Below are 72,089 nucleotides of genomic sequence, written 5' to 3'. Positions count from 1 at the left end.
TTACTAGAGAACAGTATATCTTTCTAAACGCAACCATTGGATTCAGTCTGCAAACTCTCTAAACTTTCTCCATGGACCCCATATATCTGAGAAACGTTGAGGCGTTCTGGTGTCCCAATGTGCGATCTGCTCTAACCTATATATCTGGTCACATTTCCTATACCAATGCTGTAATGATGGGGGATCTATTTTCCGCCAATATACAGCCACAAGAAGACGGGCAGCTGCTAAGAGTGTCTTACACAAATTCTGAACCTCTCTGGATTTTGAACCGGCTATTTATCCCATAAGACCAAAAAGACATAATTTAGGCGACGCTCGAATAGTCATTTTACAAATTTGTGAGAGTATCTTACATATCTCTTGCCAATAAGTTTGTATTTTAGTACACGACCACCAAACATGACTTTGAGTCCCTATATCAATCTCACACCTCCAGCAAATAGAGCTAATTTCTGGAAACATATTATGTATACGTTGTGGTGTGTAGTACCAGTGTACAAGGACTTTGTAGCTATTTTCCTGTAGTTTTACACATCTAGATACTTTCCCTGGAGCCATTAATACCTTTGGCAATTCCCATTGATCGAACTTTATGGCTAGTTCCTCTTCCCACTTATCAATAAATTTGCATCTATTTGTGTTCGTGGAGGAAATAATCGAGGTATATAACTGGGAAATCTTCTTTTTAGGTTCTAGCTTTTGCAAGGCCATTTTTTCGAATTTTGTGTGATCTGTGCCCCATATTGGAGCTCTAGTTAGCTTTTTAAAAACCTGATAGCAGTGTGCTATTTGGAACATAGTACATTTTTCCAGAGCAGGGTGTAATGCCAATTCTGACAAAGATGGCAAGTTAGCATCTGGGCACAGGGACAGTATAGACGTATTATTATCCTTTTCTCCTTCTATTACTGTATTCCAGAAGCATATATTAGACTGACATAGAACGTCTCTTACTTGCATAAGTGAAGCATAATTAGGTGTCAGCTTCTGAAGCATATTCAATGTACACCAACTGGTAATCGTGTGTTTAGTTATGGAGAGGTTTATCCTTTGATTGGGGGGGGGGCTTTTCGTAATGGATTTTGGCGCTAATTCTGTGCCTAAGATCAACCTATAAAACAAGTACAATCTGCCTCCCCTAGATTTCAGTGGGAGAACTACATGATAATTTACAGTGTGTTTTTTTTTTTTTTTTTTTTTTTCTGCTCGCAAGTAAAAAAAAAAAAAACGCATGGAAAAAAAAAATTATATTTATTCTTGGTGTGGATTCCATTCCATGTCGCATACACATCCAAAGTTCCCATTGCAAAGGGTAGGAACTGTGTGGAATTTGGAAGCCTATTCCGTTTATTTTCCGCATAGATTTAAAAAAACTGAACTCTGCCTTAGTGCTCATTCAGATGGCCATATGCTGTCTGTCCGCAAAAATGCAGATTCATTTTTTGCAGATAAGATGCTGACCCATTCACTTTTTTATCGGGCCCTTTTCTTCCATTCCATTGCTTTGTGAAACATGTCCTACACTTGTTTTTTTTTCTTTTTGTTTGTTTTTTCCGGACATGCTGAACGGTCCTCAGAAAAAAAAAAAAAGGATCTGCATTTTTGCGGACAGCATACGGCCATCTGAATGAGCTCTTAAGCCTCATTCCCAAGTCAGTGTTCAGTCAGTGATTTCAATCCGTGATTATTGAGCCAAAACCAGGTGCGGCTCTAAACGCAGAACAGGTGCAGATCTTTCCCTTATACCTTATGTCTGTGGAGGCTCCAATCCTGGTTTTGGCTCACAATCACTGATGGAAAACACTGTCCTGTGAACTCAGCCTTAGGGCTCATGCACACGAACATATGTATTTTGCGGTCCGCAAAAAATACAGATAACATTCCGTATTTTGCAGAACGGAACAGCTGGCCCTTCATAGACCCATAGAAGTGAATGGTTCCGCAAAAAAACGGAACTGACTTGGAAAGAAAATGCGTTTGTGTGCGTGAGCCCTTATGTGACTGCGGCTTTCACCCTATACGTAGCAAAGTGTGAAATCCATGCAGTAAATCTTAGTTTGAAGTCTGCTCCACGTGTCTTTCCATGCTTTTTTTTTTTTTCTTCCCCATTTAAAAGCAGAATGTGGATGAAAATCTCATCTACTCTGCTGACACTGCATGGTTGTAATTTGACTGTATCAGACCCTCCACGGTTTATCGAAATCGGCCTTAAATCTTGTGCTTTTTCATGCTGTAAATATCCCAGTCACAGCAGGATCCAAGGATATAACATGTTGAATCGACAACTGCCTGTGAGAGCTGAAGCATGTAGTGATGCTCTAGCAGCACGTAAATACTGGAGGTGTGATCACTTTGCTGCTCTCCAGTATTACACTGCTGCTTTAGTAATGCTACACTTCCCTGCATACAAGAAAGGTAAAGACCCTGTATCCCAAAAACCTAATTTTCCATCTCTTGCACTTGTTTTTTTTTTTCATACAGCAGGGCATTCTCTGTGTTCACAGGTACCAGGGTTTAAAAAATCCTGGTTAGTCTATGCCAGGGCTGGCCAACGTGCAGCTCTCCAGCTGTTGTAATACTACAACTCCCACAATGCACTGCTGTAGGCAGTCTAGGCATTCTGGGAGTTGTAGTTTTGCAACAGCTGGAGAGCCTCAGGTTGGCCATCCGTGGTCTATACCATACAAGCGCTGCAGGACTCTTGAATTAGGTCCTCTCCCCTTAAGGCCCCATGCACACAGCCGTGTTTCACAGCCGTGTGCGGGCCGTGGAACCGCGGCCTGGATCCCTCCTGAGAGCAGGAGCGCACAGCGTCACTGGTTGTTATGACGCCGTGCGCTCCCTGCTGCTGCCGCAGTACAGTACTACACTGGTATGATCTATACCTGTGTATTACTGTACTGTGCCAGCAGCAGGGAGCGCACGGCGTCATAGCAACCAGTGACGCTGTGCGCTCCTGCTCTCAGGAGGGACCCAGGCCGCGGTTCCACGGCCCGCACACGGCTGTGAAACACGGCCGTGTGCATGGGGCCTAAGGGTTTAACAAACTTTTAAATCCATGCTGCTCTTTCTTCAAGAGCTGGGGTACAGTTCCTCCACAAATTATTTTTTGGTAGGTGAAGCTTTCTAAGGAGCTAAAATATTATGTAAATGAACACTGGTTTACATTGCTGGTGGCAAAAACCTCCACATAGATCCTCATCCAACCTCTCTCTTAGTGACTTGTTTTATTGATGTGCACAATTGTATTTCAATTTATTGGTCAAATCTGTTTTTAGGAAATAGAGTTTGCACATAATAAATGCAGATCATGTATAAACATCTTAAATCAGATGACAGATTACAGATAACCACATTATCATATTCCAAGTCATTTTGGGCTTCCAGGGTATTAACCCAACAATAAAGGCAGGTGGTCCATTGCAATCACGCAAAACATATTTGCCATTCACTAGATGTATACTAAGTGTATTTCAATTTATTGAGTGCAAAAAATTTGCTATTAAAGTGGTGGTGCTTCACCATCTGGATTTCAGTGTTTCTTTCCCCTTGAGAGAGGAAGAGGATCCATGTGGAGGTTAATTGTGGCTCCTTGGATAGCTTGATCTAGGACATCTGTGGGGGAACTGTACCCTAGCTCTTGAAGGAAGAGTAGCGGAGATCTGTTTCCATAATATTGAGACTATAAGATGCACTGGACCATGAGAAGCACCTAGGATATAAAAGAGGAAAGTAAGAGGAAAACATTTTTTTTTCATCAGACCCCCATTCCTCCTTGAACCTCAGATCAGATGGCCATTCCCCCTCAAATCAGACACACAAGCACCGTCAAACAAAAATAAAGGAACTTGCCTCTCCTTCTTCGGACCGCTCTGACACTCGCAGCACCCTGGTCTTCTGCTGCACGGTTATCTGACGTCCCACAGTGTCAGGTCATAGTGCGTGCCTATGTGCACTACGTTGTGATGCTGTACCCAGTCAGGACATGTGTATTGCAGAGCCCAGAAGAAGAGCAGGGAGCGGTGAATACAGCCAGCACAACACTTCACTCACCGCTCTCCTGCATACTGATGACTGCTTCTATAATGGAAGTGGTCAGTAGCATTCACACTGTCATTTCTCCTCTTCCCACCTGCTTTTGGGGAGGAAAAACTTTTTTTAGTTCAAAAATAGGGAAATTTGTTAAACGTCATGGCTCCAGTGTACATCTGCTCTCCTTATAACTATATACGCTTGTACCCAACTTCCATGTTATCTCTGTTTAGAATTTACTGTATATACCAGAACAGCCACGTAATAAAGGATCTGTTAACTACATTGTCTGCCTGTTACTAACTAGAATATTCAGTTGCAAAAATCTGTGGCACCCATTTGTTGATGAAAACATGACCCATTGGATAACACATCATGCTCTGCCCGTGCCTGGCATAGTTGTAGGAGGGCAGCATCGGCATCATGACTGCTCGGTAAATGGCAACAAGTGGAAGGGATCTGTCAGTCACAATATGTATATATTTGTATCACACAGTGTACCTTCCTTACCCATTTTTTTTTTTTACTGAGATGATGGGGCTTTGTATGAAGTTATTAACAGGATATTCCAGCCTCTGCATAACTTGAAGCACTTACCGCTTGTCATTTTGGGTAAGTGATGCATGTTAGATCAGTGGGATTCTGACTGTGGCTTGGAGGAGTTATAAAAAGGATTGTCAGCAGTTGAACATTTGCCATGCTGCTCTAGTCAAGCTCTGACACTAGAACGCTGCAGCTGTGCTCTTAGCTACCTTGGTTGTTAGATCTTCATATAGTTGTCAAACATGTGCTGTTTCAAGCTGTAAAGACATCTTAGAGCTTGGCACATCCTCTATGGAACGAGGACAAAACTAAAGGGGAGATTTATCATCTCCCTTGCACCTAAAAAATGGGGGTAAAAAGTCGCAAACTATGTTTACAACTTTTTAACAAAACATCTCTGATTTTACTCTGCCCTCGCCACTTTCCTTAAGGGGAGTGTGACCAGCCACCCTGACAAATGTGTCTTAATTTACGCCAGTTTTCTGGTGCCAGTGAAGCCAGAAATCTACAACCACTCTTGGCTGTTGTAGATTTTTGTTTGGGTGCACGGACTGCAGGAGAAAGCACCCACCGTAATTTATGATGAGGTGTACAGTCATGGCCAGAAGTTTTGAGAATTACATAAATATTGGAAAAGTTGCTGCTGAAGTTTTTATAATAGCAATTTGCATATACTCCAGAATGTTATGAATAGTGATCAGATGAATTGCATAGTCCTTCTTTGCCATGAAAATTAACATAATCCCCAAAAAACCTTTCCACTGCATTTCATTGCTGTCATTAAAGGACCTGCTGAGATCATTTCAGTAATAGTCTTGTTAACTCAGGTGAGAATGTTGACGAGCACAAGGCTGGAGATCATTGTCAGGCTGATTGGGTTAAAATGGCAGACTTGACCTGTTAAAAGGAGGGTGATGCTTGAAATAATTGTTCTTCCATTGTTAACCATGGTGACCTGCAAAGAAACGCGTGCAGCCATCATTGCGTTGCATAAAAATGGCTTCACAGGCAAGGATATTGTGGCTACTAAGATTGCACCTCAATCAACAATTTATAGGATCATCAATAATGTCAAGGAAAGAGGTTCAATTCTTGTTATAAAGGCTTCAGGGTGTCCAAGAAAGTCCAGCAAGCACCAGGATCATCTCCTAAAGAGGATTCAGCTGCGGCATCAGAGTGCCACCAGTGCAGAGCTTGCTCAGGAATGGCAGCAGGCAGGTGTGAGCAAAGACTTTTGGAAGATGGCCTGGTGTCAAGAAGGGCAGCAAAGAAGTCACTTCTCTCCAAAAAAAAACATCAGGGACAGATTGATCTTCTGCAGAAAATATGGTGAATGGACTGCTGAGGACTGGGGCAAAGTCATATTCTCTGATGAAGCCCCTTTCCGATTGTTTGGGGCATCAGGAAAAAGGCGAGCGCTACCATCAGTCTTGTGTCATGCCAACAGTAAAGTATCCTGAGACCATTCATGTGTGGGGTTGCTTCTTATTCAAGGGAGTGGGCTCACTCACAATTTTGCCCAAAAAACACAGCCATGAATAAAGAATGGCACCAAAACACCCTCCAACAGCAACTTCTTCCAACAATCCAACAACAGTTTGGTGAAGAACAATGTATTTTCCAGCACGATGGAGCACCGTGCCATAAGGCAAAAGTGATAACCAAGTGGCTCGGGGACCAAAACGTTGACATTTTGGGTCCATGGCCTGGAAACTCCCCCATTGAGAACTTGTGGTCAATCCTCAAGAGGCGGTGGACAAACACAAACCCACTAATTCTGACAAACTCCAAGAAGTGATTATGAAAGAATGGGTTGCTATCAGTCAGGAATTGGCCCAGAAGTTGATTGTGAGCATGCCCAGTCGAATTGCAGAGGTCCTGAAAAAGAAGGGCCAACACTGCAAATACTGACTCTTTGCATAAATGTCATGTAATTGTCGATAAAAGCCTTTGAAACGTATGAAGTGCGTGTAATTATATTTCACTACATCACAGAAACAACTGAAACAAAGATCTAAAAGCAGTTTAGCAGCAAACTTTGTGAAAACTAATATTTGTGTCATTCTCAAAACTTTTGGCCACGACTGTACACCTTGTCATAAAGTTTTTAGGCGCATCCTCCGGTGGTGCAGGGGATATTAAGACTGGTGCAGAAATCGGCGATCTTGATAAATCTCTCCCGGAGTCTGCTGTTGCCGCCTACTGTGTATTTGTGACTTGGATTTCAGAAGGACATGCTGATATGGGGGGCATTCACATGACCCTAGTTTCAGTCCAATGGGCCACACCAGATGCGGACAGCACCCCTGTAAGTCTGCATGCGTAAGGCTTATTGCACACGAACGTGTGCGCTCCATGCCCGTATTTAAGACCGAATTTGCAGATTTGCAATACACTGGCACCGTTCTGTGTGCATTCTGCATCACAGATGTGGACCCATTCACTTCAACGGGTCCGCAAATCCGGAGATGCGGAACGGAAGCACGGAACACTTCAGAGTGCTTCTGCTGGGTTTTGTCCCGTACTTCCGTTCCGCAAAAAGAACATGTCCCACAAAAAGATAGTGATCTACTGCGGCTGCCCCATGGTGGGTGTTCGTGCATCGCAGCCTGCAATTTGCGGGCCGCAGCACGGCCACAGGGTGCGCACGTTCGTGTGCAAGAGACCTAAGTCTGTTCCACGGTCCCGCAAAAAAATAGAACATGTCTACCAAACTGACAAGGATGGGAATTTGTAAGAAAGGGCAGGACGTGCTGATCTGCAAAATGCAGAACACAGACGGCCAGTATCCATGTTTTGTGCACCGCAAAAAGGATACAGTCGTGTGAATGCCCCCTAAGGAGTTGCAGCCGTATGGATCTGGTCTAAAGTTTTCCTGGTGTTTTGTTTAAAGCTGAGTGATATGCTATACATATCTTGACCCACATGTATACAAAATGGTGTGATTTTAGCCAATATCAAAGTTAAAACTAGTCTTGACAAATGTATGAATGCATGTGCCCTAATCGGTACATCACTGCCATTACCTTTTGCCCTGGCTGAATTGTCACTTTCCAGTTCATCCCTAGTGACAGCACCACAGGAGGTTGTTCCCCTTTGACCTTCATGGGACAGAAAACGGATCTCCCACCTCCAGTATTCTTCCTGTCCCTACAGAGGATAGATGCAGAGGTCCCTACTTTCTGGGCCTAAGGCTGGGACTAGGATTGGGGGGGGTATCTGGCCTGTCCTTCCAGTTCCTGAATAGCCTCGCTAACACCTCTTGGTCCAGAGGACTCTTAGTATCCCAGAACCCACCTGGGTGTGTGCACATATACTAAAATTGGAACGATACAGAGAAGGTTAGCATGGCCACAAATGTGTAAAGTGCTCCATTTTTCCAGAGCCTATAGGTGGGTTATTTTGGTGGGGGTTTGGTTGTCCATACTCTTCCTTTTACACTTTATATGTGACTGTGCCCGCCCCTCCTGTGGGGAGGTCACCTGGCTTGCTCCTAACCCTGATGAAGTAGATAATAAAGCTGGTGGTTACCTCACTATTGATAGCTATGTGTTCATGGAGCTTAGATCTGTTCCTTGGGGGCGATTCCCTTCTTGCCGACGCTCCATATGGGATACAAGGTTTGGCAGAAGCAGCATGACAATATTGGTGCTTTGTTTTGGCAGCACAAATACTAAAGTAAGTATTAAGTAAACCATGCAGGGAATTTTTCAGGGCAACCCTCAAGAGTTCTAATTCTTCTTTTAGGAGAAGTTCAATTGTGTGTGAAATTGGGGATCTGTGTGTGGATCTAATTGAGCGGCTCAGGAGATAGTGGTATCACCTGTCCTTTAGTCAAGACTAGAGATGAGCGAATTTCATATTTTGAAATTTGTTCACGTTTCGTTTGGTGGTAAAAGCACAATTGCGTTATGGATTCCGGCACCACGGACCATAACGCAATTCTATGACTGAATGCCTTTAGAGGCATTCCGTTATTCATTCCCTCATAATAGAAGTCTATGGGCTGCAAAACGGATCTGTCCCATTGCCGTTATGCAGGAGAGTCCTCTCCTGCATAACAGAAACGGGACAAATCCGTTATGCAGGCCATAAAGATGGTTGTTTTAATGTGCTATTTTTGGCCGTTTTCCTGACCAGACGGACCCAATTGAATTCAATAGGACAGTTTTTAATGATCGCTTAGACAGGAGTGCACCGTCTAATGGGCATTAAAAATGGGTACAATAGAACAATATGGCCCTTTATAAAGGTTACAAAAAATACCTATTCCTCCCTTTTTACCCCCTTGAGGTTGTGCCAGGACCTCCAAGGCTTGCTCCTGACTGGTATGAAGTGAATAGTGCAGCTTTGGTTCCCTCACTGTTGAATCCTGTGGCTGCCTTATGCTGGTGCTGACAGCTTGGCTCAGACTCTTACCTATGCCTTGCAGCTCATCCCAGGGGTAGTCATTTATATTGTAATGGTTAGACTCTTTGGAATGAACAGCAGCAAAGGGTCTACATCTTGTAACAGTATTATGATTTCTCAGTGCAGTACAAGGTTACAATATATTCTCTGGGATTGGAGTAGTCGCTATTTCCTCAGTGGTTCTTGCTGTATGAACTAGTCTTAGGAATGGAAGTCAGCCTACCTTCTTGCCAGTGTCTAATAAGAGACATTTACGCTGGGTTCACACCTGAGCGTTCGCGATGGAGCACTCTGTATGCGCGATTGTACCGGCGTTTACAATCGCGCATACAGAGACAAGCGAACGCCCATTGTCGCGCGTTCCCGAAAGTCTATGTACGGGAACGCGCGACAAGACGCCTCAAAGAAGCTCCTGTACTTCTTGGGGCGGCGGGTGTTTTACAGCGCGATCGTACGCGCTGTAAAATGCCCAGGTGAGAACCATGCCGATAGGGAAGCATTGGTTTCTCCTTGTTGAGCGTTTTACAGCGCGTAGGAACGTGCTGTAAAACGCTCAGTTGTGAACCCAGCCTCAAGGGTCATTTATCAAACTGGTGTAAAGTAGAACTGGCTTTCATTTTCCAAAGGAGGAATCTGATTGGTTGCTGTGGGAAACTAAGCCAGTGCTACTTTACACCAGTTTGATAAATTATCCCAATTATTTCTTGATAATCATTCTTCATCTAATTAAATATAGGAATCTATAGACAGATGTAGGACTGAGTGTATTACTGTACAGCAGCGCCACGAAGCACAGTGTCTAGGCAACCAATGATGCCGTGTGCTCCTGCACTCCGCAGGAATCCAGGCCTGTATCTTGCGGTCCCTGTTCCACGGAAGTGTGCATGAGGCTTAAGTCAGGGATGTGGATAAAGAGGTAGTTTCAGAGTTGGCCCTGGGTTTCCCCAAAAAAATCGTTTAGTCAAAACTCTGATTCTGTTGGAGAAGCAGATTTTCCACCTCATCACCACGACGGCTACAAGGAGATTGACCCCTGACCTCTGTAGGGGCAGGAACAGGGTTTAAACACCCCCCCCCCCCCCCCCCAACACCAGTGTTTCCTAAAAAGCTAAGGGGTCCATCTCCTTCTTTATCAGACCTGGAGATGATAGAGGAAGATGCCTCATCATCTAGAGCCTGGGAGGATGAGGCGGCCTCCTCTGATATTGATACTTCAGAATCAGATCGAAGATTTTGCTTTTCATTGGATGAGATGCCAGACCTTCTAAAGGCTGTCTGGGCCACTATGGGGGTAGAAGAAACCCCTAGAGCCCACTCAGTCCAGGATGAGATGTTTGTGAGACTCTGGGTTAAAAAAGACCCGGGTGTTCCCAATTAATGAGAACATACGAGATATGGTGCTCGACGAGTGGTCCAACCCAGAGAAGAGGTTGGTGGTGTCCAGGTCCTTTAAGAACCGGCTGTTGTTTGACACTAGTGAAGTGAAAATTTTCGGTGAAACACCAAAAGTTGACATTCAGGTCGCAAAGGTCAATAAAAAGACTGCCTTGCCCTTCGAAGACACTTCTCAGCTGCGTGACCCCATGGATAGGAAGGCAGATAGCCTCTTAAAAAAATCGTGGGGAGCGGCGATGTTTAATTTAAAAACAAACATCGCAGCTACCTCAGTTGCAAGATCCATGAGGCTGTGGCTAGAGGAGCTGGAATCTCACATCAGAGATAATACTCCCAGGGATGAGATCTTAAGGTCCCTCCCCCTATTGAAATCTGCCACAGCATTTATGGCAGACGCCTCGGCTGAATCTGTCAGATTTTCTGCGAAGGACGCCGGGCTCTCCAATGCGGCCCGCCGCACCTTGTGGATGAAGAGCTGGTCAGACGACAACACATCAAAGATGAAACTATGCTCGATCCCGTTCTCAGGGGAATACGTCTTTGGCCCTGTCCTAGACCGTATCCTGGAAAAAGCGGCAGACAAGAAAAAGGGGTTCCCAGAGGAGAGACCCTATAAAAGGAAATATCCCTTTCGGCCCCCCACTAGCCAAAATAGACCCTTTAAGGATAAAGGGAAGTCAGGATGCTGGAGTTATCCAAAAGGGGGCAGGGGTCGGAACAACCCCTCCTCTTCCCAGAATAAGTACTCGGATAAGCAATGACGTCAGAGTTAGGGGGGAGATTGAAGAATTTTCTGACTCCTTGGGAGTCCATTACCCCGAACCCTTGGGTCCGGGACATCATAAGATCCGGGTACCGAATCGAACTTTCTTCATCTCCCCCAAACCGCTTCATTGTCAATAACCCAAGTTCCCCCAAAGTACGCAAAAAGATTCTGCAAGGGATTCAAAGCCTTCTGGCGACGGATGTGATAGTACAAGTCCCATCAACACAGCAAAGACAAGGGTTCTATTCAATCCTGTTTTTGGTAGAGAAAAAAGAAGGCTCATTCCGTACAATTATAAACTTGAAAGCCCTGAACAAGTTTGTTATCTTTCGGAAGTTCAGGATGGAATCCCTGAAGTCCCTGATTCCGTTAATAGGGAGGAATGCCCTGATGTGTTCAGTAGATCTTCAGGACGCCTACTATCACGTCCCAATTTATCCAGAGTCACAAAGGTTCTTGAGGTTTGCCATCCAGGACCACAAGGGGGTAACCCGTCACTTCCAGTTTACGGCCCTTCCCTTTGGGATATCATCTGCACCCAGAGTCTTCATGAAGCTGGTAGTTGAGATGGTGGCCTTCCTGAGACACAAAGGACTGGTGATTATACCGTACCTGGACGATTTCCTCCTAATTGGGAATTCAGAGAACAAACTCAGAACAGACCTACCAACCTTCCTGTCTCTCACTCAAGATCTAGGGTGGATGGTGAACCTGAAAAAAATCGAACCTGGTGCCCTCCAGCACTATCCAGTTTTTGGGCGTTATCCTGGATTCCCGAACGCAACATACCTTCCTTCCACCAGACAAGGTCAGAAACCTCCAATTGAAGGTTCGACGATTCCAGAACAGGAGGTCTTGTCCCATAAGGGAAGCTATGAGTCTCCTGGGTCTTCTCTCGTCCTGCATCGCGTCTGTCCCATGGAGCCAGTCCCACTTCCGATCCCTCCAGTCGTGGATCCTCAGAACTTGGAACAAACAGCAGTCCTCCTTGGATCACAAAGTTCTGATCCCTCTAGCGGTGAAGACCTCCCTAGATAGGTGTAAAAGCACAAGCAATCTGTCCTTGGGAATTGCCTGGGAGAAGGCTCCCTACATTCAAGTGCTTAGGGATGCAAGCGAAAAAGGATGGGGAGCGAAAGTGGGAGATCATTTGTTTCAAGGTTACTGGATTCCAACAATCCGCTCTCAGTCCTCCAATTTCAGAGAGCTGGAAGCAGTCTGGAAAGCCCTGAAAGCTGCAGAGATCCTTTTTGTGGGTCAACACGTAAAGATTCTTCCAGACAACATGACGATGGTGGCTTACCTCTCTCACCAGGGAGGCACGAGATCAGAGAAACTGATGTCCATTGCAAGGAAGATTTTCAACTGGGCAGAATCCCACGTGAGTTCCATCTCCGCAATTCACTTAAAAGGGATACTAAATGTGGAAGCAGACTATCTCAGTCGCCAGTTAATAGATCATACCGAATAGTCTCTAAATCAAGAAGTGTTTCAGGTCCTGGCAGAAAGATGGGGCACTCCACAAGTGGATCTGTTCGCCTCCAAGAAGAACGCAAAGGTACCAACGTTCTGTTCGTTAAACCCATGGGACAATCCCCAGGCGCTGGATGCGCTCACGATTCATTGGGACTGGGATCTCAGTTATGCATTTCCACCCTTGCCTATACTTCCCAGGATAATCCAGAAACTCTACCTAGAAGATACGACGCTAATTCTAATAGCTCGCTATTGCCCGAAAAGGAGCTGGTTCCCTGCTTTAAAAAAATCTATCAATAGAGGACCCATGGCCTCTTCCTTCCAGGAGGGACCTGCTTCACAAAGGGCCAATTCTACACCCAAATCCGAGCTTCCTCAAGTTGTCAGCTTGGATCCTGAGGTCCAGAGGTTGAAGTCACAGGGGCTCTCTGCCCAAGTGATGGCTACCCTAAAAGCGAGTACGAAGAAGATTACCTTCTCAATTTATCTAAAGATTTGGAAGAGATTCTGTACCTGGATTGGTATTCCTACCTCAAACTTAGAGCCGCCCAATTTTCTGAAAATCTTGGACTTCCTCCAGCAGGGGCTTGAATTAGGTCTTAGACCCTCTACCCTGAAGGTACAGGTCTCGGCCCTAGCTTGCTTCTTTGATCAAGATCTAGCTAGTCATCGCTGGATCAGAAAATTCATGAAAGCTGCCTCCCGACTATGCCCCTCTCTAAAATCTAGGATCCCCAACTAGGACCTCAATACGGTACTCACTGGCTTAACACTTGCCCCTTTTGAGCCCCTATGTAGTTGTTCCACCAAACATCTATCGTTTAAGACTGCATTCTTGGTGGCCATACCGTCAGCAAGAAGGCTAGGCGAGATCCAAGCACTATCGATACAGGAACCCTATCTCTGTATCACCGATGATAGAATCATCCTTAAATTAGATCCAGGTTTTTTGCCTAAAGTAGTATCTGATTTCCACCGTAACCAGGAGATAGTCTTACCTTCCTTTTGCAGTAATCCCTCTAATGTTAGGGAAACTAACTTCCACTCATTAGATGTAAGACGCTCTGTCTTACGGTATCTCGAAGTGTCAAAATGTTTCTGTAGATCCAACAACCTATTTGTCTTATTCTCAGGTAAGAATAAGGGTCTAAAAGCCTCCAGGTCCTCCTTAGCATGGTGGATAAAGGATTCCATTTCCTATGAGTCCCAAGGCCTGTCTTGCCCCTCAAATTTGAGAGCTCACTCTACCCGGGCTATGTCCTTCTCCCAGGCCGGAGCTTCTCTTGAGGATATCTGTAAAGCCGCTACTTGGTCTAACATCCATACCTTTACAAAACACTATAGGTTAGACCCATCTAGTTCAGACTTGTCTTTTGGACGTAAGGTCCTTCAGGCGGTCGTCCCCCCTAAGCTATAATTTTTTATATCTCCTTGTAGCCGTCGTGGTGATGAGGTGGAAAGCCGGAATTAGACTGACTGGTAATTCAGTTTCCACGAGATCACCACGACGGCACATATATTCCCTACCCTTCCTTTAGCCTTACCTGGGAGGTTATGAAGTAATACCCTCTCGATTTATCATATTTTTGTTCTCACCACTTATTCCCGTCTCTGTAATTTTGGACACACTGGTGGTGGTGGGAGGGGGGGGGGGGGGGATTTAAACCCTCTCTCTGTTCCTGCCCCTACAGAGGTCAGGGGTCAATCTCCTTGTAGCAGTCGTGGTGATCTCGTGGAAACTGAATTACCGGTAAGTCTAATTCCGGCTTTCCTGTTCTCATGGTTATTCCCTGATGATAATATAGATGGTAATTCTATCAGGTCAGAAATACCTGGTACATGTTCCTAGGCTTTCCCCCTCCCTAAAGTAAGTTGTATTGTGGTATGTCTCCTACATTTCATGTAACGTTAACAAATAGCTGTGCAAATACGATTGCAAATACAGTATGGAAATGTTAGCCCTTTGGAAGCAGGAAATCTGTCATATTCTGATGTACGGCATATAGTCAGTCCATCTAGGTCTTAAGGTAGGCTACTTTCACACTTGTGTTCAGAGCGGATCCGTCTGGTGTCTGCACAGACGGATCCGCTCCTATAATGCAGATGATGGGATCTGTTCGGAATGGATCTGTCTGCATTATATTTCAGAAAAAATTCTAAGTCTGAAAGTTAGGGGGAAGTGACTGTCATAAACCACAAATGCTGAGATGGGCATACTACTAATATGTCCTACCAGGTGTCTATGCATATCTACACTTATTTGTGTTGAGTGGATGCAAGTATCTAAAGTGGGCTTTGATCCAAATTTCAGGGAAAATTCAATTCGCCTCGAGCCTGAATTTCTTTGTTGTCACGAATAAATTTTCTCGGAAATGGCATTGGAGCGTGAAGAGGGCTCGTGTGGTGATGTATGATGTCATCCTGCACCGTGCATGCTCTTCACTGAAGATGGCCACAGGTGGCCTCTGTGCTCAAATGGATGTTTTTTTTTTTTTTTAAGCCCGGAAAGACCTCTATTCTTACATCAGATGCTGAGGCGGTTCAATGACCGCTTCCCCCATCACTGTGCCTGCTACATGCACATAAGTAATTCCTTTGTAAAATTTGTCAAAGCTTTCATAACTTCGCTCTGCTCCTCATCATTGCAACACAAAGAAAAGCTGTAAGTTATGGAAAGCACAATAATGATAGGCAAACTATGAAAAAAAAATAATAATACTAAAGTTCTCAATTTGTTCAGTATCTAGTATGAGTGCTATGTGCAGAAATGCATGCATTTACACCTTGGAATATTATCGCTGAGGCTATCAATCTGAGGAATCTTCTCATATGCTGAATGCACTTGGGCACACAGATCATTAAGATTGCGGTGCAGTTACTGACCAATGATGTCCCAGAAGTGGTCCATGGGAGACAAGTCCAGAGATGCTGTAGGCCATAGTGGCACGTTTGGACCACACAGGGTACTCACAGTAGCTAGTTCCACAGCCAAATCAATATAACGTTTCCTTTACTCTGCTTAGCTTTGGATATGTGCTGTCTGAAGGTGATTAGAACGACAAGATGGGTGTGAAGTGGCTTGTTAAACAGATAAGAGAAGTACACCAATGGCTATTCTTTTGATAATGTGACCGATTTTGGAGTCGGACCCGTTCCATTGTTTGGGGAAGGGGGGGAGAAACGATCTTTTGTTTATAAACAGTAATGGGTGGGAAATTTTGTTTGTACAAGGTATATACTGTGTAACAATATTACTTGATCTCATGTACGTCTTCTAATATACTTGATACATATTGTATTCATGGAATTCATTCTATGAACGATCATGTAATACTTTTGACTGTTGCATGTATATTATAAAAATTCTGATTTAAAAAAATAAATATAACGTTGAGCAGTTGGTGAACCTGAAATTAGAGGGGCCAGCTACTGTACATTGTCACCCAACACCATTAGGGCTCATTCAGACAGCTGTATGTTTTGTTCTGCACCCATTCATTTCAATGGAGCCAAAAGATGTGGACAGCACACTGCTATCCGCATCCGTTGTTCCGTTCCGCGGCCCCGCAAAAAATATAGAACATGTCCTATTCTTGTCCGCAATTGCGGACAAGAATATGCATTTTCTGAGAGTGACGGCCATGTGCTGTCCACAAATTGCGGAACGCACATGGGCTGGCATCCCTGTTTTGCAGATCGCAAAACACATACGGTCATGTAACTGTAGCCTAATCCAGGAGTAGGACTGATGTGACATTCCCTTGTGAAGGCCTATTCAGAATGTTGCCCACATGGTCTCCAAACAAATCTCCGGCTGTCAATGCATCTGAGACAAAAGCAAGACTCATCACTGAAAAGGATAGACCTTCACTGCACTCTTGCTGTGCACCATGATAGTTGCCACTGTTCTCAAAGGCCGTTATGCAAACACCAACTGATGGTTTGTGTAGACACGAGGCTTGGGACATGACATCCAATTTCACTTGCAGTACTTGATGGGTCACTACATGCTATCCTTCTAAACAGATGATCTGTCCATGCAGATTCTCCTCTATGCATCTCTTGCCATCATTCCAGTTTGTCTTTGTTCTCCCAACCACCAGGACACACAGGGAAAACAACCATGGCACAAACTACTGTGGTGGATTTTGAGTGTCAAAACCTGCTGTGTGAAATGGACTAGGAGTCAGGTTAGGACGAAAACAAGTACTCATCACCTGCCTGGTACCATCCCTAGAGTAAAGCTTGGTGGTGGTAGTATCATGCTGTGTTTTATTGGCTGGGATAGGGAGACTGGTCAGGGTTAAAGGAAAGCTGAAAAGAGCAAATTCCACAGATTCTTAATGAAAACTAGAGATGAGCGAATTTCATATTTGGATTCAGTAACCACAGACCATAACGCAATTCTATGACTGAATGCATTTAGAGGCATTCCGTCATAATGGAAGTCTATGGGCTGCAAAACAGATCCGTCCCATTTCCATTATGCAGGAAAGGACTGACCCTGCATAACGGAAACGGGACTGATCCGTTTTGCAGTCCATAGACTTCTATTATGAAGGAATCCTGTTATGGTCCGTGGTAATGGAATCGATAACACTTTTACCAGTAAACTAAGTGTGAACGAATTTCATAACCTGAAATTCGCTCATCTCTAATGAAAACCTGATCCAGAGTGCTCCGGACCTCAGACTGGGCTGATGGTTCATCTTCAACCAAGACAATGACCCTAAGCCTACAGCCAAGAGAACACAGAAGTGGCAACTCTGTGAATGTCCTTGAGTGGCCCAGCACTGGAGAGACCTGGAATTAGTTGTCCATCCAACCTGACAGACTGGGCTGATGGTTCATCTTCAACCAAGACAATGACCCTAAGCCTACAGCCAAGAGAACACAGAAGTGGCAACTCTGTGAATGTCCTTGAGTGGCCCAGCACTGGAGAGACCTGGAATTAGTTGTCCATCCAACCTGACAGAGCTTGAGATGATCTGCTAAGAAGAATGGCAGAAAATGTGCAAACCTTGTGGCTTCATACCCAAGTAGACTGGAGGCAGTTCTCTAAGGTGCTTCAACTAAGTCCTAAGTAAGGGGTCTGTATACTTAGAATGCATAATTACATACACACAATCTAATTTTATTATGTTTTATTGTCATTAGCAGGATAACAAAGGAATTAAACATCTTCGTGATCAGGGTGAATGTTATTTCAAGTCTTTAGAAAATTTATAATTTGATTTGTACAGGTGGATACAATTTCTTACAAGCAGCTTATTCACAACCTTGCTCATCACAAAAGGGAAATACTTTGCTTAAATATGCTTACAAATCAGAAAAAAGCCGACTGCTTACAATTTTAAAGACATTTTGCAGATAACTGTCTTATTTGTGAAATTACACAGATCAAGGATCTCAATTCATTTGCTGTAGAAAAGCAGAACACTACAAATGAAATTATATATAAAAAAAATAAATTATGTTTAAAAAAAAAAAGAAAAAAGAAATAGGTCTATCATTTTAAAAATTCTATACTTGAACACAGTGTACAGCTTGGAAAAAAAAAAAAAAGGGCATCCGTCCATTACTCCTGCATCAAATACTCCTGTATGTAAGTGCTTAAATGTTTTCCAATTAGATATGTCTTCCAAGTTACAGAAAAAGGGCAGATATTCAGACAAGTAGTGACTGAGGTGCAGCAGGAAAAAAAAGCATGCTTTTTTGCTTTGGTTTTCAATGTGGTTGCAGATTTTAACATGAGGTTTTAACCGTACCTCAACTGCCATGTGTGAATACACTTCCACTGCTGGACTGTATAGAGATGCAAGAGTGAAACATCTCTCCACAAAACCATCAATTTTTGGAGGTTGTTGGGGTTCTCAGCAGCCAGACCTGAATGTGCGAGTGAATACCTGATCTGTCAATTCAGAATACCCCACTGTACACAGAGGATGGCTCTGGTATCCTGCACTGAGGTCTCACAACACCTAGACAGGAATCAAGGAGCTCATCTTTTGCTTTCTCTGTCTAGCAGAAAACCAAGCGCTTTCCTACATCAGAAGAGAATTTGATTATGTCAATAACTTGTTTTTTTATATATTTTATCAATAAGTATGCTTTGGGTTATTTTCTGTGCACCGATTGCCCATACCTACAGAGAAAAGAATCCTAGAGGATATTAGGCAAGCACATGCCGTTCATTTACACCATCCTCTTTTAGATATTCTTCATTTACTGTATACATAGTAAAAAGTGGCTTCATGTATTATTGAATAACATTCCTGTTTTATCCTGGATGTTAATGTCTGTATAAGGGAGCATTCACATGACCTTAGGACCGCACAATGATAGACATACCCATTCTTATCCGCAATTAAGGAACGGAAATACAGATAGCACACAGTGTGCTTGTCCATATCTTTTTCTGGCCCCATTGAAATGAATGTGTCCGCACCCGTTCCGCAACGGATGCGGACTTATTCAGACGGCCGTCTGAATGAGTCCTTAGGGTGGGCTTCACATCACATATTTTTCCCCATACAATTGACATATACATTGGAAAATAAAAGGTTACAAAAGTGTAGAACGCCACGTTCTTGTATCCTGCAGAGACTTTGGTAGCCATTGCCCCTGAGAGCTAAAAGCAAAATACACTGTTTATGTCCCTCAGCAGGGTATACACACACACACACACACACCTATGTACAAATTCTACCAGGTCATGGGAGGTGTTTTTTTTTTAGATTTATCAAAACTAGTGCAAAAGATAAGAGCTGTCATTCCGATTAGTTACTGTGAGCAACTCCTCCACTTTTTCTTTGCACCGATTTTAATAAATAACCCGGACAGGTTTGTTCTATGGTGCTCTCTGATGTTGCTTTTCCCATGACTTAAAGGGAATGTGTAATCAGAAAATTACCTATTGTTTAAAACTTTAGATTTTTTATGTTACAATCTAGGTTTTAAAATAATGTATATAATCCTACAATTTTCACAGTGGCCGCTAGGTCTAATAATGGTTCTTGATCGTGATGAGCGAAGCGAGCTACGGGTGTTACATCTGAAGTCGTTTTGTTCATAACTTCGTATTAATACTGTACTAGAGATCCGGCTCCGTTCAGTATTAAAATGTATGGGCTCCGATGAGCCGCAGTTAGTTATTCGGGAAGTCGCGCGTGACTTAGTTGAATAACTTCGGTAGTTGATTTTTCAATTGGAAAACCACTTTAAAACTTGGAGCCAAATTCTGCTTCGGTTCCGAGGTACCAGTCGTAACATCCAAAGCTCGCTTTGTTTATCACTATCAAGAACCACAGCTGAAAAGATTAAGCAGAATCCACCATTCACAAGAGGTAATACAACAGCTTATCTACTCCCTCCTGACCTTACGCCTCCAAAAATTAAATGGGGTTAAACTCTTGTCCATTATGCCTATGGCCTATGTTGCTGCTCTCAAAAACAGTAAGTCTTAGGGTACTTTCACACTTGCGTTGTTTGATTCCGGCAGGCAGTTCCGTTGCCTGAACTGCCTGCCTGATCAGGCAAACTGTATGCAAACGCATGTCATTTTTTCTGACTGATCAGGCATTTTTCAGACTGATCAGTCCAAAAAATGCATTGCAATACCGGATCCGTTTTTCCGGTGTCATCAGGCAAAACGGATCCGGTATTTTTTTTTCTCATTTTTGATTTAGATGCCATTAGCAGACCAAAGAACATATTTCTTTGTATACATCGTTTTCGGATATTTCAACATCTATATTAAAGGAAAGGGGGCAATAGAGAAAGCCGCTCATTAATAACCCAGTGTGGAACTGTATTCACCAATACACTCATCATTCATTGTAAGTTTCTTAAGTGCTATAAATTTACATGATCCAGGAAACTAAATAAAGAAGCGCTAGCCATCAAAATGCAAATCTTCCATAGATAATGAACCCTCTATTGTACAGCGCAGAGCCCCATCCATGGGCATTACATTCTGAAGGTAAAAGAAGAGCCGAGGTATATTTGTTTTCATGCACTAAGGAGTCTAATGTGTGATGCGGATGATGTCTAGGGGTATGACATCGGGGAAATCCATCCCAGCCTCAGGAGTCGACAACTGATCAATGGTTCAACCATCTTCTATGCCTTGTATTTCTCCTTCCCATCCTCACTAATAACACAAATGTGCTGAAATAAAAAGAATACAGTGTTAGACAAGACAGGGAGAAGCTAAAGGGGGTTATCCAGGTTTTAAAAATGGATGGCTTGTGCTTAAAGGGAATCTGTCACCTCCATCATCACTATCTAAGTAAAGGCTCATGCACACGACCGTATGTATTTTGCAGCCCGCAAAAAATACAGATGACGTCCGTGTCCATTCCGTATTTTGCGGAACAGACCAGCTGGCCCGAAAGAACAGTACTATCCTCTATTTTTTGGGCGAAATGGAAACGGAATGCACAAGGAGTAACTTCATATTTTTTTTTTCTGTTTGAATGGTTCCCTATACGATCTACAAAAAAAAAAAAAACGAGCGGACATGGAAAGAATGTACGTTTGTGTGCATGAGTCAGCATCCGTGGTTCTGTTCTCCGGAAAGGACAGAGCATGGTCTATTCTTGCCCGCAATCGCAGACAAGAATAGGCATTTTCTATTATGGTTGTGGCCGTGTGTGGTCTGCAAGTTGTGAAACGCACACGGCTGGCATCTGTGCTTTGCGAATCCGCAAAACACTACGGCCATCTGAATGAGGCCTTAGAGAACTGAACAGTAGCATAATGTACCTTTCTTTCAGCCATTGGCGTTTCCCATCTTCAGAAAAAGAACCTTGAAATGCAAATGAGCCTGCAGTGCCCGGCTAGGGCGTTACTATCCGCAGAAGGAGCCAAGGTCTCTTGCTAGTGACCAAGCCTGCCTTCATGCAGAGCCCAAGCCTGCCTCCTCTCGTCTTCGACATGACACCCCCTGCTTCAGTATATACCCCCTCTGCCACAACGTCACATTCCAGCCCCAACTTTTTATTTATTTTTATAAGCAAACCTCTTCTCAAAGCTGTCCCATGAGACACAGATGATCTCTTGCTACAGGTACACAATTTTTGCTCTTATGCTTCTTCCTACCTCTATCAGCAAGAGTAACTAATCCCTCAGAGCATCAGGGAGCAGACATTTTTCTTTGCAAAATGCAGAAAAGCAGGGGGTGAGCATGTACCATAGGCTGAAAACCTCGCAAAGGTAAGAGACTGGATATCCAGTGCAGTCATCTCTGGTGCTGAATACTTACATTCAAGTCTCTAAAGTATTCATTGTAGTCTAATGCGTATCCCACAACAAACTTGTCTGGCACTTCAAATCCTACAACTAGAGAAGAACAATGTGTTAGCTGGAGAACAGAATATAAAATAAAAAAAAATAAGGGTTACCATCTCCACATAAATGCAGGACTAATGCCAGACCCAAACCAGCACGTCAAATAAAAGGAACTCACAGCATGTGTCGGTGTGATGTCCATTTCTGACCTCTCTCCTCTGACAGGATCGCACAGCATTATACTGATTTATAATGCTGTGTAACCCTGAGAGTCCCGAAATCTGCTGAATTACACTGACAGCATTATGTATACTAACTGTATAAAGCCAGTATATCTGCCTGGCAAATTTTGACTTAAAGTTACTTTTATTGAACCAGCAAGTAATTTTTTGACGGGAAATGACATAGGTGTCTCCCAAAAGATAATGATAATAAGACGATGTACAACAGGAATCATTGTGGGGAAAAAAAAAAAAAAACACCATTTCTCAGCTTTTATTTACATTCGAGCAAAAAGTGTACAGTCCAAAATTATTCATACCCTTCTCAAACTGTCAGTGTCTGTGGGGAAAATCAAAAGTTCTATACCATTCCAAATAGTCCAAGCTGTTCTATAGCATCCTAATTACCCTGATTAATTGGGAACAGCTGTTTTAATCAACTCAACAGGTGAAAAACAACAGCTCTCTGCAGTTGGTTTGTGGACATTTCTAAATGTTTTCAAGTTCCGGTGGCTACAGTGCAAAGTATTATTAAAAAATACAAGATGTTCCGCACTGTGGAAAATCTCAGAGGACGTGGTCGGAAGCCAAAAGTGACACCTGTGCTGGCCAGGAGGATAGTTAGAGAGGTGAAAAAGAATCCAAGGATCACCACCAAGGCCATCCTGGTGAATCTGGGCTCTGCTGGTCACAATGTCTCAAGGCAGACAATCCAACGGACACTGCACACTGCTGGGTTCCACGGATGCAGACCAAGGAGGACGCCACTTCTCCAGATAAGGCACACAAAAGCTCGCTTGGCCTTTGCAAAAGCTCATCTGGACAAAAAAGAAGACTTCTGGTCTTCTGTGTTATGGTCAGATGAAACAAAAATTGAAATGTTTGGTCACAATGATGTTTCCTTCATTTGGCGTAAAAAAGGAGAAACCTTCAACCCAAAGAACACCATCCTGTCAAACATGGTGGTGGGAACCTAATGCTTTGGGGGTGTTTTTCTACCAATGGACCAGGGAACCTAATCACAGTAAACGGCACCATGAAAAAAGAGCAATACATGAGGATTCTCAACAACATCATCAGGCCTCATGCACACGGCCGTGTTCCGCGGCCGAGAGTGGACCGCGGAAACCCGGCCGGGATTCCTCCTGACAGCATGAGCGCACGGCGTCATTGTTTGCTGTGACGCCGTTCGCTTCATGCAGCCGCTCCTGTTCAGTAACACACTATACTAGTGTATTACTGTACGCCGTGTGCTCATGCTGTCAGGAGGAATCCCGACCGTGTTTCCACGGTCTGCTCTCGGCCGCGGAACACGGCCATGTGCATGAGGCCTCAGGCAGTCTGCAGAGAAACTTGGCCTTGGGCACCAGTAGACATTTCAGAATGACAACGACCCAAAACACACAGCAAAAGTGGTAAAGAAATGGTTAGCAGACAACAACATTAACATTTTGGAGTGGCCCAGCCAGAGTCCAGACTTGAATCCAATTGAGAATCTGTGGAGGAAGCTAAAGATCAGGGTGATGGCAAGAAGACCCTCCGACCTGAAAGATTTGGAGCTCATTGCTAAAGATGAATGGGCAAACATACCTGTGGAGACATGCAAAAAGCTGGTCTGCAATTATAGGAAGCATTTGATTGCTGTAATAGCCAATAAAGGCTTTTCTATTGATTATTGAGAAGGGTATGAATAATTTTGGACTGGACACTTTATGCTCAAATGTAAATAACAGCTGAGAATTATTTTTCCCCCCACAATATTGCCTCCTGTACATGCCGTCTTATCTTTTGGGAGACACCTATAATAGTATCATGCACAGACCGCCATTAGTTTAAACCCACCTAAAGCACACCTTTTGGTTAAAAAAACGAGATTTTTGTGAAACTCACCTGTAAAATCTCTTTCTCGCGTGGTTCATTGGGGGACACAGGACCGTGGGTATAGCTTGCTGCTGCCACTAGGAGGCGACACTAGGCTGAAAAGTGATAACTCCTCCCCTGCAGGCTATACCCCCTCCAGCCTGGAGAGAGCATATCAGTTTGTGCCCAAGCAATAGGAGTAGGAGAAAATAACCATACGGTAAACAACCAACAACTGACCAATGCCAGTCGGATCAAACCAGAACTGGGGCCATAGTGGCTCCACAACCGCCAACAATCACGGCAAACAGAAATCACTGGGTGGGAGCTGTGTCCCCCAATGAACCACGCGAGAAAGAGATTTTACAGGTGAGTTTCACAAAAATCTCGTTTTCTCGCTGGTATCATTGGGGGACACAGGACCGTGGGACGTCCTAAAGCAGTCCACGGGGAGGGAAAAAAATCACATGCCCCTGGAGAAAAAACGTCCTTGAGGATGCGTAACTCACTGTCGCCTGCAAGAATTTGCTGCCTGGAACAGTATCCGCCGGTGCCTAGGAAGGCACCCGGTAAGACTTGACGAACGTGTGCCCGGAAGACCAAGACACTGCCTTCCACTCTGGAAGCTACTGCACGAGGAGATGGACCCGAGAATCGCCGACCGCTGGTCGGGTGGGCCAAGACTCAGCTGGGCATTGCCCACCCGAGGGCGGAATGCCCGAGCAACTGTTGAACGGATCTATCCGGAAAACATCCTTTGGAGGCCGTCAGCCTTGACAAGGACCCCAGGATAAGAATTGGTAGAAGTCCTTAGGGCTGTAGGCGCCAGACAAGGACAAGCAAACCCAGAGGCCAAATCACATGGCTGATTGAGAGCTCGGTCCGTGTACTACGAGGGAGAAAGAAGAGAAACCCATGTCTGTGAGGCGTGGAAAGGCGACCACCTTCTGCGAAAAAAGAGGACCTTGGACGGAACACCGCCCTATGTTCATACTTAAAGAAAAAAAGTACGTACAAGAAGGCGTAACAATTCAGAGAAAAAAATAATAAACAATGCCACCAAACAGCTGGCTCCTGGCCGCAGCTGTGGAAGCAGAACTAAAAAGCCAAGTCCTTAGGATTCACCTCTGGTCCAGAGAACAGCCCCTAGGGAGCGGAATATTGGTAGACCAACGCCCTCATAGCCAGAGAGGCTGGTGGTGAGATCTCTAGTAAGAGAAGCTGCCTGAGAATCACTAGGAAACAAACGCCTGAGCCAGGCGTGCCCCACTGCCGGCCAAAGTATCAATACCACATGGGAAAAGTAAGTAAAATAAAAGCCAATGTGAGCACCGCCAGTGATGGGAGCCCAGTCACTGACCATATTTCAACAAAACAGTAACGCTGGGTGGAAGGGCAGACGAGTGGAACAAAGATGAGAGAAATACTCTTGCCGGGTGAAGTTCGACCACAACGTCCAACGCCTTCACCATACCCGAGGAACCCTGGGCCCGAAAAAAATAAATAAATAAATAGGGATGGGCTCCCAGAGTCGTACAACCCATGGCTACTGGTCAGCTAGACAGGAGGATAAGGAAATCAGTTATCCACCACGAGGGGAGACCGGAAAGGAAACGTGTGATCCGTACCAGGAACGAAACTCCTACTAACAGGGGACGTCGTAACATACACCCGCTCTACCCGTCTTGGGAAGACTCTCAGTCCACCCCCGGAATGAGCAGTGAAAGAACAACCACCATTGACTTGAGGTGATATCACTGACATCTGAAGAGAGGTAGCACCACTGGCGACACAGTATGACTACTAGATCCAGGTCCCGCTTAGAACGGCAATCTAGAGCAGACGAGTGCCGTAGGGACTGATCTACCCAGTAGAACGCACTCAAAAGGTAGGTGCCGATCAGCCATTGTAATTACACCATCGCCACACCCGAGCCTACGACAGAAGGACAATAGCCAACAATAATGAAGAAAGACCGGCACTCACTATAGCCTTCAACAAAAGATGATGTCTTTTTTGGTCACATACAATACTCTGACGCGTTACAGGCTCACATCAAGAGCCTTTCTCAAACATATGGATATGGATTGGATGTGGCAGAAGGACAACAGTTGTCAGAGCCACGTACCCTTATTGGTAGAAAACCAGAAAGAGGCCAGAACTAAAGCCCATTCCCATGTGAGACGGGGGCTCCACAGCGTCTAGTGGAGATGCGACACACCGCCAGAAGGGGAGGCCCTACCAGGGAAGCCCCAAGAGTAATGCACACGCCATACTCCAGCCGAGGAGTAGACCACACCGTAGAGGTCACTGATTCTCATGGTAGAGGAATCCGCTGCCTGACGAAAGAACTGTGCAGAAGGAGCCTTCGCATGTAGCGGAGACTCAAACACCCCTCGTGCGGTAGGGGCTACCGTATGCTCCGCCAGCGTGGACATGAGGGGACGGCCTGAGAACACCCAGGAGAAGTTCTGGTATCAAGCTGGCCCAGTCAGTAGAGCCAACCCTAACCCCTCCACCTGACAAGGGCGCTGAACAGGAGCAACTGCCGAATTAGTACCAGGGTAGAACCCCTACCTGAGGGGGGGCTGTCTCGCTACAGCGATTAGGAGCATCTGGCCCTAGCGTGAAGACTACCCTGCGAAGGAGAAGCCGTTGTAGTAGCCACTGCAGATTGCCAGCATAACGCCCTCATCTAGATAAGGATGAGTGGTGGACTCAGCATCCGGAGTCGGTGGAATACTCTGCTTGCTGGATCTTGATCACAGTACTCTGTGCAGTGTGACTGACCTGAACGGTGGAGGCTCATGGGGATGGGGAGTCTCTAGGACACATAAGAGTGGGTGACTCCCCTGAGAGCACAAAGGCCACATTCTTGTGTCTCCAAAGGGTGCATGAAGAAAAGAGGGATACAAAATGGGGGTATCCATAGTCTCCAGTGGCAGTATCCATATGCCACTAGATGGAGAATATCAGGCACCAGCGGTACCGACTGTTGCCACGGACCACCTGTGAAGGGAACCAAGGCATCTAGAGTCGTGGCGTAGCTGAAATACAGCATGCAAGATGCATAGCGATTCCCCCGTTACTGGATCGTTTGTAGAGGGAACTGCCATAGGAAGTATGTGATGGCAAATGGGAGGTGGAATAGCAACCAACGGAAGCGCAAACCCCCGGTAGGGAAGGGGGTAGCGATAGTCAGAACCGCAAGCTACGGAAGTGTAAGTACCCACTCAATGGAGGGGGAAAAACCGACGGCAAACACTGCACCCAGTGGCAGTGCAAACGCTTTACCTACGATCGGGAGTAACATATCCAGTAAGTACTGTACCCCGAGGTCGTGCAATACATCACCCATCGAAGGGGGTAACGCACCTAGCAGGAACTTGCATATTAACGAGTTCTGTACTCTGTGGGAGGTGTCATCATCCCCCCCCCCCAGAAGGGTGTAATGCGTACGTAAACACTGCGACAGCAGTGAGAATGCCATCATGCCACCTAACAGACGGTTAATGTATGCTGACAATACTGAGCCCAGTGGAACTTCAATTCCGCCACTCACAGAAAGAGGGACACCTTGCCGGCATTGAGGCCAATGCTAGTGAGGTCAGTCCACCTCAGGAAGGAGGTAAAACCCAAATTAAGCACTGTATCTAGTAGAAGTGTAAATAGTGCCTAAGGAAGGGGTTAATGCATACACCAGAACCGGTTAACACGGACGTAATCTAGGGACCGAATAACTGTCCTGCCTCGGCCCGCTCGTGCGCAGTTCCACCTCTCAGCCTCTAGCCATGGCTGTTGCAGGTTGCGGCGGTGTTGAAATAAGAACCAAACTACCCGGAGGTGGAATGGAACTAAAGGTCTGCTTACCGATTGCACAGACGGTGCTGTAGTAACCAAACGACCCAGGAGGGTGGATTGGGAACTTCCAGAGGTCCCCCGCTGAGTTGCGCAGGGTAGAAACTCAAACAGACGCCCCCGGAGGGTGGATGGGAAGTTTCAGTTGTCCACAACTGGATTTGCGCAGTCGGATATTTGCGCAGTAGTAGCACCATTAACCAACCGGTCTCAGAGGGCGGATCGGGATCCTCCAGATGTACCCCACTGGATTTATGCAGTTGGAGCATCATCAACCAAACGGCCCGGAGGGCGGATTGGGGACCCTTCGGATGTACCCACTGGATTTACGAAGTTGGAGCATTATCAACCAAACGGCCCCAGAGAGCGGATTGGGATCCTCCAGATGTACCCCACTGGATCTATGCAGTTGGAGCATAATCAACCAAACGGCCTCAGAGGGCGGATTGGGATCCTCCAGATGTACCCCACTGGATCTATGCAGTTGGAGCATTATCAACCAAACGGCCCGGAGGGCGGAATGGGAATCTCTCAGATGTACTCCACTGGATATGCGCAGTTGGAGCATAATCAACCAAACGGCCTCAGAGGGCGGATTGGGATCCTCCAGATGTACTCCACTGGATTTTTGCAGTTGGAGTATTATCAACCAAACGGCCCGGAGGGCGGAATGGGAATCTCTCAGATGTACTCCACTGGATATGCGCAGTTGGAGCATAATCAACCAAACGGCCTCAGGTGGCGGATTGGGATCCCTCATACGTACTCCATTGGAACTTGTGGGCTGAGGAGAGCAGGATCTGCATGCGCACAATTTAAAAAAATTTTTTTTTTTTTTTTTTACTAATTTTTTATGAGGACCTAGCCCGATATGGAGAAGGGCTGTATACTGCAATATAAAGGCACATTGTGCCTGCAGACAGAATCTATAGAAAGCAGGGGCCTGAAATGAGGGAGGAAGTTCCGGCCTAGAAGGCCGCAAAGCCGGGGACTAAATTATCACGCCGGCCGACCGGGACTCACCGCTAGTCAGTACATAGCGAACCTGGATCGATGTCCGGAATGCGGTCACCTGAGTCCGCTGACCACGTAAGCCCATCGGAGGAGTAAATATGCGTGGCCGAAGAAATCAGAAAGAAATAAAACGGTAGGCCCAAATAAAGCCGGGGCATAAATTTTGCGGCGTCCGGCCGAGTAGGGAATCCGTTCTGCCTGCTCTCCCGGGACGGCTTAGTGGACTCCTGAAAAGGGAGCCGCCGAGAAGGTGCGTCGCTTGGCCGACCGGGAAGCCCACCCGGTCGGTCGGAGAGCGGGGTCACCGGAATAGGGCGCAGAAGGCGCCTGTTTGTAGTCGGGAAGGTGAAAGTAACATGCCGCGGCCGTGGAAAGGGATTAACCCTTTCTACTGAGGTGAGCTGGGCGATGGGTGGATTCCTTACCCCCTCAAGAAGGGGCCATGTGAGGGGGACAGGGAGGGACAGTAAAACTCACCAGACTTCATCTGTGTTCTTCACCCATAGTCTTGTACCAGCAGGGCCACCCCACGACCGCTGGCACCAGGCATCAGGGGTCCATGTAGAGAAGGGCTGGGGAGGAGGTGGCCCTCTTGCTGGCGGGAAGCAGGGGAGCTAGGCTGCCCTGGTCCACTTTGTCTTCTTGGGGGAGGCAGGGCGGTGGAAAGGCAACACCGGCCAGCCTCCCAGGGAGACAGAGACGCATGCGAATCTGTGCCCCTTAACCTAAAAATAAATAAATAAAATAAAAACAAAAATCGTAAAAGAGCCACCCTGCTAAGCAGGGAGGTCTGCCTCCTACGACACTAAGCTAAAAACTGATATGCTCTCTCCAGGCTGGAGGGGGTATAGCCTGCAGGGGAGGAGTTATCACTTTTCAGCCTAGTGTCGCCTCCTAGTGGCAGCAGCAAGCTATACCCACGGTCCTGTGTCCCCCAATGATACCAGCGAGAAAACTGTTTTTCTTATTTTCCTCCTCAAAAACAGGTGCATCTTATGGGCCGGTGCTTCTTATAGGGCGAAAACTACGGTATGTCATTTCCCATCAAAAAATTACTTGCTGGTTAAATAAAAGTAACTAAGTCAAAATTTGCCAGGGGTATGAATAATTATGGGCAGCACTGTACCCATCAGTAGAGCTTACAGCATAAGGTCAGACACACACAAGTGAGTTGAATGCGAGGAACTCACAGCATGTGCCAGTGTGATGTCTTGTCTTGACCTCGCTCCTCTGACAGGATCGCACAGCATAGGGCCTCATGCATACGGACGTTGTTTGGGTCCGCATCCGAGCTGCCGTTTTTGCGGCTCCGATGTGGACCCATTCACTTCAATGGGGCCGCAAAAGATACGGACAGCACTCTGTGTGCTGTCCGCATCCGTTGCACCGTTCCTTGGCCCCACAACAAAAAAAATATAGCATGTGCTATTCTTGTCCGTGGCGGACCACAAAAACGGCATGGTCGTGTGCATGTAGCCTTATACTGATTTATAATACTGTGTAAGGGCTCGTTCACATGAACATGTGAAGCCCGTGCTGTGGACTGCAAATTGCGGTCCGCAATGCACGGGCACCTTCCGTGGGACAGGTGCATGGGGATCACAGACCCATTCACTTGAATGGGTCCGCGATCCCGCCGTTCCGCAAAAAGATAGAACATGCTCTATCTTTATGCGGTGTGGATGCACGGAACGGAACCCCAGAAAGCACTCCGTAGTGCTTTCGTAGTGTTCCGCATCTCCGGATTTGCGGACCCATTGAAATGAATGGGTCTGCATCAGTGATGCGGAATGACAACGGAACGGTGCCCGTCTATTGCGGTCGTGTAAACGAGCCCTAACCCTGAGAGTCCTGAAATCTGCTGAATTACACTGACAGAATTATGTATACTAACTGTATAAAGCCAGTATATACCTATCAGTATAGCTTACAGTATAAGGTCAGACACACATGAGCGAGTTGAATGCGAGGAACTCACAGCACGTGTCAGTGTCATGTCCCATCCTGACCTTACTCCTCTGACAGGTTCGCACAGCATTATACTGATTTATAATACTGTGTAACCCTGAAAGTCCTGACATCTACTGACAGCATTATGTCAGTGTAATAGAATAGATTTCAGGACTCTCAGGGTCACACAGCATTATAATGCAGTATAATGCTGTGCAATCCTGTCAGAGAAGCGAGATCAGGACGGGACATTGCACTGACAGGCTGTGAGTTCCTCGCATTCAAGTCGCTCATTTGTGTCTGGCCTCATACTGTTAAGTCTGATTCAATAGTTTTCCTTCCTCGAACTGCAACATGGATCCAACAAAATAAGGCTCAATTCAGGCCTCCTGGGGCGTATGTCAAATGTATTTAAAGACCACCAGTCATCAGAAGTAAGCCAAAAGAGTGCCATTTTGCCTTCTGTTCGTACAGAGTAGCCTGCTGTGCCATTTCATAAAGGCAGGCCTATACAATGGCATACGAGAGAGGCATCTGTACATTAGGAAAGCCTGCTCATGTACACTGCAAATTCTGTGTGAACAGACACTAAAGGTTTCTGAGGTGCTCTAAATAAACCATGCCCTTTGCCAAAACTGCCATTAGGTGCTCTGTGTGGTTGGCACGTAACTCTTCCCCCCATGGTGGCGGATGGAGTAATAGTTACACATCACTGCAATACATGGGCCATGGCCAGAGGAGAAGAGAGATTCTTATAGTAAGACCTCGTTTATAATGAATGCTTGTGACAAGCCAGGTAACGCAATAGAAAATAATTTTCATTTTATATCACTTTATTTCTTCCTCTTCTACTAAAATAGGTGGTCTCATCAAAGACCAGGCAAATTGTTTAATGTCTCCTGCAATGACCAGTCAAATGAAAGGTGGTCCATGTAATTCACGGATGGACCTGGCTCCCCTACTTAGAAAATCTTCATTCTAGATCAGAGTTACTCCTGAGCAAAGTCCATACTCCATAACATATGGAAGAGAGTTGTTCAGGTGAGCCAGCCCCTTTTAGTAAATACCATTGCAGGCAATCTGTCAGGTAAAAATCTATATGAATAATTTACCATACAAGACTACTTACAATCAGGCCTATAACCAACACTGCGAGGGGTTCTCTTCACAAGCAAGCTGTTCCAATAACAAAAAAAATATTACATTATAACACAACCTATTTGTTAAAGGAGTTTTGCCAATCTAACAATTTATCCCCCATCAATAGGATATGAGCTAAGTGTGCGATTGGCAGGGGTCCAACCATTAGGGCCCCCACCGATCACTAGAAAAGGGGCCAGACAGACACTTATCTCCTAAATAATGAGACATTTACTAAATTTGAATCCAAATTTGTATCAGATTACTGTTCGCTTAGCAGTGGAATATCGATGCGTGGCAAGAATTGTATAGGGAAGAGCGGTCTGTCTCTCTGGAGGTCAGTTTGGCCCAAACTACTGCCTCTTTGCATGGCAATCTAGGGGTTACTTGCGTACCCTATGGCAGCGAGCCAAGCTCAGTAGTTGCTACATTTACTACAAGTGTGCGCCCTCTGCTGGCAGCCGCCTCAGCAGCAGGGCTACTTACTTATGAGACATGTTTTCCTTTTTTTTACTGCATGCGTCTTTCAAAGTCATAATTTCCAGTTATGTAAATAATGTAGGCGCCTTTTTTCAGTGATACAGGGGGGTTTATTTTTATGTCATGTTTTAGTATTTTTTTTAAACCCAGGAAAATTTAAACAAAACTAAAAAAACACAGCTAAGAAAAAGGAAACATGTGTTCCCTAATCAGCAGTGCAACCAAGATACTGGTTTACATTATGTCTCCTTTCTGTAACAGTTTGTTAGAGGGGAATATATAGTTTATGCTGCTAGTATTTTTTTTTTTTTTTTTTTTTTTTTTTATACTTTATTATTTTTTCCCCCTTTGTGAACACCCTAAAAAGGTCATACAAGACATTTGAGGGATATTTAACATGACATTTTCTTCAATTGCTGATATTGCAAAACTTGGACAAGGATAACTAGGAATTAGGGATGAGCAAACTTCATATTTTGAAGTTTGGGTTTTCTGGCAATTACGTTATGGATTCCGGTATCACGGACCATAATGGAATTCTATGACAGAATGCACCACGGAAGCCTTTAAGAGGCAGACGTAATAGAAGTCTATGGGCAGCATAAAGGATCTGTCCGGTTTCCGTTAAGCAGGACAGGACTCCTGCATAACGGAAAAGCGGATGGATCAGTCTATTATGACAGAATACAAAACGAAATGCCTCTTAAAGGCTTCTGTTGTGCATTTCATCATAGAATTCGGTTATGGATTTTGGCATCACGGACCCCAACAGAATCGCCAGAAAACCTGAACTTCAAAACATGAAGTTCGCTCATCACTACTAGGAATGCTATAAGTCCCAGTTACATGGGGAATACAGTCCCTACATTAAAACCCAGCAGCTTGTGCAGATCACATGATCGACAGGACCGGAGAAAGCGGCGGCACTGCCGATTACTGATCTTTATATACAGTGCTCATGGAGCTCTTAGTATACGGTGAAGGAGAAGGCAGGGACAGAAAAACTGTCCCTGCCTTCTCTACGGGGAGCCACTAACTCTTCAGGGACATTCAGGAGAGTCCCCGCAGAGATCAATGCAGACCAGACATTTATATTAAACGGGCAGTCTGCAAGTGGTTAAACAAGGGATATCTAAAGATGTGAAATTATTACAAAAGATGTCCCACTTCTCTTTACAAAACCCCACATGTAATTTCCACAACCAGCGTGCTAGATGTTATCTATCAGAGTGGTTCTGTCCTTTTTGTTACACTGGTACCTAGCTACTTTAACCATCTTGGGATTGTACTGCTGCAGCATTGCAAGTAATGTCTTCATTGTCTTTCCCGTGTCAATGATGTCCTGGAAGAAACGTATAAAATTAAGTCCTTATCCTGAAAATTTATATTCATCCACTGCTTGAAGGGGTTGTCCGAGTTATGGAAAAAAATAAGATAGCACTGAAAATTTGATGGGCAGCAATATATAACTAAGCTAAGCAAGTTTTATGCAAAAAAATAAATATATTTCCTCATTTCCCTGGTTCTTTTCTGGCCCTTTGTTTACATGCAATAAAAACAATCTCAGCCCCTCCCCCGCTCTGCTAAGGGAGTGGATACAAGAGCTGCCCTGAGTGACATGTCTGCCTGCTGGGAGACTCTGCAGCATGTTGTATGTGTAGAACTACAAGTCCCATCTGTATAAATGACAGGGAGAGAAGCTGACATCACAGGTCATGGTTATATGGCACTTACCAATGTAACCTTTGTTGAAATTCTGCACCATTTTCTATATTTCATAAGGTAAGTCCCCTTGTTTGCCAAGTCTTTTGTGCTGTCCATCCGGAGGTCCTGTCCATAAAATAGTGGCTGACGGAGGGTCATGTGACCAGGCAACTCCCCTCCATTCAAATACACTGCTCCTGCCATCTGCACTTATTGGGAGTTTAGTGCAAGTGTAGTGCATTTGAATGGATGAAGCTGAATTATGTGTCTGATCACATGACCCTCCATCAGCCGCCATTTTATGGACAGCACAGAAGATCTGCCCAACAAGGAGACATGGCTTATGAAATATAATAAACGGCACAGGATATCTCAAAGGCTATATTAGCAAGTGCCATATAGTCATCTTACATACACATTGGTCACAAGGAGCCAGAAAGTGGCCAAACCTTTTAAACATGACAGGCTGCAGTATGTGTTACCTGGAAGTTTAGACTGTCCCAGTGAAATTATTCTACATCATAAGCTTTAGGCTACCGCTATAAAGGCCACTACACCCTTAAAAGGGGGGTGTCCCAGAATGACAGCTTGTCACCTAGCCACAGAGTAAGGCCTCATGCACATGACCGTGGTGTGTTTTAAGGTCCGCAAAACACGGATGGCGTCTGTGCGCGTTCCGCAATTTGCGGAACGGCACGGACAGCCATGAATATAAATGCCTATTCTTGTCCGCAAAACGGACAATAGGACTTTAAAATATATTGCGGGACCTCCAGAAGGGAAATGCGGGATGCACACGACCAGTATCCTCCTTTTGCAGATCACAAAAATGGATAAAGACGTGTGCATGAGGCCTTACACTGACAAGTCTCTTAGAGGCACAGAAGAGGTTCAGGTGGTCAGAAATTAGCCAATGCTTCTTCATTTGGGAGCAGTACTGTACATCAGAGCTCAGATGTGCGGTAATTTTCTGTGTCATGCACTTTAGCCAGAGAATTCACTTTTAGCCAAAAATTTGCTATAGCCAGTTAACAACAACCGACACATCCAGAGGGCAATTAGACTTTCCCTACAGTCAAACATCTCTAGCAGTTTCTAACATGGTTACTTCTTTCCAAGAATCTTCATGTCCCAAGGCCTAGCCCTGATAAGCATTGAACATAGCCAGCCAGCCAGCCCCCCCCAAAAAAAAATATCAATTCCTAGCAAATCTTACTTATCAACAGGGATTAATATCAAATACATATGAAGTATTTGTTAAAAAGGTAAAATCAGATTAAATGTGAACTTACCTCAACAATTAAGACATTCTGCAAGAAAAGAACACATTTATAAAACTAAGGTATAATTATATATATATATATATATATATATATATATATATATATATATATATATATATATATATATATATATATATATATATTCACACACACACATATACATACACTTAAGGCTACATTCACACGTCAGTATTTTTCTATAATCCGAATTTCGGTCCGTTTTTTGCGGATCCGTTGTTCCTGAAAATGTTTCCGTATGTCATCCGTTTTTTGCGGAGCCGCAAAAAACGGAAACATGTATACATTTCAATAATCAAATAAAGTTGTTTGGATTTCTTTGAAAAAACAAAATAAAAATTTGCTATGTGTTTCCAGGAACGGATTCCGCAAAAAACGGAAGACATACGGAATGACATCCGAATGTCTTCAGTTTTTTGCGGAACCATTGACTTTGCATTGTACCAGGATCCGATTTTTCAGGAACATAATAGGACATGTTTTATATTTAAACGGACATGCGGAACAACGGAAACGGACAGCACACATTGTGCTGTCCGATTTTTTCCAGAACCCATTGAAAATGAATGGGTCCTGATCTGGTCCTGATCTGTTCCGCAAAAAACGGAACAGATCAGGAAAGAAAAAACGGACATGTGAATGGACCCTAATAATCAGTGGACATTCATAGCTTCAGATCATAAAATGCAGTGGATTTTTTTTAATCAACCATTGAAGTCTAGGGAAAGTGGTCGAAATACAAATGCATCCGTATGTGATCTGTTTTGCAACAATTTTTTTTAAAGGGTCAGTTTTATGCGATTTAACTTCCTCCGTAGAAGACAGCCCCATCAGTATTGTGGATCTCTTATACTGATGCAATATGAGCTGTAATACATTAGGGCAGGGGTGGTCAACCTGCGGCTCTCCAGCGGTTGTAAAACTACAACTACAACCATGCCCTGCTGTAGGCAGTCTGGGCATGCTGGGAGTTGTAGTTCAACAGCTGGAGAGCCGCAGGTTGGCCATCCCTGCATAAGAGTGAGACCGACCTAAAGTGGTAGACTTGTTAGGGCCTGCTCCACAGTAGCGCTGACTGGTGACTGTCATACAAAGCTATAACTACTGCTAATTAAAGTGTGATTATGAACCGGTTGAAGCATCTCATCCTACACACTGCTGGCTGTCCTCTAGCGTTAACTACTCACCTTCCCTGTTAGAGTAGAAAGATCGTCTCCGCCTATAACTTTAATGTCTCCTGTAGACTGATCATTCTGTAAGACATATCAAAGACGAGACATGTAAAGTAGATTTACAGGGAATCTGTGACCTCTGAAACACTCCCCAAACTAGGGTAAGGCTGGTTCGCATCATTGTTTCATTTTGCATTCTTTTGATCCGTCAGAAAAATATAAATAAAATTACTGTCTAAAAAAATAATTGATCTCAAAACGGAAATGACTGCCAAATGTGCATAACTGATGGACAGGATCCGTTTTTTTTTCTTTCCTGTTCTTCTGACAGATCAGAAGAACGTAAAAACGAACACTGATGTGAACCCAGCCTAAGCGGTGTATAGTGCAAGTGACACAGAGTCCAATTATGTCTTTATCTTCATTCTTGCATGCATTCTGACACTCTGCTCATGCACACACAAACACCAAATCGTAAGTAACTCACAAAGTGAGTATGCGTACTAGGCCTATATACCAAGTATCGACACCAAAAGGAGAGAACAGGCACAGCACGACTAACAAAATATAAACTTTATTATGGTTCCCGAGAGGGGGAAAATCCAATAAAATACAATGACAGACAATACAAAACAATGGTGGATGACACAGGGTGAAGGGATCACAAATAGACAAATGTACAAACAAACAATGTTGGATAAGGCCAAAGAGGTACTAGATAATAAATAAATACCCCAGTGGGGAACATATATACATGACCTCGCCAACCATGGACAAGATATTGAAGCCAGATTCAGTACATACTTTTTAAAGTGCATAAAGTACCATGTACATGGACAAATTATAGTATACTAGATAAATAATGCCATAGATACCAAAATAGTGATCCAATGAGCCCCAACATACGTTTTGCGTAAGCTTCCTCGGGGGGGGGGGGGGGGGGGGGGGGACACAGTTCTCTCAATGTATTTTATGGCTGGTTTGGATGAGCAGAATGATAACAGATGGCAAAAGCCATTGAAATCCATTGAAAAGTTAGTTATCTTTTTTTTTTATTTTAACAAGTCTCTTTTTATTGAGTTTTGTGAGAATAAAAAGTAAGCATACACATATAGTATACAGAGGTAGTTCAGTATGACAAAGACAATTATCATCATCGTACATTCATGAATTAATGAACCATTCCCACATACAAAAAGAAAGATATCTTATGCTAAACACCTGACAACACAGGGAACATGGGATACAGGTCTTCAGCAATACAATGAACATAACGCTAATCACCAAGGTATACATGTGATATAAAAGTAAAAGTTAGTGACAAATTTCAGAGAGGGAGGGAAATGGAAAGAAGGGACGGGAGGGGACATTTAATTGTCGACCCAGTTCTTATATGCACTTATAATATTGGTTATGATCCCTGTATAAACGAGTAACTCTTGGAACATCTCTTATACGAATCTGGCCTTATCTTTTTGTATCAAGTTCCCACTTTTCCTTTATATGCGTTAACCATGGTTGCCATACTTTCAGGAAAGCCTTCCTAGTTTTGTTCTCCCAGCTAATAACTCTTCCATGCGGCAGAGGTATATCATCTTTTCATACTACAATGATGGAGTCGGGGGATTTGTCTCCTTCCACAGCAGCGGGACTTAGTAGTTTTGCTGCAGTGATCATACGATTAGGCCCAGCAAATCAAATTTGGCCAAAGTCCACTTCAGGCAGCCAGAGAAGAACTAACGGAGCTGATAGTTTTACCTTATCAGGACATATTTAATTGATTATACCTTCGATCTCTGACCAGAACACTTTCATCTTGGGGCAAAACCACCAAATGTGTGAGATGTTCCCAACACCTGATGAGCATCGCCAACATTTGTCTGAGGAAAATAAGTTTATCCGGTGGAGAAATTCTGGGGTTCTGTACCACCTGGATGTTGTTTTGAAGGATTTTTCTTGAATTCTAATACAATTAGAGAATCCATGAGAGTTGGCTAAGATGGAAGACCTACTTTGATCATCTAGTTGAATTTTCAACTCTTTCTCCCAGCAATGTATATAGTTGGGGCTTTGGGAGTCTCTGGGCCTTAGCAGTTGTCTATATATTATGGATAAACATTTAGCTGGCAGGACGGGCAAAAGTATATAGTTCTCCAACCATGTAGGATCAGGAATAGGATGGTGGTTGGATCTCTTGAAACTATTGCAAGATTTCTCAAAGTCCCAAATTTGTAGGATATCCCCTGGCGAGTTAGCATTACCGGTTATATCTCTATAGAAATCTCTACTAGCTTTGGAGCGGTATAAATCATCCAGTCTAAGATGAGCAACAGACAACCAGATTTTTGTGGTTTCCAGGGGGCGTCTAGCAAGTACCTGTGGTAGTATATGGAGGGGGATTAGGGGGGACAGTTCTTTCCAATATTCAGCTCACTTGAATTTTGACAGCCATGTATTGTGCTTCTGATTAGATCGTATGGTAGATCCTGTTTACTCGGTAATGGCGCTTTACACCATAGCAGGAATTCTCTTTGTCTCTTCCATGTCAATATGTATAGGGGCCAGCTCAGGTTGAGTCAATGCCAACCATCTTTCCAAGTGTATGGCTTGCATATACATGTTAACATCTGGTATAGAGATACCCCCTTGTTTCTTTTTCCCAGTGAGAAGCGAGTAGGGTAATCTAGCTTTTTTACCATCCCAAAGAAATTTCCCAAAAAACGATCTAAATTTGGTTTGGAATGTGTTGGGTATGAATATCGGGAGAGATCGAAATAGGTATACCAATTGTGGAAGGCTGAATGTGACTAGTGCATTTTTCCTTCCCAACCATGATAGCATTTCCTTTGAGAACCCTGTTAAAGTAGACTGTATCTTCGCTAATAAGGGGGTATAGTTGAGTTGGTAAAGCAAATTTAAGTTAGCAGGTATCATGATCCCCAGATACTTGATTGCTTTAGCGGGCCATTTAAAGGGGGTCATCTCTTATTCTCCTCAACTGGGGAGGGGAGACAGAGATCCCTAAAGCCTCTGATTTGTCAAAGTTTATCTTGAAATTAGATGCTTTACCGACTGCCTCAAAGATTTCCAATACACATGGCATGGCTACCTCCGGGTTTGAGATAAACATTAACAAATCGTCGGCAAACGCTGACATTTTGTGTTCAAATTTATTTATTCTCAATCCACTAATATTAGGGGATTGCCTAAATTTAAGCAGTAACGTTTTCATGGCTAGTATAAAAAGAGTGAAGGAGAAAGTGGGCATCCCTGTCTGGTACCATTCCCAATGCTAAAGGAGTCCGACAGTGTATTATTCACCAGTATACTGGCCAATGGGGAAGAGTACATCGTGAATATTGCCTGCACAAACCTATCTGGGAATCCAAAGGCTTCCAGAGTTTTCCGCATAAATTTCCAACCCACCCTGTCAAACGTTTTTTCTGCGTCAGTTCCTAGCAGAACTAGGGGCAACAGAGTGGGCATAAGAAACCGCATATAAGACGACAAAACCCACCTGTTCCCCACCTATAAGGCTGGGGAGCAGTGAAGCAATCCTGTGACTTAGCAGCTTGGCCCACCATTTTAAATCTGTATTTAGGAGAGATATGGGTCTGTAACTACCGCATAACTCTTGATTCTTCCCTTCCTTGTGGATGATGGTAATATGTGCTTCTTGGGCTTGAGCAGGGAGGGCAGAGCCCTGCAGCAGGTCATTACAGAGTCTCACAAAGTATGGGGTCAAGATATGTTTGTATTTCTTATAGTAATAAATGGGATAGCCATCTGGACCTGGGCTTTTGCCCGTTGGGATAGAGCCAAGGATCTTATCTACCTCCTCACTTGTAAAGGGTTGCAGCAATTTGGACGTATCGTCTAATGACAAGTTGGGTATTGTAATGGATCTAAGGAAGGCATCTATAAATTCACCTGGGTCTTGTTGAGTAGAATCTGCTTTCCTTTTCTCTTTGTCTAGATTATATAGTGACGAGTAAAAACTACAGAATTCACTCACGATATCCGACGTTGTGGTGAGTTTTTTTTACCTTCTTTTGTTTTAATAGCTTGGAAACAAGTTTTGCTCTTTTGAGCTCTTAAGAGACTAGTCATCACCTTAGAACCCTTGTCCCCATGGCAGAAATATTTTAAGCGAAGTGCTTGCATTATTTTGGCCATTTTAATATTTAACAGGTCTTTGACCTGGTGTCGCAATGCCCTAAGTGTACATTGTACTTCACCAGTCGGTTTTATTTTGTGTAAGGTTTCTAGGGTAGAGATCTGTGTCAGTAGGGAATTTAACTCCTGAGCTCTTTGCTTCTTTACTCTGGAGCCTAGGCTAATCAGTTCTCCTCCAATAACTGCCTTGTGGGCCTCCCAAATCATGGGCATGGGGGTTTGAGGTCTATCATTTTCATTGAAGTAGTTTAGGATCTTCTGTTCTCTGAGCCCTGTTAGTCTCGTCTTCTAGAAGTGTGGTGTTAAGACGTCACGTCCAGGCTTTTGGGGGCAAATCCTTCAGTTTCCACTTAACTTTAACCGGGGCGTGGTCAGAGACGGTGGAATTCCCAATTTCCGCTTTTATCACCGAAGTGAGCGAGTTGTTGGACATAGATGTCTCTGATAGGTACCATGTACCTGGGAAAAGAACGTATAATCCCTCCCATCTGGATTGAGGGCCCTCCAGACATTCGAGATCCGCAGGCTCGAGAGAGACAGCTGCAGTCTAAGTATTTGTTTTTTTAAAGAGAAGCAGGATTTTTGATGTGGAGTCTATGCTGTGATCAATGGCTAGATTGAAATCTCCCCTGAATATCAGTAAGCCCTCCACGAAATCCTGGAGGGTGCTCAAGATCTTTACAAACCACGGGATCTGCTTAACATTGGGGGCGTATACGTTTGCCAAAGTGATAGTTTTGTCAAGGACTTTCCCCTTAAACAGGCATCTACCCAGAGGGTCCTCCATTTTAGCTGTCAAGATAAATGGTATATTTTTGCTAATGCCAATAGAAACTCCTCTAGCAGCTGAGGAGTAAGTAGAATGGTATCAGACAGGGAAGCACCTACCACTCATACTAGGGACAAGTTGATGTCTAAAGTTAGTCTCTTGTAAAAAGAGTATGTCAGCATTTTCCCTTTTAAGGGTGTGGTATACTTGACTTCTCTTCTGAGGGATGTTCATCCCATTAACATTAAGTGTGCAAACAGTCCAAGTGAGGCAACTTCACTTATAATAACTATAACATGAACCCAACAGTATGCAAATATGTGGATTATGCGACTATAACGCTGCAACTGGCAGCATTGTCACCTTCTATAGCTAGTTTTCAGTCCATGGAGGCCTGTTTCTTCCTTGCCGCTTTGGCCTTAGACGCAAGTGCCCAGGGCGCAAGTGAAGGCAGATGAGGGAGCTCTTCTGCAGTGGTTGCTGGTAACCACGATGGTAGGTCCATAGGCGTTATCTCAAGAGCCTCCCAGATCCTCGGCAGGTCGTCCGGTTGGCGTACCGTGTATTGTCGGCCTTTAATTGAGGTACTTAGCCAAAAGGGAAAGAGCCATCTCATAGGTAGCTTTTTAGCTCTCAGTTCTGCCATCATAGGGCGCAGGACCCTCCGTTTAACAAGCGTACTAGCCGCCAAATCCTGGAAAATCTGGATTTTGCGAGTGCCCATGAGAATGGCCTCCTTTTCTCTTGCCCTTTTGAGGATCTCCACTGTTTCCAGGTAATTTAGGAGTGCGCAGACTGTGTCTCATGGTGGGTCACCATCCGCGGGTTTGGGCCTCAGAGCCCTATGGGCCCTCTCAATTGTAATGGCGTCTGCATGAGTCTGCCCAACCTACGTTGAAAAGATTCGACGAACACACTCCGAAAGTTCTTCAGCAGGGATAGACTCAGGGACCCCCCCCCCCCCCGATTCTTACGTTCTTTCGCCGTCCCCTATTCTCCTGATCTTCCAGGCTAAGGTAGGCATTATTCAGTTGTGAGTGTAGAGCCTTCATCTGGGCTTGCAATCCCCTGCTGTGCTCTGTAACAGCAATCTGGGAGTTTTCAAGCAATTCAACATAGGATCCCATTTGGTGTACCTCCAACTTAATGTCTGCCAGCTCCTTCATCATCGGAGACAGGGCTTGCGACGGAGTGTTTCAGGAAGGATCTTGTAATCGGCAGTGTGTTTGCAGCTCCCTGGGTATCGGAGTAAGCACATGAACTGCCACCATCTGAATCGTCCTCCTGTGTCTCTGAGCGTGCAGCAGCCACCGCCATTTTCTTCCCTCTGGTCGGAGAAGGCATCGCCTTGTTCAGGAACCTTGTCAAGTCCCCTTGCGATTTCTGGGTTCTCAGTGTACCCTCCGAGTCTTTGCTTCTCTCCTTGGACAGTTTGCCCATATTTCGAGTAGGTTTTGCGCTATAGAAAAAGCTATGACCGGGTGGTATGATGAGGAGCACAAGGCTAAGTGTCCACCACCATGCTCGGCTAGCTCCGTCCCCCCAGTTATCTTTTTCTTGCCGTTCGTTACTTCAAGTTTAACTTGGCTGCATCTGTATCTCCATGATTTCACATTGCTCTCTACACCCACCTTAACCCCCTACAATGACCTTGGCATCTGAACCCTCAGTGCTGGGAGTACTGACCTAGGCAGTTAAAGGGGTTTTATACTGATGACCTACCCTCGGTATAGGTCATCAATATCAGATCAGCAGGGGTCCAACACCCGGCAGCCCCACCTAACATCTCTTCTAAGAAAATGGAGAGAGTACTTGTAATTTCACTGCACTACCGAGAAGATGGGCAGTGTAATGAAGATGAAGTAGCACTCACGTGGAGCGCCCCCTCCTCTTCAAACAGATGAACAGCAGGGCAGCCGGGTTGATCTGATAATGATGACCTGTCCTGAGTATGGACATAATAACAAAGGCTAGTATGTAGCCGAAACGTTGCTGTATCTGGACCGTGTGTACTGTTTCATGCGACTTGTGTGAATAAAGCCTTATTGGATTGGAGATGCTGCCTTCACATTTTTTTGTGCTATCAATATAAAACCCCTGCACAACCCCTTTAAGACTTGTAATATACTGATCATAAGGAGATCAGAACATAAAATATGATCAGTATTCCACAACGGAGAGTGTAAGGGCCTGGTATAGAGCACCGACTGATGATGCTGCATGACGATCAGTGATTATTAAGTGCCGTTTATGTTAGCATGAGGACAAACAATCATTAGTATGACAGTTTCAAATGTCGGCTGTATGTGCCCTATTTACGCGGGAAGATGTGCTACTGAAGAAAATGACAAGCATGTGCTAATCTGCTGGGCAACTGGGAGCAAGTTTATGTGCAGTAATGACTGCACGTACATACATTTGTTTTCCATCATCAGCCAGTGTTAAAGGACCATGCATGAATGGTGTGCTCAGCTGTTATTGCAAGTCTCCTAGTGGTGAACAGAATGTACACAGTACAAGCGCTGCCACCTCTTATTTTTAAGACAGTCTTCATATGGGATTGTTTTAAATAGCTAATTGTTGTGATCTGGCTATTTACGGAACTCCCATAGTGGTGAACAGAGGGTAGCCGTGCACATGCAGCCGCTCTGTGTTTACTTCACAGGCCCCATTCTGGAGACTGGAGTAAGGCTACTTTTACACTAGCGCAGGGGCCAGCAACCTTCGGCACTCCAGCTGTTGCGAAACTACAATTCCCAGCATGCTCCATTCCTTTCTATGCGAGTTCCTAGCAGAGCAAGTATGCATGCTGAGAGTTGTAGTTTCACAACAGCTGGAGTGCCGGAGGTTGCCTACCCCTGCACTAGAGTGTTTACTGGATCCAGGTTTCAGCAAAAACACTTCCGTTACTGATAATACAACCATTTGCATCCATTATGAACTCCATTGAAAATCAATAGGGGACAAATCAGTTTTCTATTGTGTCAAGATCCGTCCCCATTGACTTGCATTGTGGGTCATGACGGATCCGTTTTGCTCCGCATCCCAGGGCGGATGCTCTTCGGTATGAGAACAGATCGGAATGCATTTTGGAGCATTCAGTTTTGTCCCATTGACAACGAATAGGGACAAAACAGGAGTTTTTTTTCCCGGTATTGAGACCCTATGATGGATCTCCATACCGGAAAATATTAACGCTAGTGTGAAAGTAGCCCAAGTCCCAGAGGTGGGACCCACACCTATGACAATGTCCCAGATGGGCAAACGCTTAGAGCCAACCTGTGGCTTCAGAACAGAAAGTTTACAAATTCATAGCAAAAAAAATATATATTTTATGTAAACTTGCAATTTGCTTTATGGCCACTAGGTGGCTTTGCAGCCACAAGGCTCCTGTGAGTACTTACACAGTAACTTTTCAATCTTATAAAGTCTACTGTCATGGGGATCGACCGGTCACTGTTTCGATTTAGTGCCTTGATGTAGTCAAGTAGATCCGCAAAAAACTTGTATCCACCCTTCAAAACGCAGAGTGCAACGATGTGGTGGCCGCCCATATCCTTCATGATGTCTCGGGCCAATCTTTCTGTTCTGGTCATGAAAAAGAAAGATAATTTTATGCCGGTTCTCAGCAGAACATTTCATAGAAATAAAATCTCATAAGCAAAGTCAATTACTTCTCTATTTATTCCTATGAGACAGACATTGAGGCAGACATAGGAAAACAGAGAAACTGGCTTCCTGTCCACACAAGACGCTGTGTTATTTGTAAAGTCAGTGTTGGTCACATGACACAGCTGAGGATGAGAAGGGAGATTATAACTCACAAATACAGTCACTGGTAAGAGAATTACCTTTACCACAGTTTACATCATATACCTTTCTAACAGGTCAGAGAATAACATTTTTGTGGGAGTGCTACTTTAAAGGGGTTTTGCCATTACAGACAATGGGGGCATCTCACTAGGATATGCCCCCATTGTCTGATAGGTGCAGGTCCCACCTCTGGGACCCACACCTACAACGAGAACGGAGCGGGGAGAGTTGTGGCTGGAGTAGGGTTGGGAGATATCAAAAATATTCCCACGATAACGATTTAAAGAAAGTTATCGTGATAACGATATATATCGCGATAAATGCCCATTTGGAAAAAAAAACTCAAAACATGTACTCGTGTTTCCTTGTTGCCCGCATACATTATAATGTCTCCTTGATGCCCCCATGCAGTAATATCTCTTAGTTGCCCACCAATAACGGGGTCCCCCCCCCAAATCTGATGGAGCGGCCGTGCCCTTTGCTGCTCTAATCATTCTCTAATGGGAGTGGTGGAGATCGCAGCGCTTAGCCATCTTCACCGATCCCATAAAAAAAATGGGACATCCTAGCGGAAAACCCTGATAAGTGGGTTGTTCAGTGTGTCCATTATAGGTGCACATTGTCAGGAAGGGCACCGTGACATCATAAATATGCCTTTCAAATAAAACATTGGGGGTCATTTACTAAAGACTGTCGCTTCCCATATAGGTCTTCGTTCCTTAGCCATATTACCGCAGCCCCCAGAGTGCAGCGACTGTTATCCAGCGCCGGTCTCCTGGCTCTAGGGGTTTACAGCCACAAGATTCCATTTATTTGTGACCTAAAGGACTTGCGACAACCCTAGTTACAGTGTATACCAAAATCTAAATTCAATTTCGGTCCCATAAAAAATGAATGCAATACTCTATACCACGCAAAAGAAACGAAATGCCCAAAAAAAAAAAAGAAGTATAAGTTCCGGAATTTATGGAACGTGTGGCCCATAATAGAACAGTCCTATCCTATTTTTTAGGGGAGAAGGAGACAAAAAAAAAAAAAAGGAGAATCGCGTTTTTTACAGAATTTTTCTGTTACGACGTTCACCACATAGGAGATATTTTTCAATACTTTAATAGTTTGGACTTTTTTGGACGTGGCGATTAAAAAAAAAAAATTTTTATTGGTTATATATATTTTTTATGTATATTGGGAAAGGGGGCGAATTTACATTTTTATATAGTTTGCCGTTTTTTGTTTTTTTTTTACTTTTTTATTTAATAACCATTAGCCCCCGAATAGAGATCTATTAGGGTGAATAGGACCTCACACTGTCCCTGCTGCCCTGTGCATAGTACACACAGCATGGCAGCCAGGGCTTCAGTAGCATCCTGGCTGCCATGGTAACCGATCAGAGCCTCAGGATTAGGCCCCATGCACACGGCCGTTGTTCACAGCCGTGTGCGGGCCGTGGAACCGCGGCCTGGATCCCTCCTGAGAGCAGGAGCGCACGGCGTCACTGGTTGCTATGACGCCGTGCGCCCCCTGCTGCCGGCACAGTACAGTAATACACTGGTATAGATCGAACCAGTGTAGTACTGTACTGTGCCTGCAGCAGGGAGCGCACGGCGTCATAGCAACCAGTGACGCCGTGCGCTCCTGCTCTCAGGAGGGATCCAGGCCGCGGTTCCACAGCCCGCACACGGCTGTGAACAACGGCCGTGTGCATGGGGCCTTACACTGCTGGGGCTTTGATCAGAAGCTGCCACTGCACCACCAATGAAGAGGAGGGGAGAGGGGACCATGTGGCCACTGCCACCGATGATTATAATACTGGGGGCTTGGGTGCACTGCGCCACCAATAATTATAATTTATAAAACTAGGGTATGGGGGGGCCCATTGCGCCACCAATGAATATAATTAACCTCATAATACAAATCTAGACTGCATGTACCGGCCATATCACACAGCCGACACTCGGCCTCAATGACAGGGATCGGCGCTTCCCATCATTGAGACCGGGTGCTGGGTATGTGATACGGCTGGTACATGCAGTCTATATTTGAACTGAGGGTAATTCTCATTGGTGGCGCAGCGGCAGCCGGATCACAGTGGGAGGGACTCCCCTCCTCCACTGGGCCGACTATAATGTGCGCTGGACTTTTTAGAGGCATTCAGCACTGTGACGTGTGACTTCCCGTATGACGTCACTAAAATACCGAGGTAATTAAGAAAGGGCGATATCGCCATTTCTTAATACCGTGGTATATCGTTAATACCAGTTTATTGCCCAACCCTACACTCTAAGTCATTTGGGTGATACAAAGCCATTCGTATAACTGGCTCTCCTACTGCTCCCTGTTTGCATACTGTCACATACTCCACTAAATAGAAGTTTTATTATGTTAATATTTTAGTATTATCCAAAATGTAAGTAATTTGCAAATCTACAGTACACAGACATGAGCAGCACAGTATCCACTGCAGTAGCACAATGCCAGGTACACAGGGATATGCCCAATCAGCGGCCCTTGGTGTATTCACCCTGGTGCCTTGCGAGGCCTGAAGAAGCCTCAGTGTAACACATATCACGCTGACTCCCTGTGTCCGGTACACATGTGGGTCACACAGGAAGAGCACATGACAATGGACTAGACTTATCACTGAGAGTATCAGTCACTAAATGTATGAAGCAAGATGCAACTTCCACTTGTGGGCGAGAACATGACATTTTCCAGGATGCAGCAGAACAGATAAGATTCTCATCATCTGTCACCGTAAAACTACTGTGTTGTGAGGAAAACTGAAGAGACGCAGATTCTAGTGAGGTCATTATTATCTCTGAACTCACTTTCCTTCCCATGCAGTAAGCCGGCTAAGGGGGCATTCATACATCTGCAAACCGTGGATCAGCAAAGCACGGATACTGGCTGTGTGCATGCCGCATCATGGTGCGGACCCCATTGACTTCAATTGGGTCATGGGCCGCATTTTTTAGGCAGTCTATCTTTTGAGTTACGAACACACGAATGCGGAAAGCACACAGATAATCCATGTGCCATCTGCATCCATATGTCCATTGCGCAAAAAGACAAAATATGTCCTATATTTCTCCCCAAAATGTGCACCAACTGAAGTCAACGAGTCCGCGATTTGCAGACCACGAAACGGATACAGTTGTGTGCATGGCGCCTAACTGTCCCGCTCTGTATGGTAATGAATCCCCCTGTCAAAGAGACAGTACAGTGGACTCCTACATGCTTCATTACCATAAAGAGCAAGTCGGACAGAGCTCCTGAAGTGATCCACGCCCAGTCGCCCTACAAACTACTGGTGCTGATTTTGCCCTGCTAATTTGCGTTGTGCCAAACATCATATATACAGGTCCTTCTCAAAAAATTAGCATATTGTGATAAAGTTCATTATTTTCTGTAATGTACTGATAAACATTAGACTTTCATATATTTTAGATTCATTACACACCAACTGAAGTAGTTCAAGCCTTTTATTGTTTTAATATTGATGATTTTGGCATACAGCTCATGAAAACCCAAAATTCCTATCTAAAAAAATTAGCATATCATGAAAAGGTTCTCTAAACGAGCTATTAACCTAATCATCTGAATCAACTAATTAATTCTAAACACCTGCAAAAGATTCCTGAGGCTTTTAAAAACTCCCAGCCTGGTTCATTACTCAAAACCGCAATCATGGGTAAGACTGCCGACCTGACTGCTGTCCAGAAGGCCATCATTGACACCCTCAAGCAAGAGGGTAAGACACAGAAAGAAATTTCTGAACGAATAGACTGTTCCCAGAGTGCTGTATCAAGGCACCTCAGTGGGAAGTCTGTGGGAAGGAAAAAGTGTGGCAGAAAACGCTGCACAACGAGAAGAGGTGACCGGACCCTGAGGAAGATTGTGGAGAAGGACCGATTCCAGACCTTGGGGGACCTGCGGAAGCAGTGGACTGAGTCTGGAGTAGAAACATCCAGAGCCACCGTGTACAGGCGTGTGCAGGAAATGGGCTACAGGTGCCGCATTCCCCAGAAACAGCGGCAGAAGCGCCTGACCAGGGCTACAGAGAAGCAGCACTGGACTGTTGCTCAGTGGTCCAAAGTACTTTTTTCGGATGAAAGCAAATTTTGCACGTCATTCGGAAATCAAGGTGCCAGAGTCTGGAGGAAGACTGGGGAGAGGGAAATGCCAAAATGCCTGAAGTCCAGTGTCAAGTACCCACAGTCAGTGATGGTCTGGGGTGCCATGTCAGCTGCTGGTGTTGGTCCACTGTGTTTTATCAATGGCAGGGTCAATGCAGCTAGCTATCAGGAGATTTTGGAGCACTTCATGCTTCCATCTGCTGAAAAGCTTTATGGAGATGAAGATTTCATTTTTCAGCACGACCTGGCACCTGCTCACAGTGCCAAAACCACTGGTAAATGGTTTACTGACCATGGTATTACTGTGCTCAATTGGCCTGCCAACTCTCCTGACCTGAACCCCATAGAGAATCTGTGGGATATTGGGAAGAGAAAGTTGAGAGACGCAAGACCCAACACTCTGGATGAGCTTAAGGCCGCTATCGAAGCATCCTGGGCCTCCATAACACCTCAGCAGTGCCACAGGCTGATTGCCTCCATGCCACGCCGCATTGAAGCAGTCATTTCTGCAAAAGGATTCCCGACCAAGTATTGAGTGCATAACTGAACATAATTATTTGAAGGTTGACTTTTTTTGTATTAAAAACACTTTTCTTTTATTGGTCTGATGAAATATGCTAATTTTTTGAGATAGGAAATTTGGGTTTTCATGAGCTGTATGCCAAAATCATCAATATTAAAACAATAAAAGGCTTGAACTACTTCAGTTGGTGTGTAATGAATCTAAAATATATGAAAGTCTAATGTTTATCAGTACATTACAGAAAATAATGAACTTTATCACAATATGCTAATTTTTTTAGAAGGACCTGTAGTTCCCCATTCTGTTTCACAGAGAGGAATCCAGGAGCGGGGTATACCCCCTTCATGATGCCCATATAGGCACAGGACAAGGGCTGTGTACAAGGTAACCTCTTTAACCACTTCAGCCCCGCTAGGTGAAACCCCCTTCATGACCAGAGCACTTTTTACACTTCGGCACTACACTCCTTTCACCGTTTATCGCTCGGTCATGCAACTTACCACCCAAATGAATTTTACCTCCTTTTCTTCTCACTAATGGAGTTTTCATTTGGTGGTATTTTATTGCTGCTGACATTTTGACTTTTTTTGTTATTAATCAAAATGTAACGATTTTTTTGCAAAGAAATGACATTTTTCACTTTCAGCTGTAAAATTTTGTAAAAAAAAAACGACATCCATATATAAATTTTTCGCCAAATTTATTCTTCTACATGTCTTTGATAAAAAAAAAAAATGTTTGGGCAAAAAAAAAAAAAAAATGGTTTGGGTAAAAGTTATAGCATTTACAAACTATGGTACAAAAATTTGAATTTCCGCTTTTTGAAACAGCTCTGACATTCTGAGCACCTGTCATGTTTCCTGAGGTTCTACAATGCTCAGGCAGTAGAAAACCCCCACAAATGACCCCATTTCGGAAAGTAGACACCCTAAGGTATTCGCTGATGGGCATAGTGAGTTCATAGAACTTTTTATTTTTTGTCACAAGTTAGCGGAAAATGATGATGATTTTATTTTTTCTTACAAAGTCTCATATTCCACTAACTTGCGACAAAAAATAAAAAATGCTAGGAACTCGCCATGCCCCTCACAGAATACCTTGGGGTGTCTTCTTTCCAAAATGGGGTCACTTGTGGGGTAGTTATACTGCCCTGGCAATTTAGGGGCCCAAATGTGTGAGAAGAACTTTGCAATCAAAATGTGTAAAAAAATGACCGGTGAAATCCAAAAGGTGCACTTTGGAATATGTGCCCCTTTGCCCACCTTGGCAGCAAAAAAGTGTGACACATCTGGTATCGCCGTACTCAGGAGAAGTTGGGGAATGTGTTTTGGGGTGTCATTTTACATATACCCATGCTGGGTGAGAAAAATATCTTGGTCAAATGCCAACTTTGTATAAAAAAAAAAAATGGGAAAAGTTGTCTTTTGCCAAGATATTTCTCTCATCCAGCATGGGTATATGTAAAATGACACCCCAAAACACATTCCCCAACTTCTCCTGAGTACGGCGATACCAGATGTGTCACACTTTTTTGCTGCCAAGGTGGGCAAAGGGGCACATATTCCAAAGTGCACCTTTTGGATTTCACCGGTCATTTTTTTACACATTTTGATTGCAAAGTACTTCTCACACATTTGGGCCCCTAAATTGCCAGGGCAGTATAACTACGCCACAAGTGACCCCATTTTGGAAAGAAGACACCCCAAGGTATTCCGTGAGGGGCATGGCGAGTTCCTAGAATTTTTTATTTTTTGTCACAAGTTAGCGGAAAATTATGATTTTTTTTTTTTCTCTTTTTTCCTTACAAAGTCTCATATTCCACTAACTTGCGACAAAAAATAAAAAATTCTAGGAACTCGCCATGCCCCTCACGGAATACCTTGGGGTGTCTTCTTTCCAAAATGGGGTCACTTGTGGCGTAGTTATACTGCCCTGGCAATTTAGGGGCCCATATGTGTGAGAAGTACTTTGCAATCAAAATCTGTAAAAAATGACCGGTGAAATCCGAAAGGTGCACTTTGGAATATGTGCCCCTTTGCCCACCTTGGCATCAAAAAAGTGTCACACATCTGGTATCGCCGTACTAAGGAGAAGTTGGGGAATGTGTTTTGGGGTGTCATTTTACATATACCCATGCTGGGTGAGAGAAATATCTTGGCAAAAGACAACTTTTCCCATTTTTTTTATACAAAGTTGGCATTTGACCAAGATATTTTTCTCACCCAGCATGGGTATATGTAAAATGACACCCCGAAACACATTCCCCAACTTCTCCTGAGTACGGCGATACCACATGTGTGACACTTTTTTGCAGCCTAGATGCGCAAAGGGGCCCAAATTCCTTTTAGGAGGGCATTTTTAGACATTTGGATCCCAGACTTCTTCTCACACTTTCGGGCCCCTAAAAAGCCAGGGCAGTATAAATACCCCACATGTGACCCCACTTTGGAAAGAAGACACCCCAAGGTATTCAATGAGGGGCATGGCGAGTTCCTAGAATTTTTTTTTTTTTGCATAAGTTAGCGGATATTGATTTTTTTTTGTTTTTTTCTCACAAAGTCTCACTTTCCGCTAACTTAGGACAAAAATTTCAATCTTTCATGGACTCAATATGCCCCTCAGCGAATACCTTGGGGTGTCTTCTTTCCGAAATGGGGTCACATGTGGGGTATTTATACTGCCCTGGCTTTTTAGGGGCCCTAAAGCGTGAGAAGAAGTCTGGAATATAAATGTCTAAAAATGTTTACGCATTTGGATTCCGTGAGGGGTATGGTGCGTCCATGTGAGATTTTATTTTTTGACACAAGTTAGTAGAATATGAGACTTTGTAAGAAAAAACAAAAACAAACAAAAAATTTCCGCTAACTTGTGCCAAAAAAAATTTCTGAATGGAGCCTTACCGCGGGGGGGGGGGGGGGGGGGGGGTTATCAATGACAGGGGGGTGATCACCCATATAGACTCCCTGATCACCCCCCTGTCATTGATCACCCCCCTGTAAGGCTCCATTCAGACGTCCGTATAATTTTTACGGATCCATGGATCGGATCCACAAAACACATGCGGACGTCTGAATGGAGCCTTACAGGGGGGTTATCAATGACAGGGGGTGATCAGGGAGTGTATATGGGTGATCACCCGCCTGTCATTGATCACCCCCTGTAAGGCTCCATTCAGACGTCCGCATGTGTTTTGCGGATACGATCCATGTATCCATGGATCCGTAAAAATCATGCGGACGTCTGAATGGAGCCTTACAGGGGGGTGATCAGTGACAGGGGGGTGATCAATGACAGGGGGGTGATCAGGGAGTGTATATGGGCGATCACCCGCCTGTCATTGATCACCCCCCTGTAAGGCTCCATTCAGACGTCCGTATGCTTTTTGCGGATCCGATCCATGTATCGGTAAAAATCATACGGACGTCTGAACGGAGCCTGACAGGGGGTTGATCAATGACAGGGCGGTGATCAATGACAGGGGGGTTATCAGGGAGTTTATATGGGGTGATCAGGGGTTTATAAGGGGTTAATAAGTGACAGGGGGGGGGGGGGTGTAGTGTTTGGTGCGACTGTACTGACCTACCTGAGTCCTCTGGTGGTCGATCCTAACAAAAGGGACTGTGTGCGCGCGTTCACAGGAAATCCCGGCCCTCGCGAGATGACGCGTATATGCGTGACTCTGCGCAGGGCCGCCACCTCCGGAACGCGAATCTGCGTTAGGCGGTCCAGAGGTGGTTAAAGGGTAACTTGTGTTTATTAACAAAAAATGTATTTTAGCATGTTAATGCTGCAGCAGAATTATGCTTAAAGCAACCTTTAGTCTCTTCACATACCACAGTTTTCCTTAGTTATGGCCGTTTAAACATTTACAATACGAGAACCTTCTCAAGATGGTTCCTCTGCCAGTTCTCCGAGACCAAAACTGCTTTACCTCACTTCACATACACACTTGCTGTAGCCAGCAGCTCCCTGACAGCCAATCAGATTGGATTACTGAGAGACACGCCTCCTCACCCTGAGCCTAATGCAGGCATGCAGTGTGGAGGACCGCCCCTCCGTCTTCTGTTTTTACTAAAAAGGAAGACAGACAAGCCCTAGCAACGATCTTTAAGGGAGCGGTGGAAAGGGACAGTGGACATTGATGAAAGCTGTTATTATAAGGTAATTACAGATCTTTTGATAATCATTGACAGACTAACTCAGGTATACATGCCTAGCTCTAATAAACTAGCAAATAAAAATATATATGACAGTTACCCTTTAAATCAAGTCTTTTTCCTATAGCAAAAAATCTAGTGCGAAAATTTGGTGCAACAACCCATGGACTACTGAACAGATGACAGACTATATAATTTAGGTTTCAAAAACAGTCACCCAATCAGGCGACGTAATTAGAGCCTACAGAATATTCTCTACCATTTTACCCCATATAATTTCTATAATGCATTTGATTCCAGCGAAATATACAGAATGCAGCAAGAATGGATGATAATGAGTCAATTATAGCTAAAAATAACAATGCTTCTATTCTCACATTCTCAACTATTTCTGACTAATGTGCAACCATTCACTGGGACTGCGCATTCTAAAAAAAAAATAAAAAATTTTCAATGGGAAAAGTTGGATCTGAGATTCATTCACTGCTGTAATACAACAGATTGTGTGCCCATCTGCCCTTAAACAGGTCAGCTGACTTAAGGGGTTTTCTAAGACTTTAAAATGATAACCTATCCTCATAGGTCATCAGTATCTAATCGGTGAGGGTCAGACACCTGGGACCTCCACCGATCAGCTGTGTGGCTCTCAGTAGTGCCACAGCTTTCTTGCCGCTTTCCCTAGGCCAGTGACGACACATTCATTGGTCACGTGGCCCTAGGAGCAGCTCAGCCTCATAAAAATGAATGCGGCTAAGCTGCAATACCAAGCACAGCCACTATACAATGTACGGCGCTGTGCTTGGCGAGCGGGGAGAAGGCCACTGTGCTAACAGGTTATCATTATAAAGTCTTGGGAAACCCTTTTAAAGAGGTTTCAGCAGCTTGACTTATGGGAATCAGAGGCAGGTCTTCATTTACAAAAGAAGTTGTCACCACAGGAATAATGCCAATTTCTGTTTACTGGACGGTCATTAACTTCTGTGCTTTTCCTTGGCTCCAGTTTGATAACCGTACAGGTTCCTGTATGGAAATAAGCGGTCTGGACGAGTTTTCTTCAGTCACAAGTACTGTGCTAAGATCCGCTGCCAGGACAAGGGTGTGGGGCGAGACCTCAAGCATGCCTTGCACAAACAAATCTGGTTTAGGAAGGTGTCAAACATAGCCATTTAAAGCATTTTTTTTTATTTTTTAAACCAAAGCCAGAAGAGAATCCAGCCTAAATGCTTCCTTTATATTTCTTATTCAACACACTTCTGGCTTTGGCGCCAAAAACGGTATCAAAAGTGCCACAAAGTGTGACACTACCCGTACCGGTCTGGAGAGCAGTACAGGGACTTTCTAGGTTACAGACCTACTAAAAACCGCAAAAGTGCAACGTACCTGTCCATTATTAGCCCATGGGGAATGTAGACCTTTTCCAGATCCGCTGCATAATGCTTAGGAATGCAGAAGAGGTCAAGATCGTATCCTTGTTCGTCATCAGCAAGCTGCAAATATAAAAAGAGAGCGTATTTGAATAAGTAATCCTAAGCGTCCACGTTCCGCAGGGAAACAACAACATATGCAAACGCGAGATCCATCGCTGTGAGGGAGGCGATCCACGGAATTATGCCAAAAGCTCCTTCATCATTAGCAGGGATTATTATTTCATGACTCTTGTAGTAAACGTCTGACAATCTGGCATTTTCAGGTGATGGATTATTTGAAGTTAGACCTCTTACAAACCAGCGTGTCGCGTTTTGGTATCGCACTGCATTATAATGATTTATAATGCTGTGTGTCTCTGCATGACCTCACATCAACTAAAATATACGTACGTAAAGCTGTGGAAGTAAGGGTAAGCAGAGATACACAGCATTAGAAATCACTATAATGCTGTGCGATACTGTCCATAACGGGAAGTCACGCTCCCACACGGAGCGTGTTTTCCATACTGGACACGCTTATCTCAAAGAAGCCCTACTGCACATTAGGATATATTATGATCGGTGGTCTGACCTCTGTAACCATCACCCATCCTGAGAATAAATGCCCACATCCCCTTCTAAGATGTGTCTGCAAGGCCGGGTGAACTGGTCCCATTCATTTTATTGGAGATGTGCTGCATTTCCTCGCACAGCAGGTTGCTAGGAGCACCAGGATGGTCTGAAGGGCCACAAACCACCTTTTCCTAAGGACTGAAGGGGTTCCAGAGGTCAGGCAACAACCGATCATAAAGCGATGGCTTATCTTGGCAATGTGCAATCATTTTAAGAGGGTTCTTTAAATATGCACAGCTGTTGATTCTCCACATGGCTTTGTACAGGACTGAGGGCTTCAGAGATTCCCATTGAAATGCTCTGCCACCACAAGCTCTCCCTCCCGCTGGCCCCTGTGGATTTCCCCAGCTCTCCCTCCCGCTGGCCCCTGTGGATTTCCCCAGCTCTCCCTCCCGCTGGCCCCTGTGGATTTCCCCAGCTCTCCCTCCCGCTGGCCCCTGTGGATTTCCCCAGCTCTCCCTCCCGCTGGCCCCTGTGGATTTCCCCAGCTCTCCCTCCCGCTGGCCCCTGTGGATTTCCCCAGCTCCGCCTTCCCCTGGGCCCTGTGGATTTCCCCAGCTCTCCCTCCCGCTGGCCCCTGTGGATTTCCCCAGCTCTCCCTCCCGCTGGCCCCTATGGATTTCCTCAGCTCTACCCCCCGCTGGCCCCCATGGATTTCCTGAGCTCTACCTCCCGCTGACCCCTATAGATTTTCCCCGGCTCTCCCTCCCACTGGCCCCTATGGATTTCCCCATCTCTACCTCCTATGGATTTCCACAGCTCTACCTCCCGCTGCCCCCTATGGATTTCCCAGCTCTACCTCATATTGTTTAAACACTGATTTTTCTCAAGGGCGAAAAGTTCTGTAAAATAGGTCACCTTGTAAGTTTCTGTACCTGCAGCGATTCAACTTCACTGAGCACCTGTCGGGTTATCAGCAACATCACTTCTTATACAGAATGTCATGACACGTTACATACCCTGAAGTGTGCGCTCAGTGGTAAAACCTCCAAAACTATGCAAGTCCCTGGGGGTAGCTGAACCCCTCTGGCCCACAGCACAGAGCAGACCCTGCAGAAATCAGGCAGATTCCTGAGGTCTATGGGATTAAACATCAGAGGTTCATACTGCAATGTACATGTATGATGGGGGGGTTACTACTAATGAGGCTGCACTAATAAGCCAAGGAGCCACAGTTGTTAGAGGAGACGTTCCAGCCCCACCATCCATATGCTCGCCATGTACATATATATCCCATGCTCCAGAAATAGAAGATATTCCATTCAGTGCGTGCTGCAGAGTATCCCCGCACGTGGGGCCCCGGTTGTCAATCAGGAGACCCGTGTCCTGGACTCCGATGTTCACATTCATCACCCCATAGACGTCATATTGACAGGATGTTCTTAAAGGCATGAAGCCTGCCCAAGAATAGAAGCTGTTTTCATGAGACCCACAGCACAGACTCTCTGGACACACGCAACGGTTTCTTACACTAATGTGATAAGCGACACCACGTATGTCCCATGTCTACAGAGAAAGAGTGTGCATGAAAAACCCGAGCTAGGACCCTACTAGTAAGAGCAGACTTTTTGTGCACATACAGCAGGACCAGTCGTGGTCCATGACTCAAGGACCATAACCAGGGCTGGAGAACCCTGTAGACTTCACAGCTAGTTACACCGGTCAATGGCACCCTATACAGGCAGGGACAACCCTGAAGGCCACTTCTTCTCTGAGAGATGAGACCCGTGTGTCTCAGAAGGGGAAGGAGCAGAGTTCTACTGAAACCATATTTCACCATAAGGCGCCATTCACATGTCCGGAATTTCGTTCCGCATTTTGCGGAATGGAATTGCGGACCCGTTCATTTCTATGGGGCAGCACACCGTGCTGCCCGGACACGGAATTGCGGACCCGCACTTCTGTTCTGCAGAAAACTAAAACATGTCCTATTCTTGTCCGCAATTGTGGAAGAGAACAGGCATATTCTATTAGTCCCGGCAAAATGCAGAACGCACATTGCCACTGTCCGTTTTTTTCGGATCCGCAAAACACGTTGCGGACGTGTGAATGGAGCCTAAGCAGTGTAAAAGTGATAGGCACGCGTAGAAGACAGCACACATAGGAGGCGACACACGAGGAAGACTGTGCATGCTTGGCATGTAGCGGATCAGAGGACGCATTACTGGAGACTTCAGCAGACACTACAACTACTTGAGGCCTTTGGGGGCCCAGAAATAAGAACTTTCATAAATATTAATACAAAACCTAAAGTGTTCTCCGTTACTAGTGACCCTCAGGACATTCCTGACTCTGCAGTAGCCCAGTAGATACAATACAGGCCTCCAGACACCTCTGTGTTTTGCAGATGATCATCAGAACGGCCAGTGTGAATACAACCTGACTCATCATTTCCCAGACAGGTGGGATCCTAGATGTCCACGACCAAAATGTTCCACATCCAGTAATGCCCTTCTGAGGAGACCACAGGAAGGGAGCCCAGGCCTCACACATTCATCTCCAATGTGGGGGCTCAACTCTGAACAGCTCCACCTAGTGACCACACACAGTCATGACATGAACGCCCAATTCAACAGCACATGTTCTCCTAGTCATGACATGCTAGGGTGCCTATAGCTATACCCCCCCCCCCCCCCCACACACACATTTTATGTACCCCATCAGTAATGGCTGCTCCCCCTCAGATAGATATAGATATATATATATATATATATATATAGATATATATATATATATATACATACACATCAGTTTTTAGCCCCAATTCACATAGAAGCACCTATACATGATATACAGATCTTACCGGCCCCAACACGATACTAAAACTCCTAATTGCGACATATTTCCACCCTGTCCGCCTATGTTCCCTCTATCACGATATATTTCACAAAGATATCTCCAACCATGCATATTCTTAAAGTCCTTATCGTGACATATACTAAAATACCTCACATTGTTCATATCAGACATTATGACTTCTCCATATTGTGACACACTTTTCACCTACATTCTTCCCGACGTTAGGATTTTTCTATATCGTGACATACACGTGCTTACTTGTTGACCAAGAAATTAAGCCTGCCAGATCAAAGTCCCTCAGTCCTTATTTCCCCCCCAATCCCCCCGATTTCCTGTTCTCATATGCCGCATCACGACACAAAACTCAATACTTTCTTATATGCTACAATCAGACATCGCAACCGGCGCCCAGCCTCACGACTTCCTGATGTATATCGTGACATACAGCACTCCTCGGGCCTTCTCCAGGCTCCCCGGTGCAGCATGTGAGGCTGAGGCGCTTGCTGTTGCCATGGCGCCCGATCACACCCTGCGCTTCATGCAGAGCCCTCGTTCCCTTCCTGTAGCCGGTGTCACCTTCCTCTCCGCCGCTACCCGTGCACGGACTCCCCCCGCAGAAGTGGCCGGGGCCGGCCTCACTCACCACGATACAGGGGCTCGCCATGTCTTCTGTGCGGGACCACGTCAGCGGGGAGAGGACAGGCTGCGTGTAGGTGTGTGTCCTCCGGCGGGCGCCGCGCTCACTGCACAAGCCTCACAGGCCGCAGCCCGCAGTCACACACATGGCCCGGAGCCCGCCCGCCGAGGAGGAGGAGCCTGCAGCACACCACGGCTCCATGCATGGCCGGACCGCGAGTGTGGGGGCCTCTCACTGCATGGACACTGCATGGACTACTCATACATAGAGAGTACATACAGTACATACATATATACACATATACAGTACATATATATATATATACATTACATCTCTATATATATACACACATACACTACATATATACACGGTACATTTATACACACACAGTACATATATATACACACATATACACTACATATATACACTACATATATACACATATAGTACATACACTGTACATTTATACACATACAGTACATATAAACACATACATATACATTACATCTCGCTCTCTCTCTCTCTATATATATAGATCCAGAAAAAAGAGCGGCACTCCAGTAGATAAAAGCAAGTGAACCCTTTATTCACCCAGGTGGTGCTAATATATATATATATACACACAGTATATATACACAGACATACTGTATATATACACATACAGTACATATATACATTACATATACACATACAGTACATATATACATTACATATACACATACAGTACATACATATATATACACATACAGTACATATATACATTACATATACACATACAGTACATACATATATATACACATACAGTACATATACACACAGTACATACATATATACACACATATACAGTACATATACACACAGTACATACATATATACACACACATATACAGTACATATACACACAGTACATACAGATATACACACCTACAGTCCCTGACAAGTCTTGTCGCTTGTGTACAAATTGACCTGAAGTGCCGCTAAAATATATTTCTAATGAAGATTTTGTTACAAGAAATGGGTCATTTTAATCCCAACAGCTTTTGTAATAATGTTTCAGTGCAAAACGAAACTGACAAAAAGTATTCTAATATTCACAGCTTGGTAAAGGCTATTGAGTCAATTTGTGCCAAGACATAAGTGTTGTCGCCTTGTCATATGAGCTTCACCTGTGACTAATAATGGATCAATTAGGTCTCAGGTGTAAAAAAGAACCCCAGTACACTAGACCTTCACATCAACTGCAACTAGACCTCTGCAAACATGTCTAAGATGCACCTGGAGACTAAGGCTAGGTCTACACGACGGCATTTGTCGCGTGACATTTTGTTGCACTAATGTCGCGTGACAATTTTTATAATGGCAGTCTATGGTGTCGCACTGCAACATGCGACATACTGCGACGTAACAGTCGTAGAAAATCCATTCGAGATGGATTTTTCTGCGACTGTTGCGTCGCAGCATGTCGCATGTTGCAGTGCGACACCATAGACTGCCATTATAAAAATTGTCACGCGACATTAGTGCAAAAAAACTTATTGTCGTTGTGTAGACCTAGCCTAAAGTGTTGATTATCCAGAGGCTGAAGAGCAGATCCACTGCTGATGTGGCAGACACCTTCAATATGTCTTAGCTTTAAGTTCAGAGGATAAAAAAAAGATTTGAAGAGACTGGAGACGTTTTGGACAAGGCCAGGTCAGGCCGACCCCGCAAAACAACTGCTCGAGAGGACCAGTTTGTTGGTGCGAAAATCCAAGGCCAGCCCATTTTCCACTACAGCAGAGCTCCATGAGACCTGGTCACCTGAAGTCCCTGTGTCAACCAGAACAGTTTGTCGGATTCTGTCTAAAAATGGCCTCCATGGTCGAATCAGTGCCCATAAGCCAGTACTAAATAAAAGACAATTGAAAAACCGTGTGGCATTTGCCAAGGGCCACAGCCTGCTAAAAGGATGGACGGTGGAAAAGTGGCAGAAGGTGGATTTTTCAATGAATCTTCTGTTGAATTACACCACAGTCACCGCAAATATTGTAGGAGACCTACTGGAACCCGCATGGAGCCGACATTTACCCAGAAAACAGTGAAGTTTGGTGAAGGTAAAATCATGGTCTGGGGTTACATCCAGTATGGGGGTGTGCAAGGGATCTGCAGGGTGGAAGGCAACATTAATAGTCTAAAATACCAAGAAATCTTAGCTACCTCTTATATTCCCAACCATAAAAAAGGCCAAATTCTGCAGTAGGATGGTGCTCCATCGCAGAAGATCAAGATGCTCCAGGATTGGCCAGCCCAGTCACCAGACATGAGCATCATTGAGCATATGTGGTGTAGGATAAAAGAGGAAGCATGGATGCTGTCCTTCAAGCTCATGGAAGTCATACAAGATATTACATTTGGATCTCACAGCACCACTACTTAATTTGCTGACATATTTTTGGATTTGCAGTAAAGTTGTTCAATTTCTGTATAGGCGACAAAACTTTTGTCTTGCCAAAATTTGACCTTTCGGGGCGTGGCTTGCTTATGGCGGAGTAGGACGCAGGGAAGTGAAGCTCTCCTGCCATCTCCGCTTGATGTGCTATTCCTACAAGAATACCTGCTTGTTAGAGATCCCTGATGGGCCGCAAGACTACCAAGGGGCCACTGGAGCCTGCACAACAGCCGGAGGGGTCCGGAATACAGAAGTTTTTCGGTTCACAGTCGAGCGGTACTGGGACTGCAGAGACGCCCAAGATAGCGACAGGGAGAAATGTACCCGCTGCTGTTGGAAGTACGAGCCCGCCGCCTACTGATAAAGAGCCTAGAAGCCCGGCATCCAGTGTGGCAGATGGAGAATGGGATCTCCGCAATTGCAAGCGCTGCTACTAAAGATGACCTGGCGCAGTTGGTACAGAGGCTGGAGCAGACTTATCGTTCTGAGATAGAGACTCTCAAGGGGGAAATCAAGCATCTGGGCACCAGAGTGGAGGCCTCAGAGAAGGTGCAGGAGTCATTTCACGACCAGCTGGAGGACCAGCATAAGGTACTGTCGGCGCATTCGCAACAGATAAATCATCTGTTATCTCATGTAGACGACCTTGAGAATCGCCACCGCAGGAATAACCTGCGGATCTGGGGGATAGCGGAATCGGTCCCCACATCTGAGCTGGAGGCGACGATCCAGACCTTTTTCGGTTCGCTACTAGGGGACTCTGCAAAGCTGCCGGTGGAATTAGATCGGCTGCACAGGGCCTTGGGTCCTAAATCTAATGATGCTTCCAGACCGAGGGACATTGTGTGCAGGGTGCACTTCTTTAAAGTGAAAGAAGATATTATGAGAGCAGCCAGACAGGCGGACACTCTGGAACTTGGAGGGTCTTCAGTTCAGATTCTACCAGACCTTTCCAGGCGCACTCTTCAGCTTAGAAGGGCGGTGAGGCCCTTACTCACCTTGTTAAAAGAGAAGGAGATCCCATACAGGTGGGGCTCTCCTTTTCAGCTGCATGCCAGGAAAGATGGCAGGTCGGCGGTGTTCAAGGATCCGGAAGATCTCCCCAAGTTTCTGGAGACTTTGGCGCTCTCGCGTGTCTCACTGCCGGAGTGGCCGACTGTTCCGGAGCCTGCGCCATTGCCCTAGAGGGAGAGGTGGTCTGAGGTCTCCCCAAGGGCCTCCAAACAAAGGAGATCGCGCTGAAGCTGGACTCTTTAGTCTAGGGGTCACTTAATATTTTGCAGAGGCCGATTAGTGGGCTGTTATTGTGGGTCTCCGTTATTTCCCATATAAATGCGGTTACAGCAGGTAAGCTGTTCTGTTATGTTTGCTCACAATGAGTTCCTAATGTTCAGGATTTTGTGGGGAACGGGCGTTATGTTTATATGGGGTAAGCTGCTGCATGTCGAGTATTAGACAGAAGGATAGTATGGCCACATGGGTCAATAATGTATACTTGATACAGGATGTATTTCTATATTCTGGGTTCTTTCTTTTCTTTTTTCGAATAGCATTTTCTTGAATGTCACTTGGTTCTAACACATGAGATGGTGGGGGGGGGGGGGGGGCTGCTTTGTCATCTAGGGCTTCCTCTTCTCCCTTAGCTGTGTGGGTAGTGGACGGACGTTATGCTCCACCACCTAATGTTACTTACAAGTAATATCACTGCCTTGCATTGCGAGGGCTTATTTGTTATATGTGTTTGTCGTGTGTTTCCCCTGGTGTGTCTTGTCCTCCCTTGGGTAATGGTCTTACCCTTATATGTTTGGTATCCATCGGATTATCTAGAAATATCTATTAAATGCTATGGCTTCCGTTAAGGTTTGCTCTTATAATGTCAATGGCCTAAATGAATCGGTTAAGAGGAATCAGATATTATATAACCTCCATAAGCAGAAATTGGGTATAGTCTTTTTGCAGGAGACCCACTTTAAAAGGGGACATGTCCCCATGTGCAAAAATAGGTACTATACCACATGGGCTCATAGTACATATGCTGACTCTAAATCTGGGGGAGTTGCTATAGCCTTGGATACTTACCAAGATGATCAGGGCTGTTACTTGTTCCTGAAAGTTAAAATTGCCACTAGATTGATGATTTTAGCTAACTTGTACTGTCCCAACACAGGTCAGAGTGGTTTTGCAGATGCGGCCTTTGCAGCGTTGGAGGACTTTGCAGACGGCGTGCCGATTATCTTGGGTGGAGACATTAATCTACCTCTGGATGCTAAATTGGACACGTCCTCAGGTGGGTCGTCAATTTCGCCTGGGGTGGCCCGGGGCTTCCAGAGACACCTACATTCATTGCGTCTAGTGGATGTATGGCGGATTCTACATCCGTCGGTGAAAGACTTTACGCTTTTATCCATAGCGCATAATTCATATCACTGCCTAGACTATGTGTTTATCTCACATGATTTACTAGATCTGCACCCGACTGCGGCGATAGAGCCTATCCTCTTTTCTGACCACTCGCTGACATGGGTTGCTCTAGACCTGGGAGACCCCATTCGTTCAAAGGGCTCTTGGAAGCTAAACGATAATGTATTGAAAGACAGTGTGTGTGTGTGGCTGACATTAAAAGGGTTATTGAGGAGTTTATGGAGGTTCATGCTGGAGATCCCTCTAGATCCACTATTAAGTGGGAGGCTTTCAAGTGTGTGATTAGGGGTCACTTGATTTCCCATGCGTCCCGATTGAAGAAGATGAGATCCATCCAGATTGTAGAACTGCTTAAGAAAATAGCGGAGTTAGAAGGGTGCCATAAGAATAGTCTGGATCCGAAGGTGTATCAGGAGCTCTGTGATGTTAGGAATGCCTTGCGGAAACTCATTGACCAGAAATATTTAGGGGCCAGAGACAGACTTAAAAGTTTGTATTATGGCTTAGGTGACAAAAGTGGTAGACTCCTGGCGAGGACGCTGCGACCGCGGACAGCCTCCGGTTACATTCCTTCTCTCAACTGTAGAGCGGGGGGGGATGGTACATGCTACTGGTGACATTCTGAAGGAGTTCCAAGCCTATTATGAGAAACTATATAGTCTGAACGGAAAATATGCAGATTTATCTCCTGAACTTAAAGTCCAAAAAATAGACAGTACTTATCAGGATTGAAGGGGCCTAAACTATCGAGCGTGGATAGTGCAGATTTGGAGGGGGAGGTAACCGAACAGGAGATTAAGGGGGTCGTGAAAACACTGGAAGTAGGTAAATGTCCAGGATCAGATGGGTTTACACCCCGCTTTTATAAAAAATTCCTAGACGAGGTGTCGGGGCCCTTGAAGGATATGTGCAATTCTATGGATCAAGGAGATATGTTTCCGGCGCAGGCGGTTATGGCACACGTCTGTGTTATCCCTAAACCAGGAAAGGACCCTTCGGTCTGTAGTAATTACCGACCAATTTCTTTAATCAACATTGATGTTAAGATATATGCTAAAATTTTGGCAAACAAGCTGAAAGTTCATATTCCTTCCCTGGTTTATGCGGATCAAGTGGGGTTTGTTCCCGGTAGAGAGGCGAGAGACAATACTATTAGATCCCCGGCTCATATTGCAAGAGCTAAGGCCAATAATATACCTCTATGTCTACTCTCAGTTGACGTGGAAAAGGCGTTTGACCGCGTAGACTGGGATTTCCTTAGGGAGACCTTGCAGGCGTTTGGACTTGGACCTATTATGTTACTTAGGATAATGGCTCTCTACAATAAGCCAAGAGCTCAGGTGAGAGTGAATGGCGGGTAAGAGTGAATGGCGCGTTATCTTCCGCGTTTGAGATTCACAATGAGACCCGCTAGGGGTGCCCGTTGTCACCATTACTGTATATTTTGGTCATGGAGTTTCTGTCAAGGGCACTTAGAGCTAATGCGTCCATAAGGGGCCTTTATTTTGGAACACAGGAATCTAAAATTGCCATCTACGCAGATGATCTATTGATATACTGTTCCGACCCGGTGGTTAGTTTACCGAATATTACGAAGGAATTCTCTATATTTGGGGATTTAAGCAACTTCAAGGTGAATTTCCATAAATCCAAAATACTGAATGTCATGGATCCACACACCACTGTGCAAGCCTTGAAACAGGCTTTTCCGTTCCAATGGAGGTCAGATTAAATTTCTTATTTGGGGGTGTCTATCCCAGCCCGTTCAGAAAACCTGTATCAGCTGAATTTTTTTGCAATATTGGCAGAGATTAAAAAGGATCTCACCGCCTGGAAGCACCTGCCATTGTTGTGGTTTGGAAGAATACACACGCTAAAAATGATTATACTCCCTAGGATTTTGTATCTTCTTAGGACCGTCCCCATCCCGTTGCCGTGGGTGTTCTTCAAAACCATGAGATCCATGTTCCTAGATTTCATCTGGGCTGGGGCTTCACCTAGGTTAGGGATTAAGTTCCTCTTTAGAACTAAGGACAGAGGTGGAGTGGGTGTCCCTGATATTAAGTTATATCATAGAGCGGCAATCCTTGCGTACATATTAGACTGGTTTCATAATGGTTCCGCTAAGAGGTGGGTTGGGTTTGAGAGAAATGAGACGGGAGTTCCCCCTCAAAATCTTCTGTGGGTACCTAAAGCTTCCCGTAGTCGCAGACTCCCGCTTATCACGGCAGGTGTTCTTCAAGTATGGGATAGATGTGCTGTTGCATTGGGTTGTTCGACTTTCCCAAGTCCTATGACGCCAATTTTTGACAACCCAGTTTTCCCGTTGGGTATGGGGAGGAAGGAATTACTGGGTTTTCGCATAGGGGAAGATGTCAGGGTACGGCAAGTGATCACAGGGACCTCAATTCGACCATTAGACGATTTACCAGGCCGTGAGGGTAGAAGGGCGTGGATACTGTATAGTGGGTTGAGGAATTTCGTGCTATCTTTAGGCCCGTTAGATGCGCTTTCTAGGGATTTAACACCCTTTGAGGCAGTGTGTTCACAATCATCCCCTCCTACGCATTTGGTGTCTCTGGTGTACGGGCTGCTCCAGGAGAGTGTTGGACCTTCCTCTTCCTTGCCTTATGTTCGGGCATGGGAGACAGAACTTGGCAAAGTATTCTCTACTGACCAATGGGTGAAATCATTTACGCTGTCTCACAGGTCCTCCATATACTGTGGGGTGCAAGAAAAAAAATTACAAGGTCCTTTCTAGGTGGTACAGGACTCCTGCTATCTTGCATTCCTTCTATCCGAATTGTTCTAATATATGCTGGAGATGTTTGGAGGAGGTTGGTATAATGTCCCATATATGGTGGCAGTGCAAGAAAATAGTTCCCTTTTGGTCTGCAATAAACAAATTATATAATCGTGTTACGGGTTCGATGTCCAACTGGACCCCGGAGGAAGCTCTCCTATCGATGTTTACTGGGTCCATTCAGGTAGCTAAGAGGGGCCTCCTGAGATTTTTTGTACAGGCGGCTCGTTTGGTGGTGCCGAGGCACTGGAAGTCTCAGGATGCTCCAAAGGTGGGGGAATGGCTAGAGACGTTCGAGAATATACGCAGAATGGAGGAATTATTAGCTGAGGATGTGGGAATGGATCAGAAATACCTGAAACTGTGGACACCATGGCTTCTTTTTAAGGGGTCTCAGGAGTTCTCTGATTGGCTGGAGCAGGCCAGTACCTCTCCGGTTACTTCAGGGTGAATGTTTTTGGTTTCATGGGGGATACCTTGTTGTTGTCTTTATCCTTATGTGTTGTGTGTGTTGTGTTAGTTTGTCTAACCCGTTTGTCTTGTTTACATGTCTATGCATAGGTTTTTTGGGGAAATATTCTGTGCCGGGGGTTTCTTAATATGTGCGGATATCTTCAATCAGGATGTATAGCCCTAATGTTATTAATTGTACTGTGATTTCCATGAAGTACTTGTGCATGTTGTCACATATTATACCTCAATAAAATGATTGAACAACAAAATATGACCTTTCTGTCTTGATTAAATGATTAAATAAAATTAGTGAAACTAATTTATTTCAGTGCATTAAAAATCATTTGGGAGGGTTTTAGCTTTTCATATGAGCTATTTCTAACACCAATTGATTAATTAAAAGTCAGGTTAATAGCAGGAGTTTCTACAAAATAGAGAAGCGACAAGACTTTGTCAGGGACTGTATACAGTACATATATATATATATATATATATATATATACACATACAGTATATATATATATACACATACAGTACATATACACACACACAGTACATATATACACATACAGTATATATATATATACACACATACAGTACATATATACATTACATATACACATACAGTACATATATACACACATACAGTACATATACACATACAGTACATATATACAGTATATATATACACATACAATACATATATACAGTATATATATAAACATACACTACATATATACACATACAATACAACTATATATATACACACATACAGCACATATACACATACAGTACGTATATACAGATGAAACTCGAAAAATTCGAATATTGTGCAAAGTTAATTTATTTCAGTAATGCAACCTAAAAGGTGAAACTAATATATGAGATAGACTCATTACAGGCAAAGTGAGATATTTCAAGCCTTTATTTGTTATATTTTGGAGGATTATGGCTTACAGCTTATGAAACCCCAAAGTCACAATTTTGAGGTACCCTTTGCTCAGGGGGTATGGATTAATTAGCTGACTAGAGTGTGACACTTTGAGCTGCATTAATGATATTCCTTTTAATTTGCATTACTGAAATTAATGGACTTTTAAACGATATTCAAACTTTTTGAGTTTCACCTGTACATATATATATATATATATATATATATACACACATACAATACATACATACATACACACACACATTACATATAGACACACATACAGTACATATATACATACAATATATATACAAACACATTACATATATATATACACACATACAGTAAATCAAAACTATGAATTAACACATGTGGAATTATATACATAACAAAAAAGTTTGAAACAACTGAAAATATGTCATATTCTAGGTTCTTCAAAGTAGCCACCCTTTGCTTTGATTACTGCTTTGCACACTCTTGGCATTCTCTTGATGAGCTTCAAGAGGTAGTCACCTGAAATGGTTTTCACTTCACAGGTGTGCCCTGTCAGGGTTAATAAGTGGGATTTCTTGCCTTATAAATGGGGTTGGGACCATCAGTTGCGTGGTGGATACACAGCTGATAGTCCTACTGAATAGACTGTTAGAATTTGTATTATGACAAGAAAAAAGCAGCTAAGTAAAGAAAAGCGAGTGGCCATCATTACTTTAAGAAATGAAGGTCAGTCAGTCCGAAAAATTGGGAAAACTTTGAAAGTGTCCCCAAGTGCAGTCACAAAAACCATCAAGCGCTAGACCAAGAGTCACCTCTGCTGCAGAGGATAAGTTCATCCGAGTCACCAGCCTCAGAAATCGCAGGTTAACAGCAGCTCAGATTAGAGACCAGGTCAATGCCACACAGAGTTCTAGCAGCAGACACATCTCTAGAACAACTGTTAAGAGGAGACTGTGTGAATCAGGTCTTCATGGTAGAATATCTGCTAGGAAACCACTGCTAAGGACAGGCAACAAGCAGAAGAGACTTGTTTGGGCTAAAGAGAACAAGGAATGGACATTAGACCAGTGGAAATCTGTGCTTTGGTCTGATGAGTCCAAATTTGAGATCTTTGGTTCCAACCACCGTGTCTTTAAGCGACGTAGAAAAGGTGAACGGATGGACTCTACATGCCTGGTTCCCACCGTGAAGCATGGAGGAGGAGGTGTGATGGTGTGGGGGTGCTTTGCTGGTGACACTGTTGGGGATTTATTCAAAATTGAAGGCATACTGAACCAGCATGGCTACCACAGCATCTTGCAGCGGCATGCTATTCCATCCAGTTTGCGTTTAGTTGGACCATCATTTATTTTTCAACAGGACAATGACCCCAAATACACCTCCAGGTTGTGTAAGGGCTATTTGACCATGAAGGAGAGTGATGGGGTGCTGCGCCAGATGACCTGGCCTCCACAGTCACCGGACCTGAACCCAATCGAGATGGTTTGGGGTGAGCTGGACCGCAGAGTGAAGGCAAAAGGGGCAACAAGTGCTAAGCATCTCTGGGAACTCCTTGAAGACTGTTGGAAGACCATTTCAGGTGACTACCTCTTGAAGCTCATCAAGAGAATGCCAAGAGTGTGCAAAGCAGTAATCAAAGCAAAAGGTGGCTACTTTGAAGAACCTAGAATATGACATATTTTCAGTTGTTTCACACTTTTTTGTTAAGTATATAATTCCACATGTGTTAATTCATAGTTTTGATGCCTTCAGTGTGAATCTACAATTTTCATAGTCTTGAAAATAAAGAAAACTATTTAAATGAGAAGGTGTCACAACCAGACAGCTGAGAAGCTCTGACAGAGGTCTTTCAGAACCTCCTCCTTGAGTTCTCTTTGTTGTGCTGTTCAGTTCCTCATCTCGTTAGCCTCTCTCAGCTGTCATGGAGTTGGACTGATTGCATCCCTTTAAATTCCGCCCCATAATGCATTACTGGGCGGCTTATACTACTTCCTGGAGTGTGTGTGCATGTTGATCTTGTTTTCCAGTCTGCTACTAAGTTAAGTGCTGAACGTTTATCTGTTATTTTCTGTTTGCTGGATCCCAGGTGACCCTGACTCCCTCCGTGTCTGGTGTAGGGAGCCGGTGGTCGTGTCCCCTCACTATTGTAGGGTGTTCAGGGGTTATATAGTCGAGGTACGTGGATTTGCAACCTTCCACCTCTGGGATCTTTGCATAGGCTGAGCAGCCAGGGAAAGTCTCAGGTCTTGTGCAGGGGTCTCCCTTTTGGTTCCTTAGCTTTGGATCCACTCAGTCATATATGCATGTTTCTTTGTCTTGTTTCCTGTACACCGTCCGTTACATTATAAGCCGCCAAAACCGTCTCAAGCATGGATCTGGTTTCACTTTTGGCTGAACGCTTCCAGGGTCTTTCATTGGAGGTAGCTGATCTCCGTAAGACTTTTTCTCAGCTTCAAGTGACCGGTTCAGCTTGCGTTCATGGAGTTTGTTCTGAGCCTAAGATCTCGCTCCCGGATACGTTCTCCGGGGGTAGTGAGAATTATGTGCGTTTTAGAGAGGCTTGCAAACTCCATTTTCGCCTTCTTCCCCATTCCTCTGGTGATGAGGAACGGAGGGTGGAGATCATTATATCGCTGCTCAGGGGTAACGCTCAGTCCTGGGCCTTTTCGCTGCCGGAGGGGGCACGGCCTCTCCGTTCAGTGGATGAATTCTTTTTAGCCCTGGGTCAGATATATGATGATCCGGATTGTATTGCTCTGGCTGAGTCTAGACTACGTCTATTATGCCAGGGTAAACAATCCGCAGAAATATACTGCTCAGAATTTCGGAGATGGGCAGTTGATACTGGTTGGAATGATGCTGCACTCCGAAGTCAATTTTGCCATGGTCTTTCAGAGGGATTGAAAGATGCATTTGCCTTTCATGAGAGACCTATTTCTTTGGACTCTGCTATGTCTCAGGCCGTTCGTATTGACAGGCGTCTTAGAGAGAGAGGAGAGATGCCCCCTTCCTGTCATACTCAGTCCCAGGACAGTGCAGCGGTCCCATTCTGTGCGCAGGGGTCTCAGTCGCCGTCAGCCCCTTCTGAGCAGGAGCCCATGCAGCTGGGGTTGATTGCTTCTGACAATAGAAGATTCAGCTCGCATGGGAGGGTTTGTTTTTGTTGTGGAGGTATAAATCATTTGGCAAATATTTGTCCCTCTAGGAGACTCAGGCAGTTTTCTGGGAGTAATAAAGAAACAAACAGGAAAAAATCTTTTTAAAATGTTCCGTCTGTTACTATTGGCAGGGTTGAGGTGGAAATTGAAGGTTTTCTGTTTGCTTGTAGTTCCCGTTTTGTCCTGCCGGCTAGGGTGGCGCTAGAGAGCAAGAACATTTTTTGTGAGATTTTTGT

General features: G+C 44.6%; 1 protein-coding gene across 1 annotated transcript; it reads right to left on the bottom strand.

The window, feature by feature from the left end:
- Window positions 1-17,752: 17,752 nt before the first annotated feature.
- On the bottom strand, window positions 17,753-59,822 carry HPRT1 (hypoxanthine phosphoribosyltransferase 1). Its single transcript, XM_044305456.1, has 9 exons — window positions 59,672-59,822; window positions 55,571-55,677; window positions 44,966-45,149; window positions 36,632-36,697; window positions 35,436-35,453; window positions 33,699-33,781; window positions 31,949-31,995; window positions 21,891-21,967; window positions 17,753-20,794 (listed from the first exon to the last, which is right to left on the bottom strand). The coding sequence occupies exons 1-9, from the start codon at window positions 59,690-59,692 to the stop codon at window positions 20,747-20,749; spliced, it is 651 nt and encodes a 216-aa protein (XP_044161391.1). The 5' UTR covers window positions 59,693-59,822; the 3' UTR covers window positions 17,753-20,746.
- Window positions 59,823-72,089: the final 12,267 nt, after the last annotated feature.

Source organism: Bufo gargarizans, chromosome 9, assembly GCF_014858855.1.
Source record: "Bufo gargarizans isolate SCDJY-AF-19 chromosome 9, ASM1485885v1, whole genome shotgun sequence".
Classification (NCBI taxonomy): Eukaryota; Metazoa; Chordata; class Amphibia; order Anura; family Bufonidae; genus Bufo; species Bufo gargarizans.
Note: the sequence above shows the minus strand (reverse complement) of the source record. Positions and strands in the feature narration are given on the sequence as shown.

Coding starts and splice junctions, on each gene's coding strand:
- HPRT1 (XM_044305456.1), bottom strand. CDS start 59,692: ATGGCGAGCCCCTGTATCGTG. Junction 36,698..44,965: donor TAAGATTGAAAAGTTACTGT/GTAAGTACTCAC, acceptor TATGTCTTACAG/AATGATCAGTCTACAGGAGA. Junction 21,968..31,948: donor TGTTGGTTATAGGCCTGATT/GTAAGTAGTCTT, acceptor GTTCTTCTCTAG/TTGTAGGATTTGAAGTGCCA.